Below are 72,089 nucleotides of genomic sequence, written 5' to 3'. Positions count from 1 at the left end.
ATTAACTTAGATCATAGGTTAGTTTAGCTTTGCCTAACTTTAGCATAAATTTAACTAACTGTTATTCTAGTTTTAATGTTGATTTTGTCCCATGTATGTCCTCTACTTTTAAGACTGAGCTTGTTTCTCCAATTTATGATCCGGAATGACTCTTTCGTCGACGAGCACGTAAACGAACTGCAGAAACCGCTGAAACAATCAAAGACGAGTCAGTAGACGCCACCACATCAGGAGAAAATCAAACAGAAGAAATGATGGCGGCCCAGAACAATAAGCCGAACATGAGCCAATATGCCAAGCAAACTCTCGAAGGCTATGGCAATGGAGTGGCTCCACCCGGTATCACCGAACATTTCGAAATCAAATCAAGCACCATTCATATGGTGGAAAATTCAGTTCAATTTCATGGTCTCCACGACAAAGACCCTCTTTCTCATGTATATCGATTCTTACGCATCTGCAGAGCCTTTAAAATTCAAAACTGTTCAGAAGATCAGATCAAACTCAAACTCTTTCCTTTCTCTCTAAGGGCCAAGCCTTAGAATGGATAGAATCCCTTTCCTCTAGTTCCATCACTACCTGGGACCAGATGGTTGAACAGTTTCTCCTCAAATATTTTCCGCCTGATAAAACTGCCAAATACCGAGCCAGCATTACCGGATTACAGACCGATGATGATGAATCATTACACGCAGCATGGGAGAGGTACATGAGTCTTTTGATAAGATGCCCACATCATGGACTGAGCGTATGGTTTCAAGTACAAACTTTCTTTGACGCACGAGATCCGGGTGAAATCGGGTATAAACCGAACCTAATATGAGCTTAGGGGTCACCCTAGCTCAGATCTAGATCGAACGGGACAAAAAACAGTGGAATACGAGTGAGATCTCGTTTTTCTGGCGACGTCGTGGTTTTCTGGCGCCGGAAAACGGCGTACGAGGATAATGAAGATGTCAGAGAATGTCTGACATTCTCTGACCTAACCCTAATTCGTTAACGGAGAGTTAACGAACTAGGGGTAATTCGTTATGTGAATCGTTAGTGAAAGCTTAACGAACTAGTGTTCAAGTTCGTTAAGGAAAAGATAACGAACTAAACCTCAATTCGCTATGACCATTCGTTAAAAGAGATAACGAATTAGAAGGTTCAATTCGTTACATGGACTGATTCGTTATATGGACTGGTTCGTCAAAGGACCAGTTCGCTAGGGGGTCCAATTCGTTACAAGACCAGTTCGTTATGATAAGCCAATTCGTTAAAGAACCAAGTAACGAACTAGAAGTTTAATAGAATTACAGAATGGTCCCTGGACTTAGAAAAATAATGATTTAATTACAAAAAAGCTATTGGACTTTTAAGTTAGCAAATTAACTAATGATTCAAAATCCTAATGGAAAATGTGTTAAGACAGTTAATGAATATAAAATTTTTTCAAGCTGACCTGGCAGCTTAACCCCAGCCAGGGGCTCTGCCCCTAGAACCCCGCTGCCAGGGGCGCTGCCCCCGGACCTCCGTTCGTTGGGGGTAATAATTAAACTAGAAACACGACATGGGTAGTGATAGTTAAATTGATACGTGTAATTGTTATACAGCTAGTCGTGCACAACTCAAGAAAGGAATAACCATAAACGGTTAACGTAACCGAGTTCAGGTGAGTTTCTAGCCCCACTTCCTTGTTATCTTTTCGAGGCTGTGTGCATACTCGATGTGATAGTTAATGCACTTACCTTAAGTGGTAAGTGTATGCCTTGTATGATCCATGTATGATGAATGTCTGACGGTGCGTGAACGATCTTCGGATATTGTATGTACCGCCAAGCGGTAGTTAAAGATATGGTTGTTATATATATGATGTATAAGTGATGTATGAATGTACGGAAGTTATAATTATGAATGTATAGAAAGGTATGAAAGGCATAGTTAGAAAAGGGAACCAACCCTAATAATATCGGCGAATGTAGGTAACCGACCCTAATAATGTCGGCGAATGTAGGGAACTGACCCTAATAATATCGGAGAACGTAGGAAACCGACCCAAATAATATCGGCGAAGGTTATAGGGTGGAATGCTCTTTAAAACGAATATGTATGAATGAAAGTATGTATGTAAGTATGAAAGAAAGAATGAAAGTACGTATGTATGTAAGTATGTAAGTAAATATGAAGGTATGTACCTTCGGGTGCATATGTAAGTATGTGGATGTATTGTATGTCGTCTGATTAACTAGAACTCACGCAGCGTAGCTGACTTTTAGTATGCACGCAGGTTAACAGATTGAGATAGCTGGTTTGAGCAGGACACATGGCAAGATTGAAGAGGCTGGCATCTGAGAATTTGTCATGACGTTTTGATATGTTTTATCTATGTTTTAAAAGAGACAAGTTATGAATATTTGTAATGAATGGTTGAATATCTTTATTATTCCGCGAAAGTTTTAATCAACTCTGATATTCAGAACTGTGTTTATGAGTAAATCTAACGTTAAAGTGAGGCACCGGTAACGAGGCCTTACAAGTTGGTATCAGAGCAAAGTTCGAGAGATTTAAGCGCCCTATACGCTTAGACTCGAACAGAGAATGGGATTTAAGTAAGAAAAGAAGGAAGATGCCAGTACGAGAATGCCATGTGTCACTCAAGCAAGCTAAGTGAAGGTAAAGTATGTGATTAATTTCACATGTAAAGTAGAATAATGTATGAATGCTAGCTTAATCGCTAGGGATATGAATATATGGTAATATGAACTGTTTGATTGTTTAACTGTTTAAGAATAGAATTAGCACAAATAGACTCATAAGAGGAAGTGTATAGGACACGTAAAGTAACGTGAGAAGCTAATCATAACTGGCCACTATTATTACCTGTTAGCCTTACTATCCTTGTACTAAATAGTTCCTTGAGTGATGACGTTTGTGTTTTCCCTTCCAGAATACGATGGCTGGATCTAGGGCAGTTGTTGGAGCAGGAGGCCGCATTGGACGACATGGCAGGCCTCGTCGTGTTCAACAACCTTCGGTAGAAGCAGCTTCCAACACAGGAGATGAAGTAAGCGCTGCTGGATGAAATCCAAGCAACAACGAAGGGGTCCAACTGGATCCCGAAATTCAAGTTGCCATTGCTCAGGCGGTAGCAACTGCTGTGAAAAACTTGAATCCTGAAGGGTCTGCTAGAGGCTGTGAAAGAACCGCCAAAGGGGCGGGATGAGAGGGTAAGAAATAAGATGAAAAGGAAAGGGAGGACTCTAGTGTGGTGAAATCAGTGAAGGTTGATGATGGGAAAAGGGGCCGAGGTGGATGCAACAATAAGTCTTTCAAAGGCTGTAATCCACCGAAGCTAACTGGCTTGGGAGACGCAATCGCTACTCTCCAATGGATAACCACGATGGACAAGGTTATCCGAATTAGCGAATGCCGTCCTAACCAAGCTGTGGGATACGCTACCCAATATTTTGGTGACGAAGCCATGTACCGGTGGGAATCGGTTGAACAAAGGAAGACCTGGGAGGAGGTCAAAGCTATGAGGTGGGATGATCTGAAGGAATTGGTGATGAAGAAGTTTATGCGGATGCAGAGGTTGAAAGGGTTGAAATGAAGTTCTTGAGTCTAAAGGCGGGTGAGATGACACACCACGAATACACCACTGAATTCAACCGCCTGTCTAGGCTGGTGCCAGACATGGTGAACACTGAAGCCAAGCGGATCAAGTGTTACCTTAGGGGACTACCGCAGAAATTTCGCGTCTTGGTCAAGGCTGGTAGACCAGGTAGTTTTAATTCTGCTGTAGGGCTCGTAGAAATGGTTTACGATGACTTGTCGGCAGATGATGTGGTGGCGGAAGAGAAGAAAGATAAGAAATGGGTCGCTCCTGCTAAACGACCCGGTACTCAATTGTGGAACCCTAAGAACAAGCAGCCGAGAGTGTGGGAGAAGAGGTCATGTAGGACGTGCGGGAAGATGTACGCTGGAGAGTGCAAGTGGGGCACTGGGTCTGATGTGTGCCGTAAGTGTGGAAAGTCCCATGGTGGGGAATGTAGATCAGGGTCAAATGCTTGTTACAAATGTGGTATAATGGGGCACTTCGCTTAAGATTGCCATGCAAAGCCCACGTGTTATAAGTGCGGGCAGACAGGTCACTTGGCGAGGACTTGTACGAGTGGTGAAGCTGGCGGAAGTGAGAACAAAGATGTTGAACAAGGGAGGCCAAGGACTAGGGCCTATATGCCGACTCAAGAACAGGCCAGACAGATTCCGGATGTTGTGACAGGTACGTTCCTAGTAAACGGTGTATCTGCTTCGGAATTTTTCGATTCGGGTGAGAATAGAAGTTTTGTAGCTACGACATTTAGTAAACTAGCTAGAATAAAATGTTTCCGAGTGTCCGAAACTTTTGTAGTATAAACCACTAGTGACACTTCGGTTGAAATTACGAAAATGGTTAAGAGCGGTAAGATAGAGTTAGAGGGACATGAGTTCCCTGTTACTTTGTATGTTATGACCTTAGGAGGGTTTGATGTATGGGAATGGATTGGTTGTCTGAATACGAAGCTCAGATAGTGTGTAAGATTAGGATAATAAAGCTAAATTCCTTGGATGGTAATACGGTGACGGTTTATGGTGATAAGGAAAGTTCAGGGCTTAACGTCATTCCGATGATGAAAGCCGAAAGGTTATTACGACGAGGGTGTGGTGCCTACCTGGCATATATTAACGCTACGGTCGAGACGAAGGAAATGAAAGATGTTCCCATCATGTGCGACTACCCAGATGTATTCCCTGAGGATCTTCCGGGGTTGCCACCGGAGCGAGAGATAGAATTCCAGATAGATTTAGTACCAGGAGCCCAGCCCGTCGCGAAAGCACCTTACCGTCTAGGCTGACATATGAGGATTTGTCATGATGTTTTGATACTATGTTTTATCTATGTTTGAAAAGAGACAATTTATGAATATTTGTAATGAATGGTTGACTATCTTTATTATTCCGCGAAAGTTTTAATCAACTCTGATATTCAGAACTGTGTTTATGAGTAAATCCAATGTTAAAGTGAGGCACCGGTAACGGGGCCTTACAGATTGATACTTGGTTCTTATCAATACTATTCTACATATACGATAGATACACTTGTCTATTTTGTGTGTGTTTAGTCATTGTAGAAATCATTTTTATAAATTTAAAACACGATCTTATGCAAAAGCTAAATATCCAATCCATCATAATTTTACAAGCGCGCGCAACACACATCAGAGACCAGTACGGCGGCCATTATCGGGAGTTCACACTTGAGTTTTACTCTACGATCGATTTCAAGTATTTATTTTGTCTTTCAATTAACTTGTTAAACTCGATTCACGTAACTTGTTAATATTGTTTCATGCCACGAGCTATTATATACTGCCACAAACATCCGATGTTGATCGACGGAGCACATTATGAGGATGCTGAGGTTTCTTTCTGCATGTTCGGGATCGCCCATTTCCTTCCATTGGAGGAGTTTGACGTGGCGACTGCCTTGTACACGTCGGGAGGATATATAGCTTTTGATTTATACGAAGAGTATACACCAGATCCCATATGACGTGTTGCAACATATGTAGACTACAATTGGCAGTTGTCAGTTCTGGCAGGTTGAGACCAGCATTAGGGCATCAGCCATCAGGGCCTGTTGTACATGTGCGTGCAAGGTGTTATATTATATTATATTATATTATATTATATTATATTATATTATATTATATTATATTATATTATATTATATTATATTATATTATATTATATTATATTATATTATATTATATTATATTATATTATATTCTGTTGTGCATAGGGATGAGAACGGGTCGGGTTCGGGCCGGGTATTGGTAATCTCATGCACATACCCGTTTGTAAAACCGTGTCCCATACCCGGCCTATTACCCATCGGGTATTTGTCAGGTAATTACCTATCTGGTATCGGGTATACCCGTTGGAACTTCCAAGTACATTTTTTTATTCATTATAATTATTTTATACATCTTATTCATACAAAAGTTATTACAAATTTATATATAATGCACTCCATATATACAAGTATGACAATAAATAAATAATATCATTATAATTTGTATATTATTTTATATATATATATATATATATATATATATATATATATGCTTCACAACCTATAAAATACAAAGAATTTTGCGGGTATATAATTCGGGTAAATGGGTATGTGTTTTCGGGTAATCAGGCCGGGTATTATCTAATTCCATACCTGGCCCGTACCCGCGAAAATTCTTAAATCCTAATCCCATATCCAGCCCATACCCATCGGGTTTCAGGTATACCCGTCCCATTTATTTCGGGTTTCGGGTTTCGGGTATACCCGTCGGGCACAGGCTTTTTTTCCATCCCTAGTTGTGCAAGTACATGCACATGTTGATAGCCAGGTCAGTACAGGGTCGTTGGGAGGGTGCAGATCACTGCCACCTCCGAGTTTTTTTTTTTTTTGCGATGCCTGCTAATGGACAAACACTGCAACCTTGAGCTCATATTCACCAACTACTTTGCCTTGTACTCGCACAGTCAGGGTCGAGGGTCGGTTGTTTAGTGGGCCATATGTCACGCATATTGCAATAAGTTTGGGCCACGTTGCAGGGCTAGCTGATCTAGCGATCTCATCGTTTGCCCAGCACTCATTGGATATTTCTCGCGCCATGGGCATGCACATAGTCCGGAATATTAACGGGTACGACCGTCTCGTGGCTGCTTAGGGGAGATATTGTATACAACCCAGTCTCACTTGTCGAACCTCCGCAATTGGTGGCACCGAAAGTGCAGATCCAGGATATTGCGAATGCAGAGGAAATTGAGCATCTAGATCAGCCACTTGAGGTACGTTTTATTATTGTTTAAATCTTTTTTATTCTAATTGTTAACGTTAAATTATCGTGGTGTATTATATATATGCAATAGTGTGCATTGTATATGCGCAACAATGTTGTATTTTATGCAAAATTAAAATAAAAAGTCGATATAGTACATATGTGCAATAGTGTTGTAATATATGCAATACAACACAATTGCATATATGCAATACACATCATTGCATATAAGTATTACAACGATTTTTTTTTGTTATGTTATATTTTTTGTATTATTTTTATATTTTTTCTGGTGAATAATAATAACATATAAAAAAGAGAAAGAACAAAAATATATAAATAATTTTTTAAAATTTAAAAATATTTTTTTATTAGTTTTTTTAGTTCTCTCTTGATCTCACTCATATATATACACGCACACTAGCTTTTGAAGATGTGTGATACACGTGAAACTTAAAAGAAAAACAATTAAGTTATAAAAATTAAATTATTGCATTTAAAAAAAACTATTTTTATCAAATTAAATGGTTTTATAAGTTTTAATTATAATTCTAATGGAATATTTGTACGAATACGTGGTGTATTTTTACATAATTTCTTAATAATTACGAAAAAAGATGCATATAATGATTTTATAAGCTATAATTATATTTTTAATGGAATAACGAATTCTAACAAAAGACAATAAAATGTTTCTTTATTAATGACATATAATATTTAATCGTATATAAAATTAGCATGAATAAAACACGTTTTTGTATTACAGTTTTGAAAGAGAACGATGAAAACTTTATGGTAAAATAGAGGTTGAATTAATATGTAAAAATAAAATTGGTATTCATTCATAATTTCTTCTTGTCTTTATCATCTTAAACTTATAAATATCGTTAACTGAATTTTACCACATTAGTTATCTGCACTCAAAAGCGAATATAAATAGATTTAATAAAAAAAGGTAGATCTGAGTTCATCAAAGATAAAGATTTTTTTGGTTATATTGAAATAAATACTCATATATTTTTAATCCTTCTAATTTAGATAATTAGTTATTTAATTAAATGATGGATTGATATGTCTTGTTTATATTGACATCACTGTGTTTTCATTAAAAATAAAATAATAGTTTGAGCGAAAATTTTAAGTTAGAAATGAATCTTCATATGACATGTGTCCATAGTTTAATTTTATTTTATTTTATTAGAATATGTATGTATGTATGTATCTATGTATCTATATATATATGTGTGTGTGTGTGTGTGTGTGTGATTTCAAGGCCGAGAGTTTTGGGCCTAGCCAATAGATTATATTTTCATGACTGTGGGCCGCCGTCAGTAGTTATAGCAAAATATGATTTAGGGTTACACTTACTATTCTATATAAGGAATGAAACTCCAATCACATATCCGCTGATCTCTTCTCTCATTCTCTAGATCCCTCTCCAAAGACGACATCTCTTATTCTGTGTATAATGTAAGCGCTTTAATTATGTTTTACTCACTTGCCTCGTAATCATTCATTACATATTTCAAAATCATAGCTTGTTTTCAAAAGTACATATCAAGATCTTAAAATTTGGTATTTTTATGGACATATATCCATTGATTTTGTTGATGTAAATGTAGCATGTTCACTTATGTTTGAAAATTGAAGTAAATCGACATCAAAAGCATGTTCTTGAACATTGTTAATTTTATTTCATAACATGCATGTTATGACATAGATCGAAAACAAATGAAGAATATTTAATTTTGTAGTGGACATGTCTTTTCTAGTTCTATATTTGGTATGTGTAAAGTATTGGGGATTTAACGTTTTCTAATTGCTTTGTCCATTTTTAATGTCAGGCTTGATGCTACCCATCTTACGTTACAGACAAATTTGGTTAATCAATTAGAAGGAGATAACAACATGATGATTGTTCATAGTATCTCGGTGGTCGATATCAAGGTAAACACTTAAGAAAATGATAAATTGACAAAAACGTGGGATTAACTAAAAAATTAAATTGTTTAGTTGCTATGATATTCATTTGCTTTTGTGATTTTAACAATTTTCATATTCTGTTGTTTTGGGCCTCCAAATGGAAAGTTGAAAATGTTAATGTAAAAGTCGAGACCTGCATTTGTATCTTATTTCAATCTTTTAACAAAATAAATTGGGTCAACTAGAAAATCATCCTTTTCACATTTCTTTATTCGTTTTCTAGCCTCACCATTGTCTATAAATAGACCCCATATTTTCCTTCTCAACACACATTTTTCTCTTCTTACTCAAGAATCCTTCACATGCTTTAAATTTAGATTAATGGAAAACATGTCCTCAGGTTGCTTCCTGGGTTTCGTTTTATACCCACAATCGTTACATCTGTCTTACCAATCCCTGAAGCAAATGTTAGCATTCGTGCTCCATGGAATTTACCAGGTCTGTTTTCATTATATAAAAACAAAACAAAAAAAAAAGTTACATAAGATTGGGTTTTTAGTATTATATGTTAACTGCTTCTTTTTTGTTTAGGTGATTTGAATGCGGAACGGTACTTTTTTTAGCATGGCGCAAACCAAGCACCCAAGGGGTAAACAAAGCGATAGAAAAGCTCCATCGGGATACTGGAAAGCGACGGTGAAGAAAAGAAGGTTTTTGAATCTGAGAAAAAAGAAATTGTGACAAAAAGAAAACTCTTGTTTTCTACACATCCAAATGGGACTAAAACGAACTGGATAATGCATGAGTACAAAGTTGATAATCAGGAGTTAGAGAATGAAGGTGGTTCAAGTTCACTTACGGTTGCATGTGAAGATGAAGAAATAGTAAATAGATGAGAGAGAATATGTTAATAGTAGTATTAATGGTGTTTTTAAGTTAGTAACTAGTTTATGTTATTTTGGAAACGGTTTAATATGAAAGGTGTAATCTTATGTAAATGATGATGAATATCAGTTATTATTTTAACTTTTGTTCAAGCACTCATTTTGCAATTAAAGCTGATTATCAAATAATAAATGAAAACCAAGAAATCAGATTCATGTTTATCAATCTCAAGATTCCGTGCGCATATTCTTTTTGAGAGCTTAACACTTTTTGCAATTAAAGCTGATTATCAAATAATTAATGAAAACCAAGAAATGCATTTTGAATGTACCAAAAAATTGGTTAGTTCATCTCCTTATTGGGGAGTTTTTTCCCAAGTAGTATTAATGGGAAAAATAGTTATTAAAATGGTGTTGGTTTTAAAATATTTATCAAAATAGTGTTTCAGTTATTTGATGGTTTCTCATTCCTAATATTATTGGTTAGCTTCAATTAATTAAATAACAATTGACTTAATCATCTTAATAACTATAACTTTCTAACCAATTTTGTTATTTATAATTAGAAAGTAAGGGGCTGTTTGGTAGCCTCTTAACAGTCATTACGAGACTACCTCTGAATGGCCCATAACCTCTTAATGGTTACGAGGTAGCCTTAAGTCTGAATGGTTAAGAGGCTACCTCTCAATGGTTACCTCTTAATCATTCAGACTTAAAGCTACCTCTTAACAATTAAGAGGCTATGAACCATTAAAAGGTAGCCTCTTAATGACTGTTAAGAGGCTACCAAACAGCCCCTAAATCAAATTATTATTTATATCTTGAAATTCATGATAGTAAACCTGGAACAAAACAGTATTATTTTTTAAATCAATAATCTTTGTATCGTATGATTCTTTTCACACGTTAAATCAAGATACATTAAACTTATAAATGTATCATATTATATAAGTAAAAAAATGTTAGTATATTTATTTCTTACTTTGTAATAATATGGCAGCTTTGTATGAATGTTAAAAATCATTATCAAATATTTATTTACAACAAAATTTTAGATAAAATTCTGTTATATATTAAACACTTTGCATACTACTATATCTTTTGATAAATATTCTAACTACAACGATGTAGGATACAATGTACACATCAAATCTGATGAACCTAACTAGCTAGTAGCCTAGTAGTGTGTGTTCATGAGTCATGACACAATATAAATATAACCCAAAATTTACAAAATTATTTGATTTTTCATGGAAGCTATGTTTGGGGTTAATAACAATTTAATATTTCACTTTAAAATTAAAAGAAAAATGTGTTTTATGTCCAAGTAAATTTGCAGTGGTGAAATATAGCTAAAAAGAGAGATTAGAACCAGGTTTTATTAAGCTTAAATGTAGTTGTTTATGGGCATTCGTAAAAATCTTATCATTATAAAAAAATATAAATTTAATTTTAACTATTAACTTTAGTTATTTAGTAATTATAAGACATTTATTTTTTTTTATATATTCGAACTACATATGCGTGATTAGAAGAATATGAACATATAACAAGCGGGCCTTGCCCCAATGGCCAGGAACATGATGGATGACCCGGATGTCCCGGGTTCGAATCCTGATTCTGACCGAATTTTACCAGAGCATTAAAACTTATCGTGCCTTCGGGCGAGGTGAGCCAACTGGGTTTTACCGAGAACGCCAAGCCAAACACGGATGCCAGCGTGGATCCCGATCATGTCAACATAGTTGGCCTGAGTGGGGTGTTGGGACGCGACGTATTCACGCAGTGAGATAACTTAACTGTGAAAGTCATCGTTCGAAAAAAGAAGAATATGGACATATAATATTACTATTAAATAAATAATATTTTTTTTCTTTGATGGTCAGTAAAATTTATTAATGTTAAAATTGATAAAAATAATTTTATTATAAATTATTATTTTCTTATTACCTTTTTTAATTAAATAAATGAAATGGTTAGAAAATTATAAGTTTAGTTATAAGAATAATCAAGACAATTATTATTTAATTAAGAGAAAAATATTGTTTTAGTCCCCGTGGTTTTTAAGCGGGGTCATTTTTAGTCCCTGAATAAAAACTTGAACTGTTTTACTCCCCGTGGTTTTTAATCGCAGTCACTTTTAGTCCCTCCGTTAAACTGCCGTTAACAATAAGGTTGAAATCTAGGTTATATGTATAATATTGGACCTATGTGTAATATTGAACACTTAAAACACATTTTACCGTAGATTATTTTATTTCCAGTTGTTCAATCAATTCACCAGAAGGTCACGACGGCTACGATTCTCCATACAAGAACAATAAATCAATTCACCTCTTTTTAGCATTCACGACTGACGGAATCAATTTCATATTCTTCGATGACCCGTGGAGCGTGGAGGCTACGTTTTCCTGACGAGAAATTTGATATACAAACTTACAGTAAGTTAAAGTTAGGCTTTTCTTCTTTTTTGTTTTTTGTTACTGGTTCATTATAATGAAAGAATGATTTTGTTGTGTTAATTATAGATGATAACAGCTTATATACCTTTAATATTTGCCATCGTGGTGAGTTTTCTCAATTTCCGGGTAGAGCTTACGGGTGAGGCCGATCGGTTTTCATCGACAGTGTCGAGGTTGGAAAAGTCGGTAAAGGTGATTTGGTGGATATGGCCAGGGATCTAGGATATTCTCCTAGCGAGGTACTTTACTTTCATTTTAGAGAACCAAATACGTGTATGGATTGGGGTATGCATCCCTTATGTGACAATTAAGATTTTAAGAAAATATTTGATATTGTAAGAGGTGGAATTAAGGTGGTTGAGATATATATTGAACTTGGGCATTCTGTAACATCCCGAAATTTCTAAAAAAATAATATTAATATTAATTATATTATTTAATATTAGTGGGAAAATGATTAAATAAAGTAGGAGATATTATGAGTCGGGCTAGTGTTGGGTTAAATGGATATGGGTTATGGACTTGGGTTATGAAGGAGAGAAGGAAAGACCATGGGCATAAGCCCATGATTCATAATTATATAAACCTTAATTACCCATTTCTCATTCATTTACACATATTCCATACACAACCAAAACACACACTTAAGCTCTCTTTCTAATTCCTCTCTTTTCTCTAGCCGAACCAAGATATAAAACCGAACCCGATCCAAGGTAATGATAGTATGATGTTGTATAAACTCAAACCCGTTAGATTTAGTCACGAAATGACGAGCCGACACCTTTAAACCGTTAAAGTCACGAGATTCGGGTGGAATCGGGAATAAACCGAACCTAATTAGGGGTCGCCCTAGCTCATATCTGGATCGAACAAGATGAAAAACAGTGAAAACGGTGGTGAAACGGCTGAGAACTCGTTTTTCTAGCAAGATCCCGGTTTTCCGGCGAAGGCGGCGCTGGAAAGTGTGTACGAGGTAAGGGGAATGTCAGAGAATGTTTCTGACATTCTCTGGCCTAACCCTAATTTGTTAACGGGGAGTTAACGAATAAGAGGTAATTCGTAAACGGGGAGTTAACGATTAGAGGTAATTCGTTAACGGGGAGTTAACGATTAGAGGTAATTCGTTAACGGGAAGTTAACGAACTAGGGGCGATTCACCAAGAGATTCGTTAATGATGCTTAACGAACTAGCTTTAGTTCGTGTCCAAGTTCGCTATGGAAAGGATAACGAATTAACCCCAGTTCGTTATAAAGGTCTAATTCGTTAAGACGACCAATTCGTTATAATCGTTAATGAACCAGACTAACGAATCAACTAATAAATCAAATCACGATAGATAACGAATTATATAACGAATCAGCTCGACCCCAGCCAGGGGCTCTGCCCCTTGGACCCAGCTACAGGCTGCTTCCCTCGGACCCCCGTTCGTTGATGGTTATAATTAGACTAGAAACGCGATATGGGTAGTGATAGTTAATTGATATGTGAAATTGTTATACAGTTAGTCGTGCACAGCTCAAGAAGGAATAACCATAAACAGTGAACGTAACCGAGTTCAGGTGAGTTTCTAGCCCCATTTCCTTGTTGTGTTTTCGGGGTTGTGTGCATACTCGATGTGAAGTGTGAATACACTTACCTTAAGTGGTAAGTGTATGCCATAATGTTTGATATGATATATATATATATATAGATGTTATGAATGGACGTTTGTCGATCGTGAACGATCTTCGGATATTGCACGTGTAGACAGGGAAGGTAACATTAGTCGGTGTGCGAACGATCTTCGGATATTGCGTGTACCGCCAATGGGAATGATCTGCAAGTGGTTATTAGTGTGTGTAAAAGTTGTGATGTAACTTGGCTATTATGTACGTGATGAAATGATATAAAGTGTGCTGTATACAAGTAGAAGTAGGGTGTGATAGATGGCAAGGGTCTAGTAAGGGTGTTAGTGGCATGACGATAGTACGTGGTAGGGTAAGCCTATACGTGACTTCGTTATTAAAGTGGCATAACGTGAGTGTGTGGTAGTGTAAGCCTACACGTGGCTTCGTTATTAAAGTGGTATAACATGGGTGCGTGGGAGGGCTAGCCTCTATATACTTACGTAAACAAGTGGCTAAGTGGTTAGGGGTAGTTAAGTGGTAAGGTGAGCAGGTTAGACAGTGAACTGTGTGTCTTCGGATACGTATTTATATATTGCATGTAATGGTCGTATGGTAAGTTGCTTGATTAACTAGAACTCACTCAGTGTAGCTGACTTTTAGTATGCACGCAGGTGAGCAGATTAAAGAGCTAGCATGAGGTTGGCACATGGCATGGATTGAAGAACTGGCATCTGAATATGAAAGAAATGATGTTTTTAAATATAATGTTTTGTGTTATGGTATCAAAGAAAAGATTTAATGTTTTGTAACGAATGACTTAAGTTAACGTTTCCGCGAAAGTTTTAATTAACTCTGATTGTAAGAACGGTGTTTATGAGTAAATCCGACGTTAAAGTAGGGCTACCGGGTTCGGGGCCTTACACATTCACGTTTGATAAATAATGTATTGTCCTCTTCCCATTTGGACTTTTCAAATGAAAAGGGGCATGAAGTAGATGAAGTTGATGTTGACATAGAATACACATCACAGGCAGGGCCGAGGGTCGGCTATTCAGTGGGCCATATGTCACGCATATTGCAATAAGTTTGGATCACGTTGCACGGCTAGCTGATCTAGCGATCTGGACGTTTGCCAACGACCCGTTGGACCGTTCTCGCCATGGGCATGCATATAGTCCGGAATATTGACGGGCACGACCGTCTCGTGGCTGCTTAGGGGGGTTACTGCTTACGACCCAGTCCCACTTGTCAAACCTCCGCAATTGGTGGCGCCGGTGGTGCAGATCCAGGACATTGCGAATGCGGAGGACATTGAGCATTTATGTCACACCCCAACCTACGGGGGAAATGCCGGGGCGCGAACTGATTGCTCATAGCTTTTCAAAGGTTACTATCATACATTATTAAAATGACATATCTATTAATTAAATTAAGGTTTTAAATAAATCAAATACAAACAAATGCATAATCCATAATCATACAACAATACAACTTATATCACAAATGATCTTGATTAATTATTTTCTAACTTAAATTCCTCACTAAGTCTTCACCAACCTGCATTAAATTTCTACGATAACCTACATATGCGTATAAAATATAATTTTGTCAACAACACATGTTGAGTGAGCAACACACCAGTTTAAATGTGCATATAGTATATATAAAAATAAGTAATTGCAACAAGTCATATGAGAATAACAAAATAACCAAATGAGCAAGTATAACTGAGATGTCGAGAAGCACAAAGGCTATAATGACTGGCGTATGATCATACTAGACTGAGATTATGTTAGACCTCTCCGAATGCGGAAGCATATAAAGAAAATAAGCACATAAACAAGTAAGGTATAAGCAGGCCCGGCTCCGAGAAAGCAAAAAAAAAATTGGTCCAAAGGCAAATTTTTCTTGGGCCTTAACTAAAAAGGAGTATTTTGTTGGTTTAAACAATTAAATTTTTATATAGGTTTACTTGGTTTTAATTCGGGTTGTGTAAAAAAGTTTTATATAAAAATAGGATTAAACATGTCTCAAATAAGATTTGAACCCATAACCTTTTGGTTGAGAGTAATACCCATTTGCCACTAGACCAAGCTGGTGATCATGTAATTAAGTTTAAACATTAAATATACATATTGATTTTTATAAAAATAAATAAAATTTTAAAAAAAAAATTCGGGCCTAACGGGGTGTCGGGCCTGTGGCCGTCGACCACCCTGCCACCCCTATGGGCCGGCCCTGGGTATAAGTTGTTAACACATAAGACAATAGTTGCAGTTTTTTAGTATAAGTATATATAAGAAATATAATTTACGCATATGTCCCCAAAACGTGAAAAAAGAAGTAAAATAGGGGAATGTGGTACTCACCTGGTCGAGAAGCAAACGAGATAAACAAGATACAAAACATCACTTCTTTCGAGATTGTCCGACGGAATATCCTAAGTATGAGTTATGACGATAAGAAACACTGAACTTAAAATACAAATGCTAATCAAAGACGTTCGATATTCAATGAGGTTCGGAATTTAATGATCTAATGGGTTCTCGCGAAAGTTACTTATTTTCTTTAATTTATTATAAATTTTTACTATCAAAGTTGTATCGTAATAAATATGATTGCATTATAAAAATACACAGATATATATATATATATATATATATATATATATATAAATATTTCATGGGTTATATAAAGAGATTCGTTTTAAGTATTTATTTTAAACTAATGACACATTTAATGTATTTATATACATTTTTATTATCAATAACGATTCCTTTTATATTAATATTGTAAATAGATAATAAATAATAAATAATAACATTTATATAAAATATACCCTTTTATAAAATACTTGACCAAATAATTATGTAAAATAACAAGCTAGGTATTTTATATATATATATATATATTAATTATTATATTTTAAATAAATAAAACCTTTTTAAATCATTAACATTTATAAAACCTTTATCAAATTTTATAATATTATATATATATATATACATATATTAACAAGATTCAAAAAAAAGACCGATTAACATGTCAGTTTTAATAAAACTCTGATTAATTATGATAAAAATAATACTAGTAATATAATTTAAATATTTAAATGAATTAATAAAATACTTAAAATGGTTAATAAAAAAAGAACTAAAAACCAGTGTTGGGATGGCTCAAACCCTCGCCCCCAGCCACAAAGACATTAATATGCTCACCCCTTTAAAACTAATTCTGAAACAATAAATAACAGCAGCTTGTGAACCCAATAAGAACAAACCCTAAATTGATCATTCGATTAAACAGTTACGCTTTGGAATAATTAGTGTTAGGGCTTTTGATAACATCAATATTGCGATCATGGTGAACTAATCAATTACCTCAAACCGTGATTGGAGATGGGTGAATTATATCAGAACAGGGTCGGCGAAGTAGGTGTATGAACGAGTAATTAAACAGCCAAAACAATCTAATTAAATATAGGGTAAAGGTCGGCCATGAAATAAGGATCGTATTCGGACGATTAATTGAAATATCATTGAAGATTTCGTGGTCTACAAGATCCAATGATGTGGCTGCGGTTATAATAAGGAAAAACGAATCAGATTTGATATAATTAACATATTTGGTTGTCGGTTTAGGCCGAAATTAGCATAATTACATGATACACAAGATCAATTACAATTGATAAACGAAAATTAAGGTCCAAGTAATCGATTTATGGATTCGGGTTAAAGAAAATTGTAATGGATACGGGTTTGGTTCATGGATTGTAAGGCCCCGTTACCGGTGCCTCACATTTGGACGTTGGATTCACTCATAAACGCAGTTCTAAATATCAGAGTTAATTAAAAACTTTCGCGGAAATAATAAAACTCAAACCATTTGATACAAACATCCATATTTTGTCTTTAAAACATAACTTAAATCAAAGAAATAAAACATCATAGCAAAATCCTCATATGTCAGCTTCGTCTAACTCTGCCATGTGTTCTCCTCAAGCTAACTGCCTCATTCTACTCACCTGCGTGCATACTAAAAGTCAGGTACGCTGAGTGAGTTCTAGTTAATACAATAAACATACAATACGTTCTTATATTACATACTTGTCCTTCTTTACTTTCTTTCATACATACGTAAGTATATACTTTCATTCTTACTTTCATACTTTCTTTCTTTCATATTTCATATTTTATCTTTCTTACATACATACTTATACATTTTAAAGAGCCTTTCACCCTATAACCTCACAGATATTATTAAGGTCTGCCACCCTTAAAGAGCCTTTCGCCCTATAACCTCACAGATATTATTAGGGTCTGCCACCCTTAAAGAGTCTTTCGCCCTATAACCTCACAGATATTATTAGGGTCTGCCACCCTTAAAGTGTCTTTCGCCCTATAACCTACATATATTATTAGGGTCTGTCACCCTTCTTCACAGATATTAGGGTCCGCCACCCTTCTTCACAGATATTATTAGGGTCTGCCACCCTTTACCGTCATTTCCTTCATATCATACTTTCCTTTTCAGTTATATATTTTACATACTTTCTTTCATTCTCATATTCTATAACGTACATACTTCATACATACAACATATATATAAACAATCACATCATCTAACTATCTCCTGACAGTACATGCAATATCCGAAGATCGTTCATGCACCGTCAAGCATTCTTTTATAGCATATACATATATCATAATAGGCATACACTTACCACTTAAGGTAAGTGTATTAACTAATCACATCGAGTATGCACACAGCCCCAAAAACATAACAAGGAATTGGGCTAGAAACTCACCTGGATCCTGTTGCGCTCGCCGTTAATCGTAATTCCTTTCTTTAACCGGGCTCAGCTAACTGTATATATATATATATATATATATATATATATATACATGTGTGTGTGTGTGTGCGTGTGTTTGTTAATTAACCATTCTCTTGATTAAGTTGGTATTTAATTTAACCAACATATTTCTAAGTTGGGCTTGCTGGTTTATATGGGTTATGGGCTTAAGGTTTATTGATCTAGTTAAGTCAGGCCCAACCACCCATTAAAACACCTAGGCCAACTGGACTCAGGCCCAAGACCCAACAGAGAACCGATCAGCCGAGAACCCCCTGGCAGAGAACTCGTGACCGAGAACCTGTGGTTTGACCGAGAACTCATGTCCTTGACCGAGAACACGGGGTTGCCGAGAACACATGGTCACCGTGAACCTACTTTGGCCGAGAACTATGGTCCGACCGAGATCTCATGCTGGCCTAAAACTCAAGGAGGCCGAAATCTCAGGCCTGATGCCTCCAGTTCATGTCTTTCTTATCTATTAATCATTTTAGGCTCAATAACGGTTAACGGTCCCTGATTCCCTTTTTAATCACTTAAACCCCAATCCTCCTTAACCGTTTTCCGTTTGTTATCAACCCATTAACCTCACGGCTTCATGATCTAACCCATCATAGTCATAAAGATTGAACATTTAATCTTAAAAACGTTCTTTAAGCTAGATCTAGGGTTTCATTCATGAACCGTATCTAACCATGAGTCCTTTACGCCCATATTAACCATCAAGTTTAAACTTTATGATTTATCTAAACCTGATCTAGTCTATGTTCAATTTTCATGGCTAACCGTTCATGAAAACGTAACCTTTAAACGTAAAGAACATACCTTTAGACGTTTGGTAGGTCACGGCTAGCTTGGTTAAGAACTTGGATCATATGTCTAGCTTGAGTAATGAAGATAAATCAAGGCCTATGCTCGTTTGATCTTGGATATCCTTTTTCTCCCTTGCGGACGAAATAGAAAGGTTGTGTGTGTGTTATGGAGGTGTAGGGAGAATAAGATGGATAATATGGATGGAAATGGAAAGATTTAGGGTTTAAGGGGTATTTATACTCCCTTAAGCCCATGGACCTAAGACCCATCTTTCCTTTCTAGTTTATGATTAATCCCTCTAATCTAGCCTACTTGTCTTTCCCCCTATTATTATTATTTTATTTACCGTTCTAAGTAAACTTGTCCACCATAAGAGATAATATATAAAATATTATTTATTGAAATTTTGGGATGAAACAAGTTCATGGATATCCATTTAAAGAAATGGGTTATAACACAAAGTTACAATCTAGCCCCTGTAATTTAGGAATGGACACAAGAACTTAAAACTAAATAATTTCGGTTAAAAGTGTATAAACATTAAAGATATAATTATAATTAATTAAATAATAAGTTAATAATAATATATAAATAATTTAACAATTTAAACTCGATATACGCAACATATTAATAAAATAACCCGAACATTGAACGAGTCGAGTATTTATATAAATTCAAAAACCCGAGTGGTTACAGTATAGATCAGCCACTTGAGGTACGCTTTATTATCGTTTAAATTTTTTTATTCTAATTGTTAATGTTAAATTATCGTGGTGTATTGCATATATGCAATAGTGTGCATTGTATATGCGCAATAGTTTTGTATTATATGCAAAAAAAGGTCGATATAATGCATATGTGCAATAGTGTTGTAATATATGCAATACAACACAATTATGCAATACACACCATTGCATATGTGTACTACAAAGAAATTTTTTTTTATGTTATATTTTTTTATTATTTTTATATTTTTTCTGGTGAATAATAAAAACATATAAGAAAGAGAAAGAACTAAAATATAAAAAAAATTAATTTAAAAATATTTCTTTATTAGTTTTTTAGTTCTCTCTTGATCTCACTCATATATATACACGCACACTAGCTTTATAAACTATTTGATACACAGGATACTTAAAAGAAATACAATTAAGTTATAGTAATTAAATTATTGCATTTAAAAAAAACTATTTTTATCAAATTAAATGGTTTTATAAGTTTTAATTATAATTTCAAACGGAATATTTATATGAATACGTGGTGTATTTTTACATAACTTCTTAATAGTCACGAAAAAGATGTATCTAGTGATTTTATAAGTTATAATTATATTTTTAATTGAACAACGAATTCTAACAAAATACGATAAAATGTTTCTTTATTAATGACATAAAAAATAACATCATACACTATATAAAATTAGCATGAATAAAACACACTTTTGTATCGATGAAAACTCTATGGATCAATGGAGGTTGAATTAAAATGTAAAAATAAAATTGCTATTCATTCATAATTTATTCTTGTCTTTATCATCTTAAACTTATAAATATCATTAATTGAATTTTATCACATTAATCCTCTGCACTCAAAAGCGTATATAAATTGATTTAATAAAAAAAAGGTAGATCTGATTTAATCAAAGATAAAAAAATTTTTGATTATGTTGACATAAATACTCATATATTTTTAATCCTTCTAATTTAGATAATTAGTTATTTGATTAAATGATGGATTGATATGTCTTGTTTACATTGACATCACTATATTTTCATTAAAAATAGAATAATAGTTTGAGCGAAAATTTTAAGTTAGAAATGGATCTTCATATGACATGTGTTCATAGTTTTTTTTACTTTATTAGAATATTTGTGTATATACACACACATGTGTGTGTGTGATTTCAAGGCTGAGAGTTTTGGGCCTAGCCAATTGATTATGTTTTCATGAATGTGGGCTGTCGTCAGTAGTTATAGTAAAATATAATTTAGGGTTACACTTACTATTCTATATAAGGAATGAAACTCCAATCGCATATCCGCCGCTCTCTTCTCTAACTCTCTAGACCCCTCTCCAAAGACGACATCTCTTATTCTGTGTACAATGTAAGCGCTTTAATTATGTTTTACTCACTTGCCTCGTAATCACTTTACATGTTTCAAAATCATAGCTTGTTTTCAAAAGTACATATCAGGATTTTAAATTTTGGTATTTTTATGTATATATATCCATTGATTTTGTTGATGTAAATGTAGCATGTTCACTAATGTTTGAAAATTGAAGTAAATCGACATCAAAATCATTTTCTTGAACATTTTTGTGAATTTTATTTCACAACATGCATGTTATGACATAGATCGAAAACAAATGAAGAATAATAAATTTGTAGTGGAAATGTCTTTTCTGGTTCTATATTTGGTATGTGTAAAGTATTGAGGATTTAACGTTTTCTAATTGCTTTGTCTATTATTAATGTCAGGATTGATGCTACACATCTTACGTTACAAACAAATTTGGTTAATCAATTACGAGGAGATAACAACATGATGATTGTTCATAGTATCTCGGTGGTCGATATCAAGGTAAACACTTAAGCAACTTAACTACTTAAGAAAATGGTAGTTGACAAACACGTGGGATTAACCAGAAAATTAAATTGTTTAGTTGCTATTATATTCATTTGTTTTTGTGATTTTAACAATTTGAATATGGTTGTTTTGGTTAATGTCGAAGGCCGCTAAATAGAAAGTTGAAAAGGTTAAATGTAAAAGTTGAGACCTACCTTTGTATCTTATTTCAATCTTGTAACAAAATAAATTGAGTCAGCTAGAAAATCATCATTTTCAAATTTCTTTATTCGTCTTCTAGCTAGCCTCACCATTATGTATAAATAGACACCGTACTTTCATTTTCAACTTACCCAATCCCTGAAGCAATGTTAGTAGTTGTGATCCATGGGATTTAACAGGTATTTTTCATGATATAAAAACAAAACACAAAGTTACATAAGATTGGGTTTTTAATATTTTATGATAATTGCTTCTTTTTGTTTAGGTGACTTGGAGAGTTGGAGGAAGAACGGTACTTTTTTAGCATGGCGCAAACCAAGAACCCATGGGGTAAACAAAGCGATAGAAAAGCTCCATCGGGTTATTGGAGAGTGACGGTGAGGAAAAGAAGGTTTTTGATTCCGAGAAAAAAGAAATTGTGACAAAAAGAAAACTCTTGTTTTCTACACATCCAAGCCTCCAAATGGGACTAAAACAAACTTAGAGAATGAAGGTGGTTCAAGTTTGCTTACGGTTGCATGTGAAGATGAAGAAATAATAAATAGATGAGAGAGAATATGTTAATAGTAGTATTAATGGTGTTTTTAAGTTAGTAATTAGTTTATGTTATTTGGAACCGGTTTAATATTAAAGGTGTAATCTTATGTAAATGAGTACAAAGTTGATAACCCTACCCAAGTAAGAAATTCATAATTTAATCAGGACTTAGAGAATGAAGGTGGTTCAAGTTTGCTTACGGTTGCATGTGAAGATGAAGAAATAATAAATAGATGAGAGAGAATATGTTAATAGTAGTATTAATGGTGTTTTTAAGTTAGTAATTAGTTTATGTTATTTGGAACCGGTTTAATATTAAAGGTGTAATCTTATGTAAATGATGATGGTGAATATCAGTTATTATTTTAACTTTTTTCAATTACTCAATTTGCAATTAAAGCTGATTATCAAATAATAAATGAAAACCAAGAAATCAGATTCGTGTTTACCAATCTCAATATTCCGTGCACACATTCTTTTTGAGAGCTTTTTAACACTATTTACTATTATTAGATGATAATCTGACTGTCAAATGCAGTTTGAATGTATCATAAAATTAATGATGCTCACATAACATCGTTAGGATTAAAAACCGCTTTTCCATGCCATTGACCTTCTGTTTTAATGGTATTGAGGTGATAGTTAAGGCTCGAGATCTTATAATCTCAGGTTTAAAATCTAACTAATGAGGGTTTTCCAACAGGTGCTGCTAAACGTGTCCCCCTCTCTACCATTTTTACTTAATATACCCCCCCCCCACTTGAACTTTTTAGATCAATTACTATTATCTTTTAACATTATTTATATACATATTAGTTCCTACAACAATTTTTTTTACTTAATAGTCTTCACTACATATATCAAATTAAAAACTATTAAGTTATTACTATTAATTTATTTTTTTAAATTTAATAGTATCACTTAATAGTCTCCACTACATAGATGTGTGTGTATATATATAGGGGAGGGATATTTTGAGAAGTTGATGAGTTGTAAGAACTTTAAGAATTCAATTTTGGACCACACATTTTTTTAAGGAAAATTAGATTTAAATAATCGCACCTTTAATAGATTGGCCAATAATAATCCCACCTCCGGTATTTCCCGCTGGCAGTCCCACCTTTTCAAGTTTTTTGTTTTATGATCCCCCGTTAAAAATAATTAACGGGGTTAAGTTTTTGCTGACGTGGCTAATGACTTGGCTTTTTCATTATCCTACATGGCTTTTACCTGTATTTTTGTTTTCCTATATGGCTTTTACCCACTTTCCAATTTCAATATTTCTTTCTCCTTCATCAATCAAACCCAGATTCATATTTCAATTCCAATTCCAATCAAACCATGAACGACCTGCTGACTAAATCCTTCACCAGCTACGTCGATCTCAAGAAAGCCACCATGAAAGACCGAGACCTCGAATCCGGACCCGACCCCCACCTCCAGATGCAACCCATCAAGCAAAACTCCAAGGATGAGAGCTCAAACCTTGAGCAGAGTCATTTCCGGCAGGCCACCAAACTTCTTCCTCTTCTTCCTCCTTTGCCACCAAACTCATTTCCGGCAGGCCACCACCTCCGTCCGTCTTATCCGATGAACTAAAGTCACACATCACACAGCCGGCTCACACCATCTGCAAAATCGGTGGAATAGCCCTACCTTGGAATATCCCCGAAAGCCCTAATTTCTACCTCAACTTAATTAATTAACCAAGTTTCGTTATGGAGCTGCAAAATTCCGAGGATGAGAGCTCAAACCTTGAGCAGAGACAACGGATATAAAACACGGACGCGCGGTAGAGTGTTGATTGTCGCGGCGGAGGAGGCACGTAGTGGTAGAGCAAGTGCTACTGCAGGTAATGCAAATGGAGGAGCTTAATCGGAGATGGAACTTTGGTGAGTAGATCTGGAATTGATCGGAGAAGACGGACGGAGGTGGTGGCCTGCCGGAAATGAGTTTGGTGGCAAAGGAGGAAGAAGAGGGAGACGGGAGGTGGGTTGAGTTAAGTTATACTTAAATAAATAAAATATTGTGTTTTTGTATGTTTATATCAAATACAATATTTAAAATGCCAAGTCATTAGCCACGTCAGCAAAAACTTAACCCCGTTAATTATTTTTAACGGGGGGATTATAAAACAAAAACTTGAAAAGGTGAGACTGCCAGTGGGAAATACCGGAGGTGGGATTATTATTGGCCAATACATTAAAGGTGGGATTATTTAAATCCAATTTTCCTTTTTTAAATGATATTAAATATGTGGGTGAGATTAAATTTAATTAAAAAATGAATCAGGAGAGATAATAACTATTTTTAATGATTACACAAGTTTAAATGTTAGTTACACATGTGTAATAAGTCAATTCGGTGTGTAAAAAAATACTGTAATTTTGTGTACATTACTTACACTTACGTATTACACATGTGTAAAAAAAATTCAAAAAAAAAATTGTTACGTTGAGTTCTTTCGAGTTCTTAAAACTCAAAGCGGTTCTCAAAAGAAATCAATCATACATATATGTGTGTGTGTGTGTGTTGTTTTATAAATATAATAATACATCAATAATGATAATAATAAATATTATTATTATGATCAAGGATAATAAACACAAAAAAGTAAGAAAATACACTTTACAATTTTAATTTAATATTTAAAGAGAAACCATAAAATACAAAAAAAAAGTTACATGAAAGTAGTGATGTAAAATAAATTCTTAAAAGGAAATGAAATTTAAGAGGAGATTAAAATCAAAATAAAAAAACAATTATAGTTTTTAATTTAATATTTTCAATGGACACCATAAAATGCAATAAAATGTTATATGATAGTACTATGTCAAATAAAATTCTTAAAAAAATGAAAGTTTAGGGATTGGATTGAGGTATGACAAGTAGAGGTGGGAAGTACGTTTAGTCTAACCATTTTCCAACCGTGATAGGTTTCCTCATTAATGGTGTTCCTGGTAAGTTAGGCCCGAAACATTAAAGTTAGTATGAATGGTTGACACCTTTTCTCATAAAGACTCGCTTGAGTATTGAAATTAGTTCATCCAATCGCTGCTAAAAAAACAAACCACTCTCTCCATTAAAATGGTTGACACCATTGGTTTGTGAGCGAAAACAAAAACAAACAACCATTAAATTTATAATAAATATAAAGTAAACAAACCTTTAAATGAGTTATTTTTTTTTCATTAAAAAAAACGTAACGTCTGCTTAAAAGAATAGTTATTAAATTATTATTTTTTTAAAAAAATTTGGGTGTATTTTTAAAAATGTTGAATTTTTAAGTTTTTTTTATATTAGGTGAATTTTTAAAAACCTTGTATGTTCTAAGTTTATTTTTAAAATATGTTTTTCTCTGGTAATTGATTTTCTTGTCTTTTATTATTTAATTTATTTAATATACTAAATATTATTAATTAAAATATATAAATTGATATAGATTAAATAATGGAAAAGTAGATGATGAGGTAACTGTTTGAAACAATAACAGATAATAACCAGTGAAAAAGAAATACAAGTTTTTGTAAGTTGGTTTAAAATACTATGTGGCCAGAGGCGAACCTAGGTGATTGGGAAAAGGGGGGGACCTTTCCCATGGATTTTTTTTTGATAGTATATATGTGATCTAATCTTGACCACCCGCCATGAACTTTGACGCCGCCCCCATGAATACCAGGAGAACCGTAGAAGAAAGAAGAGAGTTAAGGAAATATTTTTTTCTTTTTCCGGCGAACGTGTGTATAACCCGGTTATGTAACGATGGAGAAGAAAGTAGAATATTCATGGATAAAAAAGCAAACTTTTTAATATAATAAAATATTATAAAAGAAAGTGGGTGGGTAGCCTTTTGTACCACACTTTCATAGTCAAAACTTTCTACACTTAGGCGTTTTGCAACATGTGACAGTGTATCATCCCGAAATTTCCATATATAATATTAAAATGTTATTTACAACGGAATGATTAATTGAGTTGGTAGAATAATAATAATAATAATAATAATAATATAATTAAGGTAAAAGGATGGTGGGGCTAGTATAGATATAATTAATTATGGACTTAGAATGAAGATGGTCCTAAAGTCTATGAGCTTAGGGAGTATAAATACCCCTTAAACCCCAAATCCTTTTCATCTCTTTCATTTTACACCTTAGCCTACATCATCAAAAACACACACTTAAGCCAAACACTCTCTACATTATTCCATTCACCGATCCAAGACCAACCGAAGGTAAGAAATCATTTATCTCAGCTGACCCAACATATTAGAACCCGACACTGCAGCCCCGTGATGCCGAATGAGCCGTTTGGATCTAGATCTAGCTGTATTCAGGTGTTTAATGAACCAAAAACAAGCTTAAGGGCCACCCTAGTTCAGATATGGACACCCCCGAAGCTACCTAGGTCATAAACGATCGAACTCCGACCAAGCATGGTGGTTAACGGCGGAAAACGGTGCCAGAATCAAAGAAAAACCCTAAAAACGCGATAAAGGAGGCTGACCTGCACTTATGCAGGCGTATAAGTATATACGTTGTATAAGTGTGTGCAACGTATAAGTATATAACGTGTATGTATGTGCACCGTATAAGTATGTATAGCCGTGTAAGTCAGATTCAAAGTATATGTATGATTGTTCAACGTATATATATGATCAGCGTATAAGCAATGGCGGATCCAGAAAATTTAGCTAGTGGGTGCAAAAAAAAAAGTTCAACCTAGAACTCGTCAATTCAAACTAAAATAAGTCAAACCAAAATGGGATAGGTCGAGTAAAAAATTTACATTAAAAAACTACGTATAGAAATTTAAACAATAAATTTCATTAAAGATAAACAAAATACATATTACAATTGACCTTTACGTGATTTCATATATTGAAAATAGTCAATTACAGCTTCATTCATAGCACTTAAAAGTGTTTTTTTTTTCAACAATACAAATTACATAAGCATTCAAAAAATCTTCACTAATTCAGTTACCTAAATTTGTTTTTATGATCTTCGTTGCCGAAAAACATCTCTCAACCATTGCGGTTGCAATATGCAAAAGTAATGTTAGCTTTAATAATCGATAAACTAAATGAAAAGAGATATGTTTTCTTGTTTCCACCATAACTCTAGCAAGATCTGCAATACCTTTCAGATTAGCAAATCTTTCATCTTTTCGCACATTATCAACGTACAAGCCAAGTTGAGATGCAAGAACAATTTTGTCCCCATTATCAAAATCATATGGATAAATCTCACACAATATCATTAACTTTGATGCATCAAACTTGGAAAATGAATCACACGGATTGAAAACCAACATGTTTTGAAGTAAATCCGTGTTAATCTCATCAAAGTGATCACCAAATTCTTGAATAATAATATCGACAACACTGCTAAAACAATAAAAATTATAATAATGTTGATTGGTTATTGTGTACATTTGTCTTTTGGGTCTATAACCAATGTCATCGACATAGTTTCCTATCATGTTCAAAATTTGAATACCATGTTTTTCATAAAATGAATGTACTTCTCTAAAAGCTGATTATATCCATTTTCTTTATATTCTTGCACTGTCCTTTAGTCGTTTCCACAAATGAACAACTTCCAAAATATCTTGTTCGATCTCTTCTTTGTAGAGGCTCGTGATAATACATCTTCCTAACATATGTAACATCAATTGCGAATAAAAAACAATTCAAATGGGTTTAAAAGGCTAGCATCTTGATTGCTTGATTTTGAGAAGAAGGATTACTGCATTCTTCTCAACACATATAATTTAAAAAGTTAAGTTTGGGGCACTAACATAATTATGAATGAGTCACTAATTATTTTTGGATGGGTCACTAGTTTTTTTTTGTATGGGTCACTTGGGTCTTTGAACCTAATATATTACAAAATTATAAAGGAAACTATGAACTTGAGTAGGTACAAACGCTCCCCTGATCAAACATTGGATCCGCCCTTGCGTATACGTATGGTGCAACGTATAGTATGTTAGGAGCGCATAAGTCACTTATGTGTATAACTTATACGCAGCGCATAAGTTATACGGAGGTACTTATACGTTAATAAACTTATACGTGAGTAAACTTATACGTTGGGGTTGGACTTATACGCCCAGAAACTTATACGGGTCAATATGATTTTCCAAATTAACGAAAGATAAACGACGTATATGTATGTAAACGATAGATATGGACTTATATGATGGTTAAGATATGAATAAGTAAAGAATTAATAATAAAAGGTAACGTTTAAAATGAAGATTCGATTTGATTAAATAATTGAACTTTATTTTTCTAATGAGGTTTTTGGTAACGACTTATTAATGAAAATAAAATTTTTTCAAGCTGACATGGCAGCTTAACCCCAGCCAGGGGCTCTGCCCTTTGGACCCTACTAGGGGTTGCCGCCCCTAGAACTCCGCTGCCCCCGGACCCCCGTAAAAAAAGGGTTACAATAACCTAGAAATATGATATGTGTAGGGCTAGTTAATTGATACACGTAATTGTTATACAGTTACCCACGCCCAGTTAAGTAAATGAGTTACCATTAACTCTGAAAGGAATCGGACCCAGGTGAGTTTCTAGCCCCATTTCCTTGTTATGTTTTCGGAGCTGTGTGCATACTCGATGTGAAATGTTAATATACTTACCTTAAGTGGTAAGTGTATGCCATATATGATTTATGTGATAGTTATTATACTGAGATTATGAATGAATGATTGTCGGTGCGTGAATGATCTTCGAATTTTGCACGTATCGCCAGGGAAGGTGATCGTTAGAAGATTAATGTGAAGGATGCCCAGTGTGTCCGTATGTTATGATGTAATTTTCTTGTTTACATTGGTACGTTCTACGTCCGACATAGTAAATTAGGATGACAAATCCCTCTAACTTCTATTGAATATAGATGTGGAATATGATAACATAGATGAGGACTGTGGAGCTTATTAGTGTTCCTTAGATGGATATTATATAATTGAGTATATGTTCCTTCTATGGATAATTAACGTTGTTCTTTCTATGGATAATATATAGGGTCCTTGTATGGATAATAGATATTGTTCCTTCTATGGATAATACACGATGTTCCTTATATGGATAATATATAGTGTTTCTTATATGGATAATACACGTTGTTCCTTTTATGGATAATATATAGCGTTCCTTCAATGAACAATAGTAAATGTTCTTTTAATGGATATTGTGTAGCATTCCTCTTATGGATATCTATAAAAGGTTAAGGTATTAATATGTATCTTCGGATACGTGTAAGTATGTATGTGAATGTAATGTATGTTGCATGATTAACTAGAACTCACTCAGCGTAGCTGACTTTTAGTATGCACACATATAAATAGGTTAAAGGAGTTGGCTTGAGGGGGACACATGACATGATTTGAAGAAGCTAGCATCCTAAGAAGAATTATCATGACGATGTTTTAATACAACGTTTTATGTTATGTTTAAAGATAAGATTTGAATGTTTTGTATTGAATGATTGAAGTTTTATTTTCCGCGAAAAGTTTTAATTAACTCTAATTTGTAGAACTGTGTCTATGAGTAAATCCGACGCTAAAATGTAGGGCACCAGGACCGGGGCCTTACAGGCGGTCCAATCAACATTGAAGAATTTTGTAAAAAGTGGTGTAGTGATAAAAAGAACTCATAACTCTCATGCAATCATTACCCATCTCTCTATCTCACAAAACGCCTCCCTTTCAAAGTTATGTATATAACTTTGAAACCCACAATTTTATCCATAACTTCGAGGGGGTGGTGTATGGGAGAGTTATGGACCATAACTTTACCCATAACTCTCCTACTACACCTGGTCTAAGAGCATCCATAAGAACAAACTGTTACATCAGTGTCACGCCACAATCCAATATTTCTTAAAAACTTACACTCTCTTCCATAACAGCAAACATTCACAAACTACCACATCATAACCCACTTCTATAATTAATTTATATTTAATTAAATTAATTTTATAACATATTTAGTTTTTATGCTTTATATATATATTTAAATGATATATTATACATTTAAAAATATAACTTTAAAAATTTTAAATTTAAAAATATAGCATTTAAAATATGAAATACATAAAACTTAATAATAAAACGTACATTAACTGCCAATAAAGTGTATATTAACTAAAATAAAAACATATATCAACTTAAGATTAATTATTAGATAAAATACAAAATTAATTTCAACTGTTACGTTTTTTCTTGATTTTTTAACATAACGCCAAGTGAGTTTCCAAAGTGTACGGATCCATCTTTGAGTGGTCCATCAATAGAATGGTCATATCTTGATTAAACAAAATTTGATCCATTTGCTCATGAAATTTATCAAAATATGTCGTTTTCTTGGTCGTATATTCTTGCATTTTCTCGGTAACCTTGTCGACAATCGGTTCATCTTTCAATTTGCTTCTCGCTCGTGCCTTTGACTTCTTTTCCGATTGGTCGTTGCAACTGTTCAAATTCGTCCCCACATTGAACGCCACTTCATCACTTGAGTCACCGAGATTGACGTTGATTCTTGACGTTTGTATTTGATGTTTTCGTCCTTTTAAAGTGAACCGTCTTGGCCCTCTTTGGATCATGTTTAACAACATTCCACACATGCTCATACTTAAAAGTACCTTACGTGTCTTCATTAAACTCGTTTTTTGTGTGGCTCATGACTTGATCGTCATATCACCCGCTTCTTTTTGTTGTCGGATATGATTGAATAACTCATAAAAAACTTGTGAACGCCACCATGTGCCAATGCGGCATTAAATTTTCGACAGATCGAGAGGTGTCACCGATTTCATTACATAAATACTTATGCACCCGAGCCCAAATCATGGCTTATTTGGCTGTTACCGGTGTTAGAGTCAACAAAGATGTCAATGAAATCACGGGCTAGAATTGTTTCTTCGACAATACTCCATCTAGGTATCATGACTTTTGGCTTAGAAGATGGCCCGATAGTGGATTTATCCTTCTTATTTCTACCCGAATGAGCTATTGGGTATAGATATGATGTTCCAGACGATTGAGTATATTGAGGTGATGGATTCATTGTGTATGGAGTAAAGCCGAGATGAAACTGTGGTGGAAACTAAACTTGTTATAGATTTTGATAATTTCGCATCATAATAGTCAATTGATGCTTCTTCTTGGAGAAGAAGCCTAGTATTGACGTTTCTTCGTGAAGAGAAACGTAGCATATAAATGGTAAATAAACAAAAGGACTAAAGGTCCAAGTGTTTTATACAACATACGATATATGAAGGTTAAAACTATGTAAAACAGACTAATGGTCTGAAGCTAGATCGTTGATCTAATATCTACAAAAGGTTACCCTCGTACTATAGGTATGAGGTAACACACGAGCAGAAATTAGTATTGTATTGATCATCATAAACAAAGGAGAATACGCTTAAACTTTTATAACTCTTTAATCGAGTCATTAACAATTTACATGGGATTATGTATCCCTAAACATTATAAACAAAAGTAATTGCTGCTCTCAGGTTGTCGTATACGTTTGTCTGGATCCTTACCTACGCGGTCAGTCGGTGGGCACACTGCACCACACCTGGTCATTCCTCCGCCATTACGGGCATTTGAGTGGAGAATGGTCTGGTGTATATTTGTAGTTGGTAAGTACTCGAACAATGCGGTGTTTGCTGAGCAGTTTCGAGTTGAGCTTGAGTTTATAATAGAAATTCAGAATTTCATAACTTGGTTATTCTCTTTGCCATGACAAGCCGGGTCACAAGATACCCCTCAGGAATAATTAAGTATATAAAATATTTTAGTGTTAATGTGTTCACTAGCACATGTTGCTGACGTATTTCATAAACTGTTTTGGGTGATGAGGAATATAGATAGAGGATGGTGGTTTAGCCATTAGACAATCTGATGGCTCAATGTATATTTTAATGTTAAAAAATGTAAATTATAGTTTTTCAAGTTTAATACTTTTGTACCAACTATTGGTTGTTTAAGTAGTGAGTTTTGAAAATAACAATATTTTAATCAAAGACTTCCGCTTTGAAACCTTAAACTCTGATATATTTATAAAACATGTACCAAATGTTGGCCACACTTCCAGGCCCTAAGGTGGGGTGTGACAACTATTCTCTAAATGGACTAATCCCCATATATGTTTAGGATGCAACTTAGTCGGATAGAACCTAAGGCCCCGAGTTCCACTGCTTTGTTGTCGTAGATCCTATCACTATGAAGAATCATCAGTCGCATGAAGTGCTAGAACATACTTAATCCCGCCAAGGCTTTTAGTCTCATGATAGAAGAAAACTAATGCTATATTCACATATTAAAAATCTAAAACCATGAAGCAAACTCTTTAGTGACGTAGGCCATGAATGCTAAGCATCCTTGATTTAAACATTTGTTAGCCCTAATAATGGAAATTATGCTAACTTGGCCCGCCTCTTTGTCCCCTTCAATTCGAATGGTTCGTTTATCGGGGGCTTGAAGTTCAACGGTTTTGCTATTGCAGATGATACGAGCATGGTTATTGGATAACCAATCCATACCAAGTACAATATCAAAACCAGCGAGTGCCATAGGTAAGAGTTGGATAGGCAGGATATAACCAGCTAAATGAATTTTTCCGTTTTCAAGGGCTTCGGAGATCTTAACGATTTCGCCGCTAGCAGTCTCGACGCTTAGAGTTTTATCTAATTTTGTTAAAGGTTCGTTTAATAGACTACAAAAACTATAATCTATGAAACTTAAATTGGCACCCGAATCAAATAAAACTCTAGCATAGGTGTTATTGACTAGAAACATACCGGCAATGGTTTCCGGCATGTCAGCTGCTTTCTTTGTGTCAAGCACAAAGACTCATGCGTTTCCCTTTTTGTTCTGGCCACTTCCACCCGCACCACCAGTCGCGGGTTTGTTCTTTGGGCATTCAAAGCTAAGACGGCCCATCTCTTTGCAATTGTAGCACGTCATCTTCTTTTTCCAGCAATCACCGGCCGCATGACTCGTACGGTTACATGATTCACAGACTTTAGGAGGCGGAGCGAAATTGCATCGACCTTTGTGATACCTCCTGCACGTCTTGCATGGCGTGGCGTTGGGATTGAATCGACTTTGGTGTTGGTTTACGCCTTTGCCTTTAAAGTTGGTGCTTCATCCAGATCTCCCTTGGGTAGTTGTGGTGTAACCTTCTTATCTTCTTCCTTGTTGCGGATCATACCTCCCATCAAGTAACCAGCTAACTCCATCGCGGAGTCAGCAGTTTGAGGTAAGTGAGACCTCACCATATCGCGGATTTCCCGCGGCAGTCCCCAAATGTATCTGGTAACCTTGCTGGATTCCGGATTCACCAGCTGGGGAACCAAACGACAATATTCGTGAAACTTGGTGTTGTATTCACGAAGGTTCGTCCCCACGACCTTATGATTGAGAAATCTAGTTTGGATTTGGTCTGTTTCATGCATGGGACAAAACTTTCACATCAATAAAGCCTTGAACTCATCCCAACTTAATTTATACATCACCTCTCTCCCTTTACTTATAAGCATAGTATTCCACCACTCGAGCGCCTCTCCCTTAAACATAAGTGCGGAATATTGGATCTTCTCCTCATCAGAACACTTGCTTGTTATAACAACTGTCTCCATCTCCTCAAGCCATCTCGCAGTTGTGATGGCTCCTTTATCACCATGGAATTCCTTCGGTCCATAGTATTTGAAGTCTTTAAACGAACATCCCCCGATCTTGAGCTTCTTGAACTCTTGCCTAACACTTTCATCAACATTCGATTCATGAACACTTTCTTCGTCATGAGTCGGTTTCGGACGGGATTTCACGGAATTTCGGGAAGGATTAACAGATTTCTGTGACGGATTAACGGATCGGGAATGTTTGGATTGCCTAGATTGGGATCTAGCTTCGGATTCTCCCCTAACAGCGTCTTTTACAATCTTTGGTATTAAATTTTTATATTTTTCGGGGATTTCTTCTTCTTGATTACCCACGGGGTCTTTCCCCTTTTCTTTTCTTATTTCTTTCTCCTTTTCTTTTCTAGCATTATCGTTGTTGTTGCTTTGTTCAGACATGTTTCTTTTTCAATATTTCTTTTATATATGAAATTTTAACAACGTTTCCCTTATTATACACATACATTTTTATTCCACACTTATATATATATATATATATATATATATATATATATATATATATATATATCGCGAAAGGATATATATATATATATAATTTATTATACAACATACATATATATATCACATGATTGATATATATATTGATAGCCCTATCACTACACAAAGATGTCTTTACGTCTTTTATTACACGATTTTTCACATACATAACATTAGCACATACACATAATCTTCTTGTTGCCTCCATCATCAACACTGCTTTAATCCTTCAAAAACTTCCTCACAACTTTTGTTAATTTGTTGCACTTGTGAAGAAGCGTCTTTCCCATTTTCTTCTTTTTCTTTCCTTCCTCATCCATTTTCTTTCTCCAATCGTCTGTCTCATGCGGAGCGCGGTCCAAGTGCTCTTCATATGATTGCGGGACCGTGTTGGGGTATCCATATTGTGGCGGCGGGTCGCGGTAACCCAATGTCACCATCTCGTAGTGATTCCTTGGTTCTGGATACGGAACGTCGGTCATGTCGGATGAGAGATAGAAGAAAGCTTTAGCAGCTCGGTTTTGTTCTCGGATCTCATCAGCTTGCTCTTGAATCGAGGGAATTTCTCCTTGGAATGGTGGGAAGCTTGATGAAGCTTGGTTCTTGAGAGCTTCAATATATTGAACATATGGGTCAACAGAACCGTAGCTCGGGTTTTGGAAAGTGAGTGATCCATCCATTGATGTTGATATCTCATTGGGATTATTGGGATGCTCTTCTTCCTGTTCAGACTCTTCCTCAGGATCCTCCTCTTCTTCGGGATCCTCCTCCTCTTCTGGTTCCTCTTCTTCCATATGTTAGGTAGTCTCGTTGATCATCAGGGGCATTTTGAAACTTTCGTAGGGCATCATTACCCTCATCTTGGGCTTGCGGGACGGCCCTTCGCCATTGTTGGGTTGAGAGTTGACTTCATTAAGAGTGGAGCTTCCAGTATGCCACCTTCGTTGATCAGAGTGGTGCTGCATCCAGTCGGAGGATGGGGATCTTGGTTCTTCTTTTATTGGTCGATTTGAGAGGAAGGCATAGGAGGGGTGTGGATTTGGTAGGTATCCGGTTGGGTAGTACTGCGGCACTTGTGATGGTTGGTAGGTGGGAATTTCTGATGGATGGTACGTCGGTATTTCTGAAAGGTGGTACATGGGCATTGTTGGTGGGTGATAACTTGAGTGTCTCGGAGGTTCAATTCTTTGTTTTGGTGGACTATCGGGAACGTCTATTGGATGGTGTCTGCTTCCGGGGTAGTACACAGGTTTGGTTAGATCATGCTCTACATCTTGATCAAAGTAGGCTTCATAGTAACCGTCGATCATGTTGTCCTCGAGAAAAGGTTCAGCAATTATGGCTTCCTTTGCCTTGCGTACAAAATTATCCATCATGTTCTTGAACGACATCTAACAATTTGGGTGGTTTAGAATGATAAGGGGAAGAAAAGGTTACCAGTCGATCTTATCCCTAAAAAAAGTAATCAATTATTTCCTATACTTGGATCGAAGCTTGGGTATTGTTTTATGATACCCAATTCGCTAAGACCGATGGCTCTGATACCAACCTTGTCACACCCCCATCTTGGGCCTAGGAGTGCGACCCAATAGTTGGTACCACATTTGTCAATAAATCAGAGTTGCGTTATATTAGCGGAAGACTTATAAAACTTGTGGATTAAAGTTGTAATATTGCAAAAGACGGGATTATAAAAGATTCCCGTTTAAGTTCAAAAGATTACTTGTTTTGATTACAAACCACCATTTAAACATATTAAGTTTATATAAAACAAATCCGAGCCATCGGATGTATAAGTAGCACTTCGACACTCCAAGCGCTAATCTTGTTCACCTGCAAAATGTAAATAAAATACGTCAGCAACGAATGCTGGTGAACACGCTGACGCAGAAATATTTTCTTTTACTTTATTACCCCTTGAGACTACGCCTGCCTCGGCCCATCGTGGCTTAGGAATAACAAAGTCAAATCTCATTTATAAATTCAAGTCTCTACTCTAGGTCACCTCAGCAAACACCGCAGCGTTCGACCTAGTTAAGTACCAGCGAGTATACACAATGATCGTACTTCCCGCGGGAAAACGTTCTACGATCAGGGTGGTGCGATGTGCTCATCGCGTACTACCACATATGTAAGGATTAAGACACACGTATACCACAGCCTGAGGGCTAGGTTTATACTCTCATTTATAATGGTTTTAGGGACACGTAGTCCCTTGTAATCATTTTCATATAACATGTTTGACTCATTTGAAAACAAGTTTAAAAGTTTGGGGGTGTATTCACCTTATCGCTTTGGGATCGACTTCAACACAGTCCGAGGGTCTTTCCTTGCTATCTCGCACCTATACTTGCTATCTCGCACCTATAGAACGAGTATAACCATTTGTTAGTCGGATATACAATCCGGCTTAAGACCTTTAGTCTTATATTCTTTACCTCGATGAACCTTTAGTTCATAAGTCTCTTTTACTTGAAAACCTTTAGTTTAAAAATATTATAAACCTTTAGTTTATTTATAAAAACCCGACGTTTATTCTTCTCAAAGAAACGTATTCTTTTCTTTTTATTATTTAAGAATACTCATTATTGCTTAAATAATAATTTCATAACAAAGAATATACATATATACTTACACTCATATATACATATTTACAATTCAATCTTATTTTCTTTTCTTTGTTATGTTTATTTCTCTTTTATCGAGGCATCGAGTATAACCTCGACTTAAGACTTAAGCCTTTAATATAATATTTTATTATACTCATTTGACATTATGCCTAACCTTGTTGGCGTTTTGGAAACCCTAAGGATTTGAGCAGCACTCCACCGTCGCTTCACCTTTTTGATTAACTCTTTTTCTCGTCACTCCTTCCTTGACACGTCAACCAATGAACACTAATCTTGACGGCACGCCTTTCGAGAACAAACACCTTCTTGGTATGTGGATGGGTGGTGACACGAACTTCGAGGAAACGTTGGCACGCAAATCGAGGGATCGGGGTACGCTAACGAGGTATTATGGCACGTTGATCGAGGTGGATCGAGGGTCGGATTTTCGGAGTTTATAGAGAGGCTAGAGAGAAGATTGTAGGTGTGTTTTTGGTGTGAAATAATGAAGACCCAAGGCTTCTATTTATAGGCAAAATTCTGGAACCCGTCGCGGTACACGACGGCCTCCTGGGCACCCGTCGCGTAGCGCAACGTAGACCTGCGCAGTCACAATGTAGGTTTGCCACGTGGCACCACGTGGCAGCCGGTGTGCCACGTGTGGGCACGTGGCGGACGACATGCCACGTGTGGCCACGTTTCGGGACACGCGGCAGAAGGTGTGCCACGTGTGGACACGTGGCAGAGCTGGTGCCAGAGGTGTCAGGCCACGTCATCGCGATAAGCGATGGCGTAGGTTAACAGCGATCGCGTATCGCTATTGACCTCTTCTGGAAGCTTTGACCAAGCCCCATCGCGATACGCGATGGGCTTATCCTTTGTCCCGTCGCGTATCGCGAGAGGACAAGAAAACAGAATTTTCGTTTTAAACCCTAAGGTTTGGAAATTTGACAAATTTGGTCCCTTAACTTTGAAAAGTTTATAATTTGAACTCGAAATTTTCATAATGTTACACAGTAACTCAAATCATCTAATTATTTTACCAGTTTGTCCATTACCCGTAAAGATCTCAAGCCCTAGATTGTAAAGTGTCAATTAACAACCTAAAAATAACTAAAATTAATCAAGGAGCATAACTACTCTCTAGACCAAAGATAGCCACACAAACCAATTATATAATCAACAAAAAAGCGCATACATGCGGATTATAAATAGGGATGTTCAAATAGCTAGCGACTCGAAACTCGCTCGATAAAAACTCGAATGAAACTAGCTTAATAAACTTGATTTGAAATAACCTGAGGTGAGTTGGCTTATTTTCATAACCGATCCAAAACTGACCATGGCTCGGCTCGGGACACAGCTTGGCTGGTTGGCTCAATCTTAGGCTCGTTTAACTTCAAAATTGAGCTCAAGCGTAGCTGAGCTGCCTCGTTTAATTTCGAACTCGAGCTCAAAGCCACCTTGACTCGACTCGACTCGTGAACAACCCTCCCGAGTTTCATTTAAAAAAGGAAAATGAAGGAAAATTTAAAAGAGGTGTTCCTGAGTTTCATTTAAAGAAAGAAAAGGAGGGGAGAGAAGATAAAATGATGAGTAAAATAAAAGAATTTGTATCTTTCCAAATTGGAAAGATTAGGAAGAAAAACAAGTTGAAGCGAAAAAGGAGATACCAAAAGAAAAGATGAGAAGAGAAAATTTTCTTTTCTTAAATGAACTCGGGAAGAGTATAAAATTAGATTTTGACTAAAATCATGTAAACATAAGCATTAGTCAAAGACCGTCACCATATTAAAAACAAATGAGTTGCTTTTAAGTTTTTAACCCCTTACCACAACGCAAGGGTCATAACACTAGTCTAGTTATCCCATAACATTAAAAATACATTTGAGTGAGTGAGAGTTTGGTGGCTAAATTATACAAGTTGATAACTTTTGGGTCAAATAGAAAAGAAAAACCTAACTATTTTACACTCATAAACCCTGGGGTTTTTCTGCTGCACTCATCGTCCTTCTTTTACTCCTTCCATTATCGCCGCCGTTGCAACAAAATTCATACATACAGCAACTTTACTCTCTTATTATTATTATTATTATTATTATTATAAGCATGAAGCTGAAAGTAATATCTCGTTCAGCAGATGAATTCACACGCGAACGAAGTAACGATCTTCAGAGGGTTTCTAGAAACTTCGATCCCAACCTTCGTCCTCAGGAGAAAGCCGTCGAATACGTCAGAGCTATTAATGCTGCTAAATTAGATAAGGTTTGTTGTTATTGTTATTATTATTATTAATATAAGTTGTTTTAGTTTGGATATGTTAATTAGATGTTTTGTGATAATTGGGGTTATAATAATTTAGGTATTTGCAAGGCCGTTTATTGGAGCTATGGATGGGCATGTGGATGCGGTTTCGTGTATGGCGAAAAATCCCAATCATTTGAAAGGGGTGTTTTCGGGTTCTATGGATGGAGGTATGGTTATGTGACTAGTGTTTCTTATGTCATTTGTTTTAACTTAGGTGCTAGTCGGGTGGTGGGGTAATTGGGTTTAATCGGATTGGAATTTTATATGTAAGTTTTCAAATTACATACGCGCGCACACAAAATTTCATATGTAATTTTATAAACTTACTAATCGAATTGGATTAATAAATTTAGTTTTTTAAGTATCTTGAAGTTTTTGACTAAAAGTTGAATGATTTGGGGTGGTTTTGACCAACTACCAGTTATTGGTTTCACATAGCTGAAATTGCATCGGTTACTCACCATTATCGATTAATCACTGACTAATCGGCAAGTAATACTGATTTTTACAACACTGATTAAAATGGTGTTATTTTTTGTTTTATGCATATCTTAAGTGGTGAATCCAATCTGTTTTTTTCCTATCCTAACCAAAAATATGGTTCATCTCATGCTAAGAACTGATATGTTTTTGGCGTATACATAGCTGTGTTATGATGAGAATCATAACATTGATGATGAAACATATTGCATTTGGACTTTGGAGTTTTATTTGTGAATGTATCTAGTTATAATGCAGTTTAGTATGTTGGGTCGAAACCATGTAGTCGTTTATATTTTTGTCTACTTCTCTTGGTTAGTAGCTTTGCCAAATGACATGCCGGTTTACTTTATGAAATGTAACAAATAGCTGTCACCAACTATGTCTTTTGCTCAGTTTGGTATCGGGAAATCTCATGTACCATGTCTTGGTAGATCATTATTTTAAATGTGGGGTTAGACACTTAGACCAAAACAATATGTCCTTTATGCAGAATAGAAATGTACAAAGGTTTTACCAGTTTTGAGCTACTATTCTTAGTCACAGTACCACTTTAAACTTAAAGTAGTTTGGACTGGAACTAGAATGGACCTTGACCTGAACCCAACCAACGCTTGGGGTGTTACGATCCAGTTTGATCAGGATTTTTGGGCAAACCAACGGTTTGGTGGTTTTGTATAAACGTAAACTAAACTGGCTGACGGTTTGGCAGTTTGGTGTACACAGTTTGACTCTTTTTTTACTTACAATTTTATTATTTTATTCTCTTTTTCACACGTCAAAACAATGTATGCCCAAACTTTTAACCACAAGCTGTGCCATATGTGTTGAATTAAGGCTGCAGACGGGGCACTGTTCCTTCTTATTGCTAAATAGGTCTTGCTTGTTTTCTACTTTCCAAGTTCTCTCTTTGATAAGATTTAAAATATCTGTGCTTTTTGCAGATATTCGTCTATGGGATATTGCTTCAAGGTAATGCCTTACCGTGCTTTAACCTTTTAGTTGTTCAATATCTATCAACATTTCAGCTTGTTAAGATAAAGGAGCCGATCCAACTCGGCCCGGTTGTAAACAAGGTGGGCTTGGGCTCGGGCTCGGTTTGGCTCGTTTACAGCTCAAATTGTTATCTCGTAGAAGTGTAGAGATTCTGCTTTAATGTGAAGTACTCGTTACTTTTTAAAAGCAGAGAGCATTATAACAGAACAATGAAAATATTAGTACATAATTTGATTGATATCAGTACATATAAGCTGGTGTCTTTTGCTATCTAATATATACTGGTTTTTTTCTTTTATTTCTTCTTATCTAGAAAAACAGTATGTCAATATTCTGGTCATCAAGGTGCTGTACGCGGTTTGACAGTATCTACAGATGGACGTATACTTGTGTCATGTGGAAGTGACTGCACGTAAGGCCAACTCTTTTTTCTGGTCACCAAAATTCTTATTTAGATTTTTGATATATTCAGTTTGGTTTACCAAGTATAGTTTTGTGGGCTGACATCTATCAAATTGTAGCAGCAATAATGATATTGACATTTGTGTCTTTAATGATTATTGAATCAGTGTTAGACTGTGGAGGGTCCCTCTTAAAAGTGGCATCGATTCAGATGACTCATCTGATAGCTCAGACAAGGTCAGTGGTTTCTTGATTATTGATCAAATGATTTTCTTTCTTGACACACTTGTATCATTTGCTTTCTGTGAATGCAGTCACTGGCATCCTATGTTTGGAAGAATGCTTTTTGGTAAGTTTATTTTGCTATATATTAAGCACAGTATAAATTTGTTGCATCTTTATCTTTTGTTTTGCAATTCATATATTCTCATGTTTATTCAAGCTAGTTTGTTTTAAGACAGTCTTCAGAGACACAAATCAAACATAACATGATCAACAATAAAGTAAATAAAACATATTTTGGTATACATGAGCTCAAAAATTGGAACTTTAATGAACGTAGTTTGTTACAAAATCATTTAACATACAGTATCTCACTTTTTCTTGGCAAGCAGCATACCTTTCATCTAACGTACACTAGCAATGAGTTCTTGCTCTTTTTAGCTTAACCGGCCATTCAATATTGCACAAATTTATTTATAAGATATACTTTTTGGTTATGCAAGGATGCTAACTAGTCACCCTTAAGTGCAACGTTATTTTTAAGTACAAATGTTGGCACTCACAATCCACGTATTATCTTAACCAACCAATCACTATTGATTATTGGTACAACAAAATTTACAATCACAACTTAAAGAAAATGGGTTATTACAAGCATGCTTTGATATGTGTCTCTTTATCCAATCCACCATGTACATGCCTTGTAATTTTGTAGTAAGTTTTTGTGAATTGTTGCATGCATGATCACCTATATATTTCTTGACTTCTGATTACTGGTAATAAAATATGTAAGCACTATGTGATCTTGGTTTTAAAAGGGGTTCTAAGCACTTAGGGTTCTGTAAGTCAAGACACGAGGCAAAGGTGTTAGCTTCAAGTAAGAGAGGTGCCTACTATTATTTAAATACTTATAAATTATCTCCGGATAACATGTCTTGTTAATCTTTAAGCACTAAAGTAGATGATAAAAATAGTATATAATAATATAAGAAGCATGCACACTTTTTTCTGTTCCTTTTTTGTGCCAACACCCCTAATTTTACCCAAATGTACATGATTACTTTGAACTAGATTTTTAAGGATATTGATCATATAAATAACTTGTTTCAACCCTAATGTTTACTTATAAACATGCTCTAACAAAAAAAGCATCATCAAGTTCCTTTCTGTTCTTCGCTCAAGCTCTTCAAACCTTCAAGACAAAAATAGACTCCATTTTCAACCCATCTTAAACACATGCGTGGGCTTTTTCGTAAAAATATTAATATTTTTCAATTAACGTACTAGTAAAGTGTCTATTTTGTTCTCTCTTTTTTACCATGACTAAGTTTTGACTTGCCATTGACTTGTTTTGACACTGTCTTATGTCACACTTTGGTTAAATCTTGACTTGCCTTTCTTTTCTTTTCTGTTTCTCTACAAAAAAAGTTCACATCAGAATATCATATGATTTCCATTACATTGCATCCTTTTTTTTAAATTTTGATTTTTTATTTTTTATAAAGTTCTCATGTTTATGGCGTCTACAAAATAAACTAATGTGAAATTGTCACCACTAATTGTGATCTGTTTTAATAAATACTTTATATGTTAACCTATGGCTTTCATTTTCTAGGGCTGTGGACCATCAATGGGAAGGCAATTTATTCGCCACAGCTGGTGCTCAAGTGGATATATGGGATCACAATAGGTAATGATCTGGACACTGTTTGGATCTTTATTACAAGATATATGTGTGTTCTAATTATTCTGCACATATAGATCACAGCCAGTGACCAGTTTTTCTTGGGGAAATGAAACGGTTATATCAGTTCGTTTCAATCCTGGTGAGCCAAATATCTTTGCAACATCTGGCAGGTATTCAACGCTCTGTAAAGTGACATTTTACATGCAAAGCATCAATATGGTGATGTGATTTGTTATGCGAACTTTTACTTTGTGAGGATGTAATGACATAATATATTTTTGTGTAGTGATCGGTTCATAAAAGTTTATGACCTTCGAACATCATCACCAGCAGAAAAGGTTCCGATGCAGGTATGTATGCAATATGGCATTTTAACTTTATAATATCTTATTCTTTAATTGTTTCATTATTTCCTTATATGATTCACTCAACTTTACTTACTAGTTTATTGCTAACTCGTGTGTGCGTGTGTAAAATGGCTTAGTGTTCAATAGGCAAGTTCATCACCAACATTAGAAAAAGAAAACAAACGAAATAGAATGTTATATAGCAATTGACCATTTGATAATTGATACAAATATTAGTATTAGTATTAGTTTTATTATTAAATTATTCTTACATTGTCATGGTTACGATTACTTACTATCAATGTTGTAATTAGTATTATTCCAGGACTGCAGGTGATTGACATTTTGTTAATATTTTCACCAGTGTTAGTTTAATATTTACACTTTATTAATATAATGTTCCTTTTAGTTGTAAAACATTCACTAATGTTTTGAGTTAACAAATATACTTTCTTATTAGGTTAAAAAATCACTTTACATACTTTTTCATATATGCAGACAAAGACCAATTCTATAGTTTGGAATCCAATGGAGCCTATGAACTTCACAGCTGTAAGTTGGCTATTTAAAGAGACCTAAATTAAATTAGAAAAATTATTTCATAGGAAAAAAAATTGCACTTAAACTTGTTATTGTGTCAGGCAAATGAGAACTGTAACTGTTACAGCTTTGACGCAAGAAAGTTGCAAGATCCCACATGTGTACACAAAGATCACGTGTCTGCAGTGTAAGAATGACAGGAGCAATTATATATACGGGTTATGTGAAATAATAATTTTATACTAATAATTGTTGTGTGTAAACTTTGCAGTATGGATATTGATTATTCACCAACAGGCCGTGATTTGTAACCGGATCTTATGACCGAACCGTAAGTTATTTTTTTTATCAGAATTAGTGATGAAAGCATCCTCGTTACTCATACATTACGTTGTTGGGTTTTTGCAGGTGAGGATTTTCCAGTACAATGGTGGACATAGTAGGGAAATCTATCACACTAAGAGAATGCAAAGGTTTGTTTTCTTGATGCTTGTTGATGATAATAATAATAATAATGCGTATATTGTTTTGTGGGCCCACACGTAATATTTAATTTGTGAACACAGGGTCTTCTGTGTTAAGTTCAGTTGTGATGCAAGTTATGTTATTTCGGGTAGTGATGATACAAATCTTCGACTTTGGAAGGCTAAAGCATCTGACCAACTCGGTGTTGTAAGTTTTGCTTCTTTAACTTTTTTTTTATTTCTGTTTGGTTGCTAATTTGCTATTAGTTTTTCATGCCTCAAAACACACTTCATTTGATTGCACAACACTGGGCGGATAAGATTTTAAAATGGACACTTTTTTATATGATTTAACTCAGAAATCTGTCCAAATTATGAACAACGAATTACATGTATGGTCCCTGTGGATTACCCATATAACGGATTTTATACTTTATTTTTGGATATTACATCTTTAGTCTAATGTATTAATAAAAAGTAGCACATTTGGTCCCCCTGCCGGCCTGCCCTCAGATGGGGTTAACTGTTCCTGTTTTAGTACTTTTGTTTTTAGATAAATTTATTGATATCACCTGTTTGACCTGCTTTGTTTTTAGCTAATTTCATTAATATTACCTGTTTGACCAGATTCTACCACGAGAACGCAAGAAGCACGAATATATGGAAGCTCTGAAGAATCGTTACAAGCACCTTCCTGAGGTCAAACGCATATTGAGGTATCAATAAGACCCTAATGGATAGGTTCGCGTTGGGTCAATGATAGTCAAATCGAGTTTTTGCTTAAACTGGCAGGGTTGTAACAATCCAGCCGGCCTGAGCTACTCGAAATCGGCTCTTTTAAAGATCGAAGCTGAGCTTAAACGAGCTCGAGTTATAAAATAATCTTGTATAACAAGATTATATATTTAATGTATAAAAATATATATAAATATATGATAAAAAGGCCAAATAATATATTTCATGTTATATATAAAAATCATGTTTATAAATATATAAAAATACTTAAAATTGTATATAAATTAATTAATAAATAATAAACGAGCTGAGATCAAGTGTGAACAAACAGTTCACAAGTCGAGCTCGACCTTCAGAAAAAGAGCTTGAATCGAGTTGAGCTTGAGTTTGAGCCCTCGCAAGTCAAAACGATATGAGCTCGAGCCTAGTTGAGCTCTGGCTCGGCTCATTTTCACCTCTACAAACTGATTTGGGTTGAAACCGGTCCTTTAAAGGGAAAATATGTGGGTTGACCGGTTTCTAAGTATAGGGTTACAAACTGATTTCAACCCTTCGGTTCGGGTCTGAACCAGATTCAACCAAACAGGTTTTTAAATCGGGTTTATCAGGTTCGGTTCTTACCTTGTTTCGGGTTAAAAAACTGTTAAAAGCAAAGTTGTGTCAAATGCAACCAGTGGATTGGATAACTTATCAAAATTTTGAATATAATTAACTTCTATAGTATACAAAGTTTTTTTTCCTAATGATAGTATAATGATAATCTCTAATTTGTTTTAATTGTTTTTTCCATTTTGACGTTGGTAATTTGTAATTTGTTTAATTGTTTTTTCCATTTTGACGTTGATGCAGGCATAGACACTTACCGAGACCAATTTACAAGGCTGGTTTGCTTAGACGTACAATGGCCGATGCAGAGAAGAGGAAGGAAGAACGAAGGAGAGCCCACAGTGCCCCGGGAAGCATGCCGAGGAAGTCTGTACGTCAAAACAGAATTATCAAAGAAAAAGAATGACACTATCATATGTTTCTCTCTAGGTGTTAATGTTCTAAGATTTATGTTAAAATTCATATTAACCCAATTTTGTTATTTTATTGATATATCTTTAAGTGTTGAGAGTTAGTTGAAAGTTTTTGAAACTCTTTATGAAATATGATACGAGTCTTCATGATTTGCGATTCACGAAACCTTTCTATTTCTGCTTTAAATCGTTTCAAGTGTATGTGAGATATAATTAGTTTTTTCAAACGCACCTTCTGCGGACTGGTAACTCGATTGTTGAAATTCTTCAAGGTTTTTCTTAGAGTTACACTTATTAGTAAGTGTGATATATACAGAAAGGTAAAGAAGATTAAGGCTTTATTAATTATCAGTTGTTTGGCATATACATCAACAGTTCTTGTACATGAAAAGAACAATTCTTGGGCTAATTAAACTCAAGACAAGACACAATAACAAGAACAAAAGGTAACCAAAATTAAACATTAGGATGTCACACATCCAATCCAAGTGCTGAAACGTCGTCGAATTGAAGGGGGATTGAACTTCTGCTCTGGACCAAAAATTTCCCAGAAGCAACCACCGCGCGCATGCATGTTAGAGAGGTTTTAAACGCATGTTGGTGGTATTTTTTGAATCCCTTGTCTATGTAATTCCCCCATCACACTATCAAGTGCGGGCGGTTTTAGTCCAAGTGGAAGAGGCTGCCATGGCTTTGATAATATATCTCCAATTGCTGCATCAATGCTCTCCTTTGTCTGTTTCACAAGTTGTAACAACAACAATATTATAAACAATATTCACAAATATAAATTTGTATATATGAATATACATAGATATATGTGTGTGTATATATATATATTATTTATATATGTACATGGCCTATATTTATTTGGATCTAGTTAAAGATATTTGGTTTGGACCGGTGTATTTTGAGGGCTATTAGGACATATCATGCTGCATGTGCTATTTATTGGCACTTAGTACTCTCATTTTCAATCTTTCTTGTCCTTTAGAAAACATGACAAGTACTTATTTCTGTTTTTATTGTTGGCCATTAAAATTCAAAATTATTAAGTAAAATCTTGAATTTGCTAAAAGTTTCATATAGGGTAATTAATTTAGTACTAGTTGGTTGTTAACTTTTTTTTTTATTCTAAGAATTGGATTGAGTTAAATGAAGTACAAAATCGCGGTCGTATATATTTCCTTAAACATAACTCTTTTGATTGTACAAACCGCATCATAGTAATTTTATAACTATGTTTTATGTGGTTATGCTTGTTTGAACCTTTAACTCCATGATCAATCAGTGTAGATTGGTACTTACAGGATGTAGGTCCAAAGGTGGCCGGGGGCAGGATTGCCCGCTGGATGGAGAGGTGACAACTATGCCGGAGTCTATTTTGTACATGGCATGGGGTGGTGGTACACCGGGGACTGGTACATGCGGAATTGGAAACCTCTGAAAATGCATATAACAAAACAAAGTGAAAACCAATTTTTTTTACAAAACCGAACAAGATAATTTAAGAATAATAATAAGCTTACCGCTTGTGGTAAAATTTGTGGGTAGTATGGTGCCTGCACAAACAAATGTATTAGGTTAAATTTATTTGTTAAGAGTTACGAGTTAATTGTAATTATGATTATCAAGATATATATTATGCATTATCAGTGGGTTTTTATTTTTTACAAAGTGGACACGGGACGAGGACAAAGATTTCCTCTATCTCGGGAAATAAAGAAGCTGACATCCGACGCTAAATTCTTTTATTTAGTTATTACTCCGTATTATACTTTAAGTGTATAAAGTGGATATAACACATTTATAAAGTGTAGCTAAAAGAATTTGAATAACAAGAAAACATAAAATATAAGTAAAAGGAAAGACATAAATTTTGGGGAAAAAAACATACTCTTTGGTGATGAGGGTGCCAAGTTGGCGGAGGAGACGTTGATGGTGGCCAAACATGTGGCGATTGCGTTGGTGGTGGTGGTGATGGTGAGTGCGCGATATGTTTTGGCCATACCGGCATCAAAGGCCTCTCCATAGAGGGGTGACCCCATACATGCAACGGTCTATAATGAGGAACCGGTGCCATTGAAGGGAAGCCCATGCTTGGTGGTGGTGCAACCCAAGGTCCCATGTCCCTCTTGCCACCTGGGCTGCTAACACCTCCTCCAACGGGCTTAGTGCCACCATACATTTGACGCCTATGACTCCAACTTGCCGCCTCGGCTTCCCTTGCAAGCAGATGTTTTCGATGCGACCTATATTTCTGTAGCAAATTACATAACTTTGAGATTAGATTACATGTTTGTATATCTTAAAAGAAAAGTCCTCTCCATGCACATTATCATATCCTCAAAACTCTATTTTTAAAAGTTACAAAAACATTTTAAATAATCACATAAACATCAAACTTGTATCAGAATTAATCACCATTAATTCATGTATTTAAAGAAAGTAAATATAATGATGAAAAGACACAATATTTATTTTACCACATATATATATTTTTTCTTTTTCAAATTTTAAAACTTATGATTCTTTCAGTTTAATAAAGGTAAAAGAAAACAAACAAAATATGAATGCTGCATCTCTGTCGTTGTTTCTTAATTGGGATCAATAAAGTTGCCTTTTTATAGTACAAACTACTTTAGAACAGAAATTCATTTGCCTGCAAAGCTTGCATGTGAACTTTTAAGTTTTAACATTAGATGTTGAAGAAACACTAACCGGACCCCGGGCAGATTACGGGTAACCTGGGGGTTAGATAGCTGTTTCCCACGAGGGGTTAGATCCGGTAAAGATGGTTCTTCTGATAACCTGCAAAACAGACACCGTGAGCTTGTCACTGAGAAGGGGGGGGGGGGGGGTTCCTCCTTGTGACCACCCTCCAGCGTGAGAATCAGACTAGATTGCTCTTTAAATATAAATATATATTAAGAGATTGCTAGAGCAGATATCAGGTATAATATGATAAGATATGTTAAGATAAGATGATCATACCATTTGTGGTATTTATAGCCGAAGGTAGGTTTCCAAGGAGGTGTGGCCGGCTGCAATAGTATTCATGTTCCACCAACAGTGGCCTACGCACGTGCCCTGCTGGTAGTTGGTGGGTAGGCAGCGGCTGATAGTGACCAGGCCTGCTGTGTACTATTCCTTTTCCACCAACTGCCGGCTATGCACGTGGTATGGCAGTAGTTGGTGAGTAGGCAGCGGCTAATAGTGACATACAGTACAGGAGCATGCTGCTCGCCATACTGTTGTCAATAAGCTGTCGTATCTTTAGTCAGATCTTTTGCCCATACCTCGTCAGGTACAGTACAGAAGATCTTCCCGTATCGTACGGACTGGCTTATTTGGGCGGGAGTATTCCCCCTCCCGCCCTTGTGCGGGATTGTTCCCGGCTTTGCTCATTCCTTCAGGTGACACTGAGTGATTGAGAGCTAAGTGCCTTGTGCGTATAGCCTTGCTGCGCGGGTGGCCTTCCCTGATGGCTTGTATCCGAAGCTGCGGGAACAGGCGGAGTCCTTCACCATTGGGAGGCATTTCCTGCGGGAACAGCTTGCGTACTGCGCGTAAGGACGTCACGTCTCTGAGCATGGTGGGTCCTGCGGATCCAGTTGGTTTCTGCGCAGACGTCCCTCTTCAAGGTGAGTCTTGCGGGTCCAACTGGGCTCTGCTGGGACCTATCTCTTCAAGTCCCCCCAGTCCAATGTTCTTCTCATGAGTGTTTAATAAAGTGAGGTGAACTTTTGGACTTAAGCAAAGGGTTTTGAAAAGGGGTTTTTAAGGTTTTCCATGGGGATTCTTCCCGCGGAAGTCCTTGTCACTTGCAGAAATTCCCGACTTTCCTGCTTGATCTTTGGGTATGATGCGGGTAGGCTGTAACCTCCTCGCAAGTCAGGAGCGTTGAGTCCCACTTGTGTGGATTCTCCCTGAGGTTTTGGTAGTTTTGAACATAGTGATCAATTATGTTAAAACCACCAATTCCATCCTGGAGCCTCAAACAATGTAGTTCTCGACGTTCCCGCTATGTGGGGATGTTATTTCCGTTTCCGCAAGCATTGCCCAGAAGATCCTTCTTGGTTTCAATTCCCTGCGGAGCGCTAGGTATGTGAAGGGTTTTGCCTTAACACTGTACCCGCGCTCGTCTTACGGTTACTTTACTTCCAAGGTACCCCTGGCGTCAATTCCCTGCGGGTGCTAGGTATGTGAAGGGTTTTGCCTTAACACTGTACCCGCACCGTCTTATAGTTACTTTGTTGCCAAGTTATTCTTGGCTTCAATTCCCTGCGGGTGCTAGGTATGTGAAAGGTTTTACCTTAACACTGTACCCGCATCCGTCTTACGGTTACTTGGTTGCCAAGGTATTCTTGGCTTCAATTCCCTGCGGGTGCTAGGTATGTGAAGGGTTTTGCCTTAACACTGTACCCGCATCCGTCTTACGGTTACTTGGTTGCCAAGGTAAGGGGTATTTTCCCGCTTACTTTTGAATCTTTTTGAATTTTGAAATTCGAAGAGTTGGTGAAAGGATAAGAACAGTCCAAACCTCTGAAACGTCGTGCGACGGTTTCTTCTGACTGTGTCAGGACGTGCAGGAAGTTATGGTGACGTGACAGTACATGGTCATTCCAGACGCTTTTTCAGGCGCGTGGGCGCGATTTTAGGGCGCGTGGCCGCGAAATTAATGGTACGCGTCCTTTCAACAGCTGTTGCCAGCTTGCTTTTTGCCACGTGTCATAGTTTCATTGCACCTTTGATTTCTCTCTCTTCCGCATTAAATTCATCGCATTAATTGCGATTAGTATATAAAGGGGGAGAGGGTTCTTTGTAATCCACACTTTCACTCTTCTCTTCATCTTAAGAACGATTTCCGGCGAATACTCATCTTTCAGTCGAGCATTCTCTTGAAATCGTTTTCTTCTTTCTTTTTGCAAGATGTCGTCTCGTGATCTCGAATCTACAGCCGATGACAAGAGTACTGCTGGCGAGTGCCAGTGTGCTCTGCCTGGCGATCTGTATCAGTACATCGTCAGGAAGTTCATGCTCGAGTCTCTCGAGCCTGAGTTTCCTGAACCCCACCAGACGGTGTATGATGCCCCCAGAGGCAAGATCGGGGTTTATGCTGCATTCTTTGTTTATGGGAATCTTAGGTTCCCATTGACAAAGTTTGTTTTCCGTGTCCTTGAGAGGCACGGTGTGCACCTGACCGAGGTGCACCCGATGGCGATTGCCAAGATTCGGCACTTCGAGTGGGTGTGCCGGATTCTGGGCATTGAGCCCTATGTTGACCGCCTGATGACCTTCTACACTTGGAGGTGCATCCAGGGGTGGTACACGTTGATAACCCGGATTAAGGGTTTGAAAATTTGCGCAACCGAGCGCAGTCTTCGCTCGTGGAAGCGAGAGTTCTTCTACATCTCCGCTCGCGCCATCCCCCTTGCCATGAAATTTAAGAACGGGCAAGCACTTCCCAGCCTTCACGCCTCCAACTACGAGGAGGCGGAATGGTTTTCGAAGATATCCCGAGTCCAATCTCCGGTTTACCGGTTTGCGGAGTCCGGGATGGTGATGCTGGGGATGAGCCGGGTGTGGAAGGCTGCCGATGCGCAAAAGATCCCAATCGTCCTCGAATACGGTTCGAACTCTGTTCCTTACGGTATGCTTTGTTTCTCTTTGTTATTTTAGAATTTCTTCTAATCTTCTTTCCTGTTTATTTCAGAGGGGAACGACTTGCAGTCGCTCATGTACCCGCGGGAGGCTGATGGTCCCGCTCGGATGGGTACTCGCGCTCTAGACGAGAACGAGTTTCCCATCCTAGAACAAACGGCGGATCGGTTCGTGGAGGTCTATCCGCTAGGCCACGAGATCCTTAGCGCCAGGCGGCCAGGTAAGGCGCTATTCGACCCTCGACCCCTCAATGTTGAAACCTGTGCTGGAATTCCTCTAATCGTATGTTCTGATGAGGAATCCGCAGATGGTCCTCCGTTGGTGCGGAAGAAGAAGGCTGCCGGCGGAAAGGGGAAGGAGAAGGTGGCCTCCACTGCCGATCCGGTGCCTCGGTCTGATTCGGAGACCGAGAGCGAAGAGGTGGCGGGGAATCCCGGTGGTGATAAGATCACCATTCCGGAGGCTGTGACAACTGTCACCGAAGAGCCCAGGATGACGACGGTGACCGGCGTGAAGAGGCCGGCTCCATCGGGTTCATCCCCGCCCGTCCGCACTTTCAGGCTCAAGAAAACCCGTAAGTACAACTTCCTTTAGCTTTTATCTTCATAGCTTAATATCATTTAACACTTATCTTCTTTGTGCAGGCGTGGATGTTGACGCATTCCAGGGTGGAGCGCAGAGGAGTACCTCCCCGCCAATGACGGTTGGCCCGGTCAGCCTACCTGAGGCGACGACCCAGGCGCCTGCGCCTGCTTCCGCTGGTTCAGTTGCTCACTCCTTTGAGCCGACTGTTCCAGCTGTGATGACGTCACCGCCGGCTGTGAGTGCTATTTTTACCGCATCTTTCACCGAGCCGGCGGTTACTTTTGCTGCGGATTCCGCGGCGGCGACCGCGGCGGCTCCTACCATGCCTCCGTCATCGGCAACGACGGCCGATCCGTCAGGTATGCATGGGGCTTTTCGCCAACCTCTGCCTCCTTCCCATCTGCCTGACCTCTTGGATGGATTTCCCTTGGGTTCAGGTGATGGGTTTGGCGGCTATCGGCCTGTAATTGACCCTACAGGTGCGTAGGGTTCTTTTGGCCCATTATATATATATTTTTATCATCTTTTCCTAACTGCTTTGTTTTTTTGCAGTGTCGGATTCCAATGAAGTGTATGTTCCACGATGGAACATTCACCGAGGAACAACCCTTCGCACCCCTGTGGAGTGCGTGGAATGGGCTCGTCACGCTGCTCCCAGTGGTGCGTTGGGGGAAGCCATGGCTAGCTACCAGGAGGGTAGGCTAACCAATGAGCTTCGGGTTCTCCTGGCCCGGATGCAGCCGCACGTCGAGCTGCTTTGTCGTGAAAACGACAAGTTAAAAGCAGCTCGCATTAAAGAAGTGGCTCAGGCGCGGGCTGTCCGGGAGGAGAACCAAAGGCTTTCCGCAGTGGCTGCGGAAAAGGAGAAGGCCTTCAAGGCCCTCGAGGTTGAAGTTCAGGCTCGGCTCGAGGCCCGTTCCAAGGCTGCCCAAGCTGTTAATGAACAGCTTCGGCTGGCTAAGGAAACTGCAAGGAACGCAACCGAGAGGGCCACCAAGGCTGAAGCTGTTGCTGAGCCTCTACGCGTGGAGAATGAAGAGCTTAAAGCCAAATTAGAGGCTCTCCAGCAGGCTCATGATGCCTTGGCGATGGAAGACGCCAAAAAGCTCCAAGAAATCTTGGACCAGAGGGGGGTGCTTGACCATACCGAGCGTAAGCTAAAGGGCGTCGAAGAGGCTGCCGCTAAAGATGTGTTGCTTGCCAACCTCAACAAGAGTGAAGCCGAACGCGCCCGTAACGAAGCTCAAGCTGCCCTCCAAGAAGCTCTGGTTGCCAAGGAATGGCTTCTTCGAGAAGCGTTGTCTCAGGTAAGCTTTTCATTTCTTTACGCTTTTCTTTGTAGATAGAAAAGGTTTTGATACTTGTATATTTTCTTGTAGGTTGTGCATCGGGTCTTCTCAGAGACGTCTTATGACGATGCTATGAGCGCAGCCCTCAACGCTTCTCACGAGGATGGGGAAAAGGCCGGCTTCCTGCTTGGTCTAGGGTTCGTTGAGAAAGGCATCCCGCCTTCCAACTTCCCTTTGTACAATGTTGATACTGAAGCTGTTTACGACCAAGCAGTGAATCAGTATGCCGCCTTCCCGCATCCGGTGGTGGAGAAGGTGAACCAAGTTGCTGCTGCTGATGATGGGCTAGCTATCCTTAAAGCTTTCCTTGAACTGCCACGATCTACTGATGGTGCTGGTCCAAGTGGAAGTGGCCCTGAAGCCTGATCCTGAAGATCCCTTCCCACTGCTAGGATAGATTTAGCTTGTATAGATTTATTTTCTTGTAGGCGGGTAGTTACCCGGCCATTCTTGTAATGAATCATTGTGAAATATAAATCTTTTTGCGGGTAAGACCGCTACTTTCGTTGGATTCCTTGCTTTGTAAACGTTGTATGACTTGCATACTTTAGTTTAAATTAGCAATTTTCCAAGTGTTTAGAATAAGTTAACCTTTGAACGTGGTAGATAATAGGTGTGAAGTTTTGCTTCCTCTTTCGTGATTGTGCGGATAGGACCGTCACTTGCACTTAGTAGGATGGCTAAACTTTACCTATATCTGACCTGTGTGTAGGTTTTCCTCATCCTTTATTGAAATTTCTAAGTGTTTAGGATAAGTTAACCTTTGAACGTGGTAGATAATAGGTGTGAAGTTTTGCTTCCTGTTTCGTGATTGTGCGGGTAGGACCGTCACTTGCACTTAGTAGGATGGCTAAACTTTACCTATATCTGACCTGCGTGTAGGTTTTCCCCATCCTTTTTTGAAATTTCTAAGTGTTTAGGATAAGTTAACCTTTGAACGTGGTAGATAATAGGTGTGAAGTTTTGCTTCCTGTTTCGTGATTGTGCGGGTAGGACCGTCACTTGCACTTAGTAGGATGGCTAAACTTTACCTATATCTGACCTGCGTGTAGGTTTTCCCCATCCTTTTTTGAAATTTCTAAGTGTTTAGGATAAGTTAACCTTTGAACGTGGTAGATAATAGGTGTGAAGTTTTGCTTCCTGTTTCGTGATTGTGCGGGTAGGACCGTCACTTGCACTTAGTAGGATGGCTAAACTTTACCTATATCTGACCTGCGTGTAGGTTTTCCCCATCCTTTTTTGAAATTTCTAAGTGTTTAGGATAAGTTAACCTTTGAACGTGGTAGATAATAGGTGTGAAGTTTTGCTTCCTCTTTCGTGATTGTGCGGGTAGGACCGTCACTTGCACTTAGTAGGATGGCTAAACTTTACCTATATCTGACCTGCGTGTAGGTTTTCCTCATCATTTTGTTAGAAATTCCCTGTTTTGAATAACCGTTCGACGCGCGGTTGTTAATAGGTTAGTGTTCAGTTTCCTCTCATGATTCATGCGGATAGACCGGCACTTTCATTTAATGGGATAACTGAACTTTTCCCCTTCAACTGACCTGCGTGAAGGTTTGCCGTTTTTTGGGTTTATGCGGGTTTTGCCGCCTTCCCCACGCAACGACTTTCCACGTATTTATGCGGTGAAAACCGGCATATCCGTGTTGAATAAATTAACCGTTCGACGCGCGGTTGTTAATGGGTTAGTGTTCAGTTTCCTCTATCATGATTCATGCGGATAGACCGGCACTTTCATTTAGTGGGATGACTGAACTTTTCCCCTTCAACTGACCTGCGTGAAGGTTTGTCGTTTTTTGGGTTTATGCGGGTTTTGCCGCCTTCCCCACGCAACGACTTTCCACGTAATTATGCGGTGAAGACCGGCATATCCGTGTTGAATAAATTAACCGTTCGACGCGCGGTTGTTAATAGGTTAGTGTTCAGTTTCCTCTATCATGATTCATGCGGATAGACCGGCACTTTCATTTAGTAGGATGACTGAACTTTTCCCCTTCAACTGACCTGCGTGAAGGTTTGTCGTTTTTTGGGTTTATGCGGGTTTTGCCGCCTTCCCCACGCAACGACTTTCCACGTAATTATGCGGTGAAGACCGGCATATCCGTGTTGAATAAATTAACCGTTCGACGCGCGGTTGTTAATAGGTTAGTGTTCAGTTTCCTCTATCATGAATCATGCGGATAGACCGGCACTTTCATTTAGTAGGATGACTGAACTTTTCCCCTTCAACTGACCTGCGTGAAGGTTTGTCGTTTTTTGGGTTTATGCGGGTTTTGCCGCCTTCCCCACGCAACGACTTTCCACGTAATTATGCGGTGAAGACCGGCATATCCGTGTTGTATAAATTAACCGTTCGACGCGCGGTTGTTAATAGGTTAGTGTTCAGTTTCCTCTATCATGATTCATGCGGATAGACCGGCACTTTCATTTAGTAGGATGACTGAACTTTTCCCCTTCAACTGACCTGCGTGAAGGTTTGCCGTTTTTTGGGTTTATGCGGGTTTTGCCGCCTTCCCCATGCAACGACTCACACTTATGTATGCGGTGAAAACCGGCATCAGTGTTGATAGTTCATAAAGTATAAATGTAAAATCATCAGCGTCGATGTTTTAAGGAGAATCATTTCCATTAGAAGTGGCTCTTGGCCTTTTCTTTACAAATTTGGAATTGATCTACATGCAAACTGTGTAATTGAGCTCCCTTCCATGTTGTTGGGATGGGAGTGCCATCGAGCCGATACGCACCTGGTTCGGGATCTCGTTCTTTACGCAACATGTAGTCTCCACATTGAAGCTGGAATTTTATTCGTGTTTTCCCCAGCTGGGGTTCTACACGCATCAGCCTGCTCAGCGTTCATTGCGCCACGAGGTGCGCGAGCGTCCCATCTCTGACAAATGCTTCGACCATGTCCTTTACGTCTATGCATTCTTCGGTGTTGTGGCCTTTTGTCCTGTGAAAGTCACAGTATTTGCTCCGATCAGCATTGTGACGATGTCGGATTATTTGAGGCTTTGGCCATGGGAGCTCCTCAGTAGCGAATATCTCGGTGACGCTTTTGGTGAGCGGCGTCCATCTGGAGTTCTTGTTTGACTGTACGTTATCCCTTCCGCCTAACCGATGCTGCAAGCCGGATGAGGTGTCAAAGTTTACCCTTGACTGCCAAATGCCTAGCTTCCGCTTTTTGTTTAATCGGACGGTAAGGACGTTGTCTTCTCTTGTTTTCTGGGTGTAGAGGTTTGTGCTCTGTGGGAGATCTCTACCCAGTTGCTTCTCCGTTTCCACAAAGCGTTTAGCTGCTGTCATGATGGCATCCCATGTGGATGGCATGCCATCTTTACCCGTTAAGGTGCGGATGAGCTCTGGGTCGTTCGCGCCCTGGATAAAGGCAGCGCGAACAAGATCTTCGCTAATGTTACCCAGACTTAGCTTCTTCGAATTGAAGCGAGTGATGAAGTCTAGCAAAGATTCATCTTCCTCTCGAATGCATTTGAGGATTGTCCATTGCTCCTCGGTATACTTTCTTTGCTGGTTGAAGTGTTGGCTAAATTTCTGTTGGAAGTCTGCCCAGTCGTAGATGTGGTTGACCGGTAGACGATCGAACCACGCTCTAGCAGCCCCGACAAGCGTCATTTGGAACATGTAACACCACGTAGGTTCCGTCCAACTACTGACGGTTGCCCCCGCTATGAATCTGTTCAAATGATCATCTGGGTCGGATATACCATCATATGTGCCTATGCTGGACATTTGTTTGGCACTTTTTGGGGCAATTGCTTCTGCAATGTCCCTTGCAAATTTGGACGTTCCCGCATTTGCAACGTTTGGTCTGAATGTTTTGGAGAAGTCACGTGGACTTCCACCTGTGTTTTTTGGTTTGAAGGCTTCTCCAAAATGCCTTCTCGGTTGGGAGTCCGTTTCCTTACGCTTCCCTTTTGCCCTATGGCGAGGGTTCGCGTCGGAGTCGGATTCCTCCGAGTCATCGTCCAAGTATTCTTCGAATTCGTCAGCCTGTTGGACGGAACGCAAGCGTTCGTCCAACTCAGCTTGGAATTCCTTCTGACGTGCCTCCGCCCATGCCTTAACTTCATCGAGTGTTTGGCGGGGGAGTCTTGTTCGTTTCTCTAACTGGGTATCGGTGAATCCCAGTGAGCGATTATTTACTGCACTTGCCCCAGCTTGGGTAACTGGGGTAGTGTTCGTAAAATTTACTTCACTTGCCCCGGCTTGGGTAACCGGGGTAGTGTTTGTAAAGACTGTGTAGCCGGTATTCCCCCCAGTAGCTGGGGTTGTGGTTACCGGAGTTTCTTTAACCATCTTTCCAAAAGTTTGAAAAAACTGGAGAAAAATGAAGTTCTAGCTTTTATGCACGGATGGCGCCAATGAAGAAACACTAACCGGACCCCGGGCAGATTACGGGTAACCTGGGGGTTAGATAGCTGTTTCCCACGAGGGGTTAGACCCGGTAAAGATGGTTCTTCTGATAACCTGCAAAACAGACACCGTGAGCTTGTCACTGAGAAGGGGGGGGGTTCCTCCTTGTGACCACCCTCCGGCGTGAGAATCAGACTAGATTGCTCTTTAAATATAAATGTATATTAAGAGATTGCTAGAGCAGATATCAGGTATAATATGATAAGATATGTTAAGATAAGATGATCATACCATTTGTGGTATTTATAGCCGAAGGTAGGTTTCCAAGGAGGTGTGGCCGGCTGCAATAGTATTCCTGTTCCACCAACAGTGGCCTACGCACGTGCCCTGCTGGTAGTTGGTGGGTAGGCAGCGGCTGATAGTGACCAGGCCTGCTGTGTACTATTCCTTTTCCACCAACTGCCGGCTATGCACGTGGTATGGCAGTAGTTGGTGAGTAGGCAGCGGCTAATAGTGACATACAGTACAGGAGCATGCTGCTCGCCATACTGTTGTCAATAAGCTGTCGTATCTTTAGTCAGATCTTTTGCCCATACCTCGTCAGGTACAGTACAGAAGATCTTCCCGTATCGTACGGACTGGCTTATTTGGGCGGGAGTATTCCCCCTCCCGCCCTTGTGCGGGATTGTTCCCGGCTTTGCTCATTCCTTCAGGTGACACTGAGTGATTGAGAGCTAAGTGCCTTGTGCGTGTAGCCTTGCTGCGCGGGTGGCCTTCCCTGATGGCTTGTATCCGAAGCTGCGGGAACAGGCGGAGTCCTTCACCATTGGGAGGCATTTCCTGCGGGAACAGCTTGCGTACTGCGCGTAAGGACGTCACGTCTCTGAGCATGGTGGGTCCTGCGGATCCAGTTGGTTTCTGCGCAGACGTCCCTCTTCAAGGTGAGTCTTGCGGGTCCAACTGGGCTCTGCTGGGACCTACCTCTTCAGATGTTTTTTTCAAAATAATTTGATATCATATGTAATTTATGTTTTTAACGTAATCCATTTACTTGGTGCTCAAAACTTTCTTTTTTGAAATCGAAAATTTTCAACTTTTAGCCTAAATTTATTCACCGAACGAAGAGCTAGCTTATCATAATCAACATGACAAGAAAAGATTTGTTATAGATAAATATGTAATGAGACTTCATCAAATCTGTTATATGTAAATTTGCTTTGGTTCAATGTGAAACCAAACATATATATTTGGTGTTAGACTTAGATATATAACAGTAATGGTAATTACATGCCAAAAATTCCCCCTTGTGGTCCATATATATCTTTTTGTAATGACTATTTACTTACAAAAAGAAGCTATAGTACAACAACATTGTAGCCTCCCCTACCTAATTGCACAATATATGATATACTCTTAATAATAGATTTAATACTCCAAATAATAAATTAATATTTGAAATGAAAATAGTGTATAATTTTGATTTTCTGGATTTCTTGATAAAAGAATTCAGTGATGTAAGCATCCTAATAATTAATATTATAGATTTCCAAACAACATCTAATTATATATATAGTTAGAAAAAATTATAAAAGAATGTACCAAAAGATATAAAATGGCAGGTTTGATTTATTTACCTGAAGATGGCTAGCGATGTTATGGCGAGTAAGACATCCAATACCCATAATCTCTAGAATTCTCGAAGGGACGGCCTTATCCACCCCCAACTGCTCCACGGCTTGCACGAATCTCCGGTGAAGCTCCGGAGTCCAATCCACCTAAAATATCCATTGATCATATAATTAAAAAAAATATATCCCTTTAAAATTGAACTTTTTAGATAAAAGAGTGTAACTTTAAAGTTTTTGATTCTAAAGATGTACGTTTTTCTTAGTATATGTATGTATTGGGATCTGTTAATTGATCTAACTTTTTCTACAATAAAAGGCTGCTGTTATGTTTCCTTCAGATGATACTCGTGAAGGGTTGGTCACCCGTGAACTTATTTATAGATAAAACTTTCATTCCATTTTGTGGTCTACTTGAGTTTTATGTAAATTTTGAGTACAATCATATTTGCACTTATAGATTAATAAGTATGTGTTTCTGTACTACTTCTGCTAACTCAAGATTTCTTGTCTATACATTGTTTCCTTAAAACCCTAATTGTATCCTTTTAAAGACATCATATGTATACATATATAGAGAGAGAGAGAGAGAGAGAGAGAGAGAGAGAGAGAGATGTTGGAATCGCGTCAAATGACAACCAAATACTCATATGATTATTAGTCAAAAGCTTAAGAACCGAATGGTTCAAAGAAACCTAAAACGGTGTTCTTTATAATTAATAATTAAAACTCATAAAACTCTCTAAACAATTAACCCTAATCTCAACTTATAGGTGTATTAATACTTGAACTAGATAACCAAATAAGATAAATTTAAATTTAAAATAAAAACAAAAGATTCATCTTGGTTGCATCAGTATTGTTTCAAACTGCAAAAACTATATTACTATATTGTACTAAGCAAACAAAACGCCCTGCTTGAGGTGCGCGCATATTATGTATATATGTGTAAACCCTCGGGTGGGCAAAAGTGAAATTGCACTAATTTTGACGTTATTTTACTAATCTCGTGAAAATAACGTTAAAAGTGGCGGAAGGTTAATCAGGCATCATGTGGTGGCGTTGATAGCCGAAAGACGAGGGTACATGCACCAATCAGCCGGTATCCCGATGATTGAGTGCTATGTGCTTTATGTCCAAGGCTTGATGCAAAACTACTATCGAGCCGGGGGTCTCACCGGAAGCAGCCTCTCTATCCCTATGGGGTAGAGGTAAGGCTGTCTACATCTTACCCTCCTCAGACCCTAACATAGCTTTGCTATTGGTGGGATATACTGAGTACGATGATGATGATGATGATGATGATGATGTACTAAGCAAACAAAAGAAACCCTAGTTCTTGTCGGTGAATGTTATGGTTATCCTAGCTAGACCAATAATTTTATGTGAAAGAATCCTAGCTAATTTTCTTTACCTTCACTTTTCTTTTCCCTTGAGATGAACTCTTGGATTTATCCGACAAAGATTTGATTCCTAGATTGGTTTCTTTTTCCTTTGGAACAATATTTGTTGCCTCATGAGCTTCATGTCCACCATCTTTTTTGCTCACAACTTCTTTTGTTGACATCAACTCTTCATGTAATTTCTTATCACTAGAGAAAGATATCACACTATTATTATTAAACTCACATGAATCTTCTCCACCACTAAGTGAAAATTCACCGGCAAGGAGTTCCGGGTCCATTTCCAAATCAGGCAACATATCTTGACCATCCATCCCCACAAACAAATCATCAAAATCAATACTTTCCAGCAAATTATCATCCGAGAAATCCGGAAAGTCGGTTGAAAACCCGCCCTGATCTCTTCCATCTCTACCCGTGGCGTTGTTTTCTAGTGGTGACACAACGGCTAACATTAATACACTAGTAAAGTGATGAAGAGTTTGTGTGTATATATTGTAACACAAACAAATTGTCACAATATATATATGGTGGTATATATAGCTAGTACTTGACTAGAAGATGATATTTTGCATTTGATAAATATGTTTTCCGGTGAGATTTCGATCCGGAAGGTGGAATGAATGATAGAAGAGACAATATGCAATAAATAATTGGATTGCAATGCTTATTGCAGTGTGAGAGGGTGGTGGTGAGGATGGATCTCAACCACAACAAGTATGAGTTGAATCAGTGAAGAGGGGTCTTGTTTGTTTGTACTTATGCATATGTTTTTGTATTTTTTGTTCATATTATATCATATCTTTAGACAGACAATTTTATAGTAGTTGTATATAATAGAGAATGTGTGATATGTGGGTGAGGTTTTTTTGTGGAGCTTCAAATATTGTTTCTGCATTATGCTTAAATGGCGCACTCGTGAGTAGTTTTATTATTTTCCTTGGTGAGAGTGATGGGAGAAAGGCAAGTTGGGCCCTAATAACTTTTTAAATATTTTTTTAGCTATATTTTCAGATATGTAACTTTACTTTGGTTTGTGTATTTTTTTAACTACAAGATTATAAGATTTATTGATATTTTTTTACCGGTAAACAAACTTTTATTAAACAAGCAAACAGTTACAAAAACAAGATCGGAAAGATGTTGGATTAAGACGGCGCGCCCCCAAGTACAACGAATTGTCACCACAACTTGAAGTAATCCATGATATATCACCTACTACGTACATACCTCCTAGCTATGTAAATAACAAGAAACACAACCTTTTATTGATTATTGATCATCTATAAAATGGACAACATAGTACTCTTGTTCAATCCAATCCCTGATTTTACCCACAGATAAAAAAAAAATTCTTCAAATCATTGTCTATGACATGTGACCCAATCATTGGACTCAGCTTTTTTTCTTTCTGTTTTTAAAATAATGTAATCCAAGAGAGGTGCTATATTTTACCTTTTCTTCCCCCTTCTTCAACGACATTTGAAACTACCCCAATATCAAGTAAGATTTTTTTAAGAGAGTGTTAACTGTAAACTGATTTTGACGCTCTAAGTCTGACTCATTTAAAAACACTGTCAAAAGAAAACCCGATACTATGTGAAAACCCACTTATGTCAGGTTTCAAACCTGAGACCCTAAAGATCCTAAACTTTAAACATCACCCTCATGTCATTGGACTAGAAGTCTAACTGTACCCTTTATTTCCGTACCCAAAGGCTTTGGGCAATAATGTTGGTAAGTAAAAATCAAAATCGGAGAACAAATACTATGAAAATTGGGCATTTGCGATGGTAAGTTTGATCGAAAATAGATTGAAAAGTAGTCTTTTTTGGCTGATTTTCTGCGGGTAATCCCATTTTTCAACCGCTTTATGATAGAGGATTAATTAACGACTAAATCTAGAAACAATCTTTGCCATCGCAAATCTTGTGACTAAATTTGCGTGTGTCTTACATTCAGTGTGATTGACCAAGTTTGACGTACGCTGAATATGTTTGACGTAACATGTTATATCATTTCAAAGTTTCACAAACTCACACAATGGTTTATGACTTATAATGGGGCATTATAAGTCATACTGGTTTTTGTTACTGAGTTTGACTATATTTGACATACATAGTATGAGGAACGATTCTACTTTTAAGAATAAACTAACAAGATGTTACTGTTAGTTGCTATGATTGGTGGAATGAATATTAACAATATCACTCAAAATTCTCAATGGATTACTTGGAACAATTTGGAATAACAATAACAATAAGTTCCATAAAACACAAGTCATTCACTTTCATGCCCAATCATATTACTTTTAATTCTTAAAGGTTGCAATATTACAAGAAATATAAGGCACAAGCATTCTTTAATATTCATGTGACAGACTATATATACATTGGGAACCTTAATTTCTTGCCACCCCTAGCAACCGGATGGACAACTAGAATCAATACAAATCAATGATTCGGTTTAGAATTAATATAAACCATTGGTACTAAACTAGTGCACAATGAATAGCTCATATAACTAATAAAGATATAGAAAAAACAAGTAATTAATAAACAAAACAGTTTTAGGATAAATCTATCTTGTCCTGTAGTATATCATGGCTGGCACATTACAACATAACTGACACGGGAACATCATAACTAAACCTTAATTAGTGAATGTAATGTTTGTTAGGTACTCTATATCCTTGATTTCCTAAAGTGATTTTAAAACAAAACATTAGCGAATATTGGTGATCAATATAACACCAATAGACATGAAAATAATTTATGCTTGGAATGAATGAATGATAAATTAAACTTAGATACTTGACCATATTAGAGTGGTAGTCGAAACACACAATTGGAATACAATGCCCTAAGACTCTAAGGGTACAACTACCCGTACACATTAGGTCACCATGACTTCTCTTGTAGCTCTAACATATGAACGTCTATAATTTGGTCCTTTACTGGTTACATTGTCTCATCTGTAACACATATAAACACCGGATACAACTATACCCATACTAATAGTCTGAGAGTTCTCATGTTAAACTACTTCATGCAATTAAATGGTTATAAAATCATTCAAATCGTTTATAAGTATGAGAGTTAACGTGTTCCCCTTTGTAACATGTCTTTATTTCTGTCAACAAAATATGGTTCTTTAATATATCGTAAAACCATATGTCTGTATTAATCATCTTGATTATCATGGGAACTAGTTTTATAACCTAGAACCTAACAGAGGTCTAGTTATAAAGATTCAAACCTTGCTTAAATTGTTGGATATTCGTTAACGGTTTCAAAACCTTAATAACTAAATTTACAAACACTTAGCATAAAAAGATAATTAGCGTCATCTATGCTAGGGACCCTTTATGTCACCCGTGTGCAAAGTTTTGGATCAGAAGTGTAATTTTTAAGACTTGGGAAACTAAAGTGAAATATGGGTTTACCACAAGGATCTTCTTTGCTATTACCTCTAGAAAGAAGTGTTCTAAAAATCAGCCTATGGGCTATTGCTATTTTCGTGTCTTTTCAAATATCATGTATGGTCATTTAATCAAACTTTTGTGATTAAATACTTGAAGTGTAGTGTTTTCTAATAGTTTTGTATTGTTATGTTAGTCGTATTTCACTTGGATCCTTTTTAAAAGATATAAACACGCGTCTCATCGTGAAGTACGGGTTAACTGTCTTCTAGTTTGTAAGCTCGTGTATGGTCACTTAATCAAACTTTTGTGATTAAATATTTGAAGTGTTGTGTTTTTTAATAGTTTTGTATTATTATATTAGTCATTTCACCCGTTGGATGTCACACCCCAACCTACGGCGGAAATGCCAGGGCGAACTGATTGCTCACAGCTTTTCAAACGTTACTATCAAGCAAGATTAATAAATGCCAATATCTATTTAATTTATTTAAATAAGACAATTACATTTAAGTACATCAAATATAAAGAAACTACAACAATGATTAATTATTTGTATCCTAAAAGGCATCTCTACGTGATCTCCATCTTGCTAAACAACCAAGCTGATAACCTGCAAATGCGTATAAAATAAATTTTTGTGAACAACACATGCTGAGTGAGTAAAGCACCAGTTTAACACACAACAGTAATAATATATAATATATAAAGAAAGATGCAAACTGTTCCTATGAGATAAATAGTTAAACCATAGCACATACACAAACAATCAAACATAAAGAAAGGGCTAAACCGTTGCCATGCTAATGGGCATTGGTTACCAAAACTGAGGTGTCGGTGAAACCATTGTCAATGCGTCGAACGTCGGCCACTACGACGGTCATATGATTATACTAGACTGAGAATATGTTGGACCTCTCCGAATGCGGTTCAAATAAAGCAAGTAAGCAAATAGCAAGTTAGGCATAAACTGATATACACACAAGGATTAAACAGTTGCAGTTTTGAATACTAGATAATACCTAAATATGATACGATACGCATATGTCCCCAAAAAGGTTTAAAATAAGTAAAAAGGGGAGTGATTACTCACCTGATCGGATGAACGAAATATAAATGATGATGATGATGAGATAGTAACAGGTAAACCGTTCCGAATGCACTGACAATGATTTCCAGAAAAGATGTGGTATAGATGATGAACGGTGATACCTCAACCACGACTCAAACGCGAAGAGGTTGCGATGATTGGAGACAGTTTCATATCAATTGATCTTAGGGATTTGATTTCGAAGTTATGAGGATTGTGCATCAGAGTTTAATTGCATTATTATGATGTTTGTATTGAAAATTAAGAAACAATATAGGACGGTATGATGTTTATTGTATATGAGATTGATTTTGATTCGTTTCTTTAATTGCATCAACGGTGTGAGTTATAATACGCGTATAAACGATTTGATAACATCCATTCCGAATTAAAATGCGAAGATTATGCTACAAGAATACGAAATGGGTCGCGGGTTGGATTCAAAAACGGGTTTCGGATTTTGATTAATGGGTTTGAGCATAATAGTTTCCGGATTTTGCAAACTAGTCCTCCAAGTTCAAGTGTGGATACATATGAGGTTAAAAACTTAATTTAGGGTGTAACTTGTATAAGAATATATATAAATATATAATAAACAATAAAATAATAAGAATAAAACCATTAGCTCGATAAACGCGATGTTTTTTTATTGAATAAAAATTACCCGGAACCGAGGACGGGTCGGGTATTGTAGGTTCCCAGCCGAATCTACACGGAAATATCTCGTTCTACGTAGGTGCGGAATCCCTACGTAAGACGATACGAGCGTAGAATCGATATACGTTAAACACAAGCAGACACACGTTACAATACTCAAAAAACACGTTGTATTGCAACTAATAACACGTGATATACAGTCACCGATTACACGTACTGAAAAACTTTTTTTACAAATAACCCGTAGGCTAACCTATATATCATACGACAACTTCGCCTAACATGTTTAGGCGAAGTTGTCACTAACTTCGCTTGTTCCACAAGTTCGCCTATATCAGGCGAACTTGTGAGACAAGTTCGCTTAAACATCAATACAAATCCAAATAACACGATTACAGACACTAGATACTGAACTACTGACATCATGTACCAACAGACTCCCCATTGGCAGTAGCTTCATATATCTATCTTCAATCACGTGTCTTGTAATCTCAAAAATCTTGTATCTTCCATCTTTAAGCATGAACGCCTTCTCGTACACAAACTGAAACTACTCTTTGATATTTCTTTGCTTCTTCTTTCCAAGTAGGAATGTAAAATATCTTTTTCTCGTTCAGCACATGCAGATCAGCTTGAGACAAATTCACTAAGTGCATTAGATCATACACTTTCATCAGCTCTTGTTCATCTTCATCCTCCATCACTGCTTCAGCTGTTTCACTATCAACGTACCACCATTTCAGATCTTTGAGCACATCCTTGGACATTTGTTTCATCGGCACTTCTTTTAGACACCGGATCGGCTTATACTTCATTATCATCCAAGGCTTGCCATCAGCTCTCATACCTCTGTCTTTATCTTCAACTAGCTTTCCCTTCTGCGGCTTTAATAACTCGAACTTTTTCTCTTTTATGCTTTCTTTCCAAACTATCTTCCCAATAATCCTAGCCATATTATCGTCACTCCTGTTTATCAACCCCAACCTGGCTAAGTCCTTCACTTCACATTCAGGCAACGTATTCAATGATCTCAACAACCTCTTGAAATACTGAACCCCATCATACCGTTTAATCACAAAAAGCCTCAACTGCTCATCCTATAACCAGCATATAATCCCCTTTTTCGATTCAACAAAACCCTTGATGTTGTAACTTTTCTTGAACATAGTAGGGACCGCCGGTTTCTTAGTCTTTATGAACCACTGAGCGTAGCCTTCTTTCCATCTTGGCTGCTCCTCCCATTCTGTCTCATCACATCCCGTATCTTGACCCAGATCTGACTTTTCAACTGCCGGAATTTCATGTTCAACATTCTCCTCCACAATCTCTCCTTCTTCAGCTTCATCGTCAATCACGATCTCAGCCCCTATCTTCTCAATCTCTTCCATTAGTAACACATCATCATCACACATAACGTCATCATCTAACACCTCCTCAGCATCCACAACCACCATATCATCGCCCCCTGAACCGCCAGCTGCACTCGTTGACTCCCCCTGAGATGTGGAAGTCCCAAGAGCTTGTTCAGTTCTTGGCAACTCACCACCTGCACCTTTCGATGCATTGGGATCATCGTCTCGATCGTTGCTCTTTTTTGTCCTCAGCTCGTCACCCTTACAGCTCGTCTCCCCCTGAGATGCCAAGAACTGTTTCAAGGCATCAAATATTTTACCATGCTCGATCAGGAGGGACGACTGAATTTGATTCTCCGCAACGAGGCGCTGAATAGCATGAGTCTGGATAAGATTTACTCTTGATTGTTCTGCCACGACCCTTTCAAGCGCTGCTATTCTTTCCGAGTCGGATAAGGTTGCATCGAAATCAAACCTCATATGTGATATGTCTTGAGCGTACGGAGGAGGGATTCCCAATGTAACCGGCACCTCAAAAACAGGTGGAAACGTAACCGCAGGTGGTATCGTAACCGACAACCCTGCAGTGGCAACAACTGTCGACTCAACAAACCTTGCTACGACCTCCGATGGAGTAAGAGATGGAGGTGGCAAGGACACAATCTCCGGAGCCGAGAGCTGGAATGTAGTGGGTGGGATGCCGAAGGAAGATGAGGTAGTCACCACGGGAACATCCGCGGCGCTTAACCCTGTAACTGGCAGTGATGAAAGGACCATAGTCATACCAGACAGTGCAGGTGGAGTAAAACGAACCACCCTTGAGCTCTCACCAGATCCCGAACCTGCACCTGCCCTTTCCCTTCTCGATCTTCGAACCAACCGATGTAAATCTTCTTCAAAATCCGAATCACTGTCATCGGTGTCTCTCTTTCTCTTCCCATGAATTCTTTCTTGAGAGATCAAAATCTGTCTAGCCTCAGCCACATCATCATTCGAAGAATCAGAATCAGACTCCGTCGTAGCTGCCATAGCCACATCCACACTAGTAACCCGTGCAACCGAGACTTGTACATCTTCCTCAGAATCAACACGCTCCATATCAAAAAATCCTTGACCGCCAAACGCAGCTTCAAGGTCTACATTTTCCTCCGGTGCCACAACAGGAGCAGCAGGTAAAGTTTGTCGTACCTCAGGTGGTGGTTGAGGTGCTCCAGCCTATTGTGGTGCCGGATCACGAAACTCTTCCCCACGAGCTGCAACATACGCGGGATTGATCAAGTACCCAAACAATGGAGTATGTCGAGGACGGAGCTCAGGCTTACTTCTTGCACTTGATGATCTACACTGAGCGAAGATTCTCTTGCTTACACTCTCCACATATCTAATCGGGCGGCGCTGAGGTAACGTGGGAGCAACGTGATTCAAGATCATTTGAAGGAATCTTGGATATATCAAGAACCTCTCACGCGCCACCGCTCGTCTTTGACGGTCTATCTCGTAGAACACCATCTGACTAAAGCTATAACGCTTATTGTAAGTCAGTGCTGTCATCGCCGACTGCATCGTTGCACCCATTCCATCTGTACCAGCCTTTCTCCCCGACATACACACAATCATCACGTGCATGAGAAAGCGACATTGGTCCAGCAAGAACCCCTTGCGTCTCTGAGTATCCCCCAAAGGACCAGAATAGCCCATTCTCAGAAAAGCACCATCTCTGAATGGAGCCACGAAGTCGGTAGGGTCATTTCTCGTTTCATCCCCAAACTGCAAAGCCACCCTGATCTGCTCAGACGAGAACTGCACTACCTGATTGTTAACCGTTGCACGCATAACTGGGGGCTCGACTCGACAATCATATTCAACTGTCTGCCAGAAATCTTCGATGTTTGGCAAAGAGATAGGCAGTGTTGTAGTAATAGCGTGGAAGATACGCGAGCGGATAAGAAACGTGATGATTTCGCGGAAAACATCAACACCTCTCGCATCCGGGTCCAAAGTTATGTACATGTTATGCCCCGGGAAAAACTGTCGGTTGTTGTCTCCACCTTCATCACCACCTGCACCACCGGCTCCAGCTACAACTGCCATTTCTGCAACAAAAACAGTCTAAGTTAGAGAATCGTCAAGTCAAATCACAAGTTCGCCTGTTACCATGAGCGAAGTTATGATTTATTCTGTATAGGCGAAGTTAGGGGTGGGGCGAAGTTGGTAATAACTTCGCCTGATAAATATAAATTAAAAATAAGTTAAAAGGGCCAGGCGAAGTTAATGATAACTTCGCCTAACCATAACTTCGCCTCATATACTGTTAAACAATTAAATATCAGGCGAAGTTAACCCTTAGGCGAAGTTAAGGTTAACTTCGCCTAAGCTGTAACTTCGCCTGAATCTGAAGCGGCAACAGTATAGACGGCCAAACGAGGTGAAATTGGATAATTTGATGATTGTGGACTCTACAAAACATGTTTTTGAGGAGATCACGACGATCAAGTTGATTACAACCACGTGAAAATAAGTTTGAAAAGCAGGTGTTGAGGGTTTGAATGAACGGGGTCACGAATCGGATCAAAACAATCTTTGATTAACGCCATTGACATAGATTATAAGTTAGGACAACACTACACACCTTAAGACGGATTGAAATTGATTAATATGAAGGTTTGATTCACAAGATAACTTCGCCGAGGATTAACAGTTGATAAGTTCGCTGGTTTATGAAAAGTAAAAGTAAAAAGAGTTTGACTATAAGACTTCTTTATATACCTTCAATATTATACAGGCGAAGTTAGGGTTAACTTCGCTTACCCCTTAACTTCGCCTATTTAATAAGTTCGCCTATAATTTCACAACTTCGCTTATATTAAAAGTTACACAACAAGCCCTTATAAATTGAACATTTTGCCATTAACTTTTAAAACCTCCTTTAAAGCGTTAAAAAAATATGATCAACGACCAAGTAACCAGGTATTAAACCATAATACGACATAAGTAAAATCAAAGTTTGAGATAGAATACACGGGATCAAATTTCAGTCTGACAGGGACTTACATGTTTTAGAAAAGATCCGAACAGGAATCATACTAATTAAGTGACTGTCACTTAGATCCATGTTCAGCTGTATTATGACATAAAGAAACAGGTTGTAAGCAGGTAAACAACTTAGCATGGTTTTCATCGTTTCTGTGATACGGATTAGGTTCAATTAAGCTCAAAATATAAATGGACAACACATCAGAGAATGTGATGTCTCCTATCTATTCTCAAAGCGTATTTGGCTTTCCCCAAGTCACCCCGAGTTGACCTCGACCCGTAGTGTCTGATTAAGCTGTAAATACATCTCGATATTCATCTCGTTCTCGGTCTTGCCTTTTCATTGATAAGTATAACATAATAGACTTCAGAAGGCTTAAATAATAATAATAATTTTTTTTAAACATTTCCATAGCCGTAAACAGTAGACTACTGCAAGTCCCGAATCTGGATCACTGCAGTTTCTTGACACACTATCTTCTCGGGAATCAGAATACTCACGGGCTCGTGTATGACTGGGTAATCGCTTTTCTGACTATCATTCGGAAAGATATATATGGAGACATGCACAACTCTTAAGGAGTTTCCACGTAAGATCGAGGAGATTTAGTTAGTATCACTTCTACTTTTACGCACCATAAAAAGCTACCATGACATACAATGACTGTTCTAAAGTCTTTTAGGCCTAATAACTTTACTAGTTAAGCACACAGAATCAGTTTGTCCATCACTTTCCAATGTTGGATCAATTTTCTTTTAAACATTGTATATTCACTTCTTACGAAGTAGTAGACTTG

At 37.5% G+C, this 72,089-nt stretch overlaps 2 protein-coding genes and 1 pseudogene across 3 annotated transcripts; 1 reads left to right on the top strand and 2 right to left on the bottom strand.

The window, feature by feature from the left end:
* Nucleotides 1-27,705: 27,705 nt before the first annotated feature.
* LOC143548708 (uncharacterized) lies at nt 27,706-35,611 on the bottom strand. The gene is made up of 2 exons (XM_077039800.1): nt 35,400-35,611; nt 27,706-28,114 (listed from the first exon to the last, which is right to left on the bottom strand). The coding sequence occupies exons 1-2, from the start codon at nt 35,609-35,611 to the stop codon at nt 27,706-27,708; spliced, it is 621 nt and encodes a 206-aa protein (XP_076895915.1).
* A 4,030-nt stretch (nt 35,612-39,641) lies between these two features.
* On the top strand, nt 39,642-46,870 carry LOC143548691 (uncharacterized; annotated as a pseudogene). The gene is made up of 16 exons (XR_013138000.1): nt 39,642-39,805; nt 39,903-40,014; nt 41,272-41,299; nt 41,637-41,735; nt 41,893-41,962; nt 42,040-42,074; nt 43,563-43,637; nt 43,709-43,804; nt 43,921-43,984; nt 44,480-44,533; nt 44,623-44,708; nt 44,793-44,852; nt 44,930-44,994; nt 45,088-45,193; nt 45,613-45,701; nt 46,570-46,870. The product of XR_013138000.1 is annotated as an uncharacterized LOC143548691 (transcript).
* A 190-nt stretch (nt 46,871-47,060) lies between these two features.
* LOC143548697 (transcription activator GLK1-like) lies at nt 47,061-62,779 on the bottom strand. The gene is made up of 6 exons (XM_077039791.1): nt 61,751-62,779; nt 60,346-60,486; nt 48,637-48,999; nt 48,269-48,301; nt 48,048-48,182; nt 47,061-47,475 (listed from the first exon to the last, which is right to left on the bottom strand). Exons 1-6 carry the CDS (start codon nt 62,192-62,194, stop codon nt 47,326-47,328), a joined length of 1,266 nt encoding a protein of 421 aa, XP_076895906.1. The 5' UTR covers nt 62,195-62,779; the 3' UTR covers nt 47,061-47,325.
* Between the last annotated feature and the right edge of the window lie 9,310 nt (nt 62,780-72,089).

Source organism: Bidens hawaiensis, unplaced genomic scaffold (assembly GCF_021521415.1).
Source record: "Bidens hawaiensis isolate Kalapana, Puna unplaced genomic scaffold, B.hawaiensis_p1.1 tig00015228_1, whole genome shotgun sequence".
In the NCBI taxonomy this organism is placed as follows: Eukaryota; Viridiplantae; Streptophyta; class Magnoliopsida; order Asterales; family Asteraceae; genus Bidens; species Bidens hawaiensis.
Note: the sequence above shows the minus strand (reverse complement) of the source record. Positions and strands in the feature narration are given on the sequence as shown.

Excerpts from the sequence above, each read along its gene's own strand:
- LOC143548708 (XM_077039800.1), bottom strand. The coding sequence starts at position 35,611 with ATGGATGGATCACTCACTTTCCAAAACCCGAGCTACGGTTCTGTTGAC. Across the intron at positions 28,115-35,399 it reads TCCGACATGACCGACGTTCC|TGTTGTCGATATTATTATTC; the intron begins GTATCCAGAACC and ends TTGTTTTAGCAG.
- LOC143548697 (XM_077039791.1), bottom strand. The coding sequence starts at position 62,194 with ATGTTAGCCGTTGTGTCACCACTAGAAAACAACGCCACGGGTAGAGAT. Across the intron at positions 60,487-61,750 it reads AAGGGAAAAGAAAAGTGAAG|GTGGATTGGACTCCGGAGCT; the intron begins GTAAAGAAAATT and ends TGGATATTTTAG. Across the intron at positions 48,302-48,636 it reads GGCACCCTCATCACCAAAGA|GCACCATACTACCCACAAAT; the intron begins GTATGTTTTTTT and ends TTGTTTGTGCAG.